General features: G+C 40.4%; 1 protein-coding gene and 1 non-coding gene across 3 annotated transcripts; both read right to left on the bottom strand.

Moving 5' to 3' along the window:
- Positions 1-290: 290 nt before the first annotated feature.
- LOC122708111 (membrane cofactor protein-like) lies at positions 291-55,758 on the bottom strand. Of its 2 annotated transcripts, XM_043924229.1 has the most exons (12): positions 55,574-55,758; positions 49,753-49,941; positions 49,314-49,416; positions 36,122-36,207; positions 33,239-33,433; positions 25,368-25,550; positions 24,928-24,972; positions 23,782-23,820; positions 21,572-21,610; positions 13,190-13,240; positions 10,087-10,122; positions 291-592 (listed from the first exon to the last, which is right to left on the bottom strand). In XM_043924229.1, exons 1-12 carry the CDS (start codon positions 55,614-55,616, stop codon positions 570-572), a joined length of 1,032 nt encoding a protein of 343 aa, XP_043780164.1. In that variant the 5' UTR covers positions 55,617-55,758; the 3' UTR covers positions 291-569. The 2 variants fall into 2 exon arrangements, with proteins under 2 accessions (XP_043780164.1, XP_043780165.1); XM_043924230.1 differs by lacking the exons at positions 291-592; positions 10,087-10,122; positions 13,190-13,240 and having other exon boundaries at positions 21,483-21,610; positions 25,368-25,426.
- On the bottom strand, positions 53,441-53,547 carry LOC122708440. The gene has a single exon (XR_006345212.1). It is a non-coding gene; the product is annotated as a U6 spliceosomal RNA (small nuclear RNA).
- Positions 55,759-72,089: the final 16,331 nt, after the last annotated feature.

Consider the following 72,089-nt stretch of genomic DNA (forward strand, 5'->3'; position numbering starts at 1 on the left):
AATAAACAATATATAAAACAGATTTTGCAGTGATTGAACAATGAATACTAAGAGTTGGCTTTAATCTTTGAATAGAAATGATTTAAAAATCACTTCTTTACAAATGAAAATTAATTCACTTCATTTTGAAGCATATTTCTCTAAGTTTGGAGGTTTTATTTAAAAACCACATTTTCTCACCTAGATACTACTGGGGACTGTCTTGACTTGCCCTATAATTACAAGTGTTACTGAAGTGAAAACAGGCAAGGTGTTCAATTCCAAATTCCTACATGTTTCAGAGACATGTGAAGGATGGTGACCACATTCGAGCCCACAGTAAAATGTTAGCATTGTGATGTAGTTGCATTCATCAGAGTGAAAGAAACCAGAGAATAACTTTTGTTGATTGCCTTTTTCCCTTCTGTTTTCACTGAGACATAATTGATATACAGGCATACCTTGGAGACATCCATGGGTTTGATTCTGGAGTAGCTTGTTAAAGTGATTTATCCCAATAAACCGAGTCACAGGAATTGTTTGTTTTTTCCAGTGTGATAGAAGTTCTGTTTATACCATCCCGTGGTCTATTAGGAGTGCAGGAGCAGTGTGTCTAAACAACAATGCACACAGCTAAATTAAAAACTACCTTATTGCTAAAGATGTTAAACATCACCTGTGCCATCGGTGAGTTGCAGCAGTGACATCCAAGATAACTGAACACAGATCACCATAAGTTTAAAGGCTTGAATTACTGTAAGAATTACCACGGTGTGATACAGAGACCTGCAGTGAGCAAATGCTATTTGAAAAACGGCGCTGATAGAATGGCCGGATGCAGGGTTGCCACAAACCTTCATTTGTACACGTGAAAAATGCAATGTCTGCAAAGGGCAGCAAATCAGAGAACAAGTGAACAAGCCTCGCTTGTGTGACCCTGTGTAGGTTTAAGAGGCTCAGCGTGATTTGATAATGATACATTGTGAAATGATTGCCACAGTTTTGTTTTTTTTTAACATCTCTTCACTCAGAGAGTTACCAAATTCTTTTCCTTGTGATCAGAACATTCAAGACCTTCTTCCTTAGCAACTTGCCAAGGTAGCCACCCCTTGATATCAAAAGAGGATTGGCTCCAGATCCCCACCCCCCTCCCCTGCAATTAAAAATCTGAATGCTCAAGACTCATATAATAGAGCATAGCATTGCTGGCCCTCTGTATCCAAGGATGCTGCTGCAGAACTATTGGATCCGGAGTGTCGACTGAATACAGTACAACATTACTAATTATAGTCACCATGCTGTATACATTGGGCTTTCCTGGTGGCTCAGCCATAAAGAATTTGCCTGCAATGAAGGAGACCTGGGTTTAATCTCTGGGTTGAGAAGATTCCCCTGGAGGAGGAAATGGCAACCCATTTCAGTATTCTTGCCTGGGAAATCCCATGGACACAGGAGCCTGGCAGGTATAGTCCAGGGGTCACAAGACTTAGCGGCTAAACCACCACCACCGCCACATACATCACATCTTTGTACTTGTTTGTCTTATGCCTGGAGTTTCATACCTTTTCACCTGCCTCACCCATTTCACCCACCAACTCTCAGTCCCCACTTCTTACAGCCAAACATCTGACTTCTGTTTCTGTGAGTGTGGACGTCTGGATTTCACATATATATGAGATCACACAGTATTTGTTTCTTTCTGTATGACTTACTCACTTAGCATAATTCCTTCAAGGTTGCTGTGTTCTCACAAATGGCAGGGTTTCCTTATTTCTTGTGGCTGAATAGTACTGCACTGTATCTATAAACCGTTATCTTCTTTGTCCATCCCTCAATGGACACTTAAGTCGTTTCCAAGTCTTTCTTATTGTAAATAATTCTGAAGTAAACAGAAAGGCATAGCTATATCTTCCATGTGGTGGTTTCATGTCCTTCAAATATATATCCAGATAGAACTGCTGGATCATATTGTGGTTCTGTTTTAATTTTTGAGGAAAATCCATGCTGTTTCTCATAGTATCTGTATGAGTTTACTGTAGATCTTAACATTTTAAAAGAATCAAAAGGTAAAGGGATGCGTGGATTTATGGAAACTATTTAGTTTGTCTGTACTACAGGAGTGGTCAAATTATTCTAGTAAGTGGTGGATGGAGTGCTAAACTCTGTTTCCCTACAAGGTAAGGTAAAAAGACAGCATCAGAGATGAACAGAGTTAAGTACATAAATTAAATTCCAGAAGTCCAGTTAGAAAATGGACAATTAAAAAACATCTGTGTTTTTCAGTAAGTCACTGAACTATGAAACAAAGGATTCTTTTAAACACACATTTTTCTAATATTGCAATTTAAAATGTTGCTCTGAGATGAAACCTTTAAGAAGGTAATGATTCTGAGTGTTCAATTTCAAAAATGCTTTGTTTACCCCTCACTTGAAGGAAATCATGTGTTCTGGTTACAGTCTCCTAAGTAACTAAAACTCACATCACATTTTTTGGTGACAACAGACAGCTTTCTAAAATTTATTATTCAATTCCAGCATTGTCCAAAGAAATATAATGCAAGTTACACAGGTAATTTTGAATTTTCTAGAAGCCACATTAAAAAGAATGCAAAGAAGCAGGAAAATTAATTTTCACATGTTTTACTTAACCCCTGTGCACTCAAGCCCACTTTACATAGGATGAGCCGGTTTTGGCGTTCGCAGCAGCCACTCAGGACCACGGACTCTGGAGCTGCAGAACGCAGTTCCACTCCTGCCTAGGAAACTGACTACAACAGGCAGGCTACAACCAAACGTGGGCCCGTCGGTTATTTACAGCGTGCCTGCCCCAGCAAACCCTCGGGGGGCCCACCTCATGGGAGAGCTAACTGTGTTCATGCTGGAGACTGTGTTATTCCCCTGGCGGGAGAGGCTTCGCTGTGAACCAGCGCCGTCACAGCACGGCCCCTGTTACATGGCCGTGTCCTCAGGAGAGCACGTCAGCAGTCAGGCTCTCAAGGAACCCTCCAACACCACTGTATTCTTCTATTTTTTTGAAGCAATACTTTTTTCTGTTATAAGGAAATACTTCTCTTTAAGCAGAATTTTAAATAGAAATCTAATGTTTGGCAAAGATGAATGCGTGCATGCTAAGCCGCTTCATTCGTGTTCAACTCTTTGCAACCCCATAGACTGTAGCCCACCAGGCTCCTCTGTCCATGGGGATTCTCCAGGCAAGAACACTGGAGTGGGTTGCCATGCCCTCCTCCAGGGGATCTTCCTGGCCCAGGGATTGAATCCATGTCTCCTGCATTGGCAGGAAGGTTCTTTAACAACTAGCACCACTTGGGAAGCCCTTGACAAAGATAAATAAGTATTAATGTAACTTAAACAGCTCGTTTGATATAACAAAGAACCTGATTAAAACAATGAAGAGGATTAAAGTGTGAGCTAATTACAGTTATGTCAAATTACCTTCAGCATTTCTTAAGTCAACTTCAAGTATTTACAGACACTTGAAGCTCATGGCCTGTCTGAAAACTCTTTCCTTTTTGGCTTTAGCCTGGAAGGAGTCCTTAAAGAACTGGGCAGAAACACAGGGCTGGCTAGGCCCACACTGCCATTCTAGGTGGGATGCTTTATCTTCACCTTTTCCCCATGATGAAAGACACCACTCTGCTTTCACTGAGAAGTTGCCCTTCTTACTAGCCTTTGTAGAATCTGCTCCCAAAGTTGTGACTGTAACCTAAGGTAGCACCACACATTACAGCTTATGTAAAACTCACCTCCTCTCTTCCCAGCTATGTGGACACACATTCTGTTCCCCCAGAAAGAACTTCTAATTCATTTCATTCAGAGACAGAAAGTACAGGGGGGTTACACATCTAAAGGTGATGCATTTCATGATTTTCCCAAACCGATGGATTTTTGTTGGTGGTGGATTTTATTATATGCTAAAAATATCCTGGTCAAGGAATGCCTTTGCAGAATTAATATTGACAAGTTGAAATTGAATTTCTTCACAAAATTAAGTAAAATGTATTGTGATTTCTATAAAAAAAAAAAACCCAAAGTGAATATAAAATGAGTAGATTCTGTTATTATTTCTCACTGGGCTAAAAAATTCCCCCATGTTTTGGATTCACAGCTCCTAGAAGACAGAGGCGTTAGTCTGATGGCTAACTCTGTTGTCAACAGTTACTCTAAGTAAGTAAGTATTAGTCACTCGGTCGTGCCCGACTCTTTGTGGCCGCATGGACTGCAGCCCACCAGGCTCCTCTGTCCATGCGATTTTCCAGGCAAGGATACTGGAGTGGGCTGCCATTTCCTTCTCCAGGGGATTGTCCCAACCCAGGGATCGAACCCAGGTCTCCTGCACCACAGTCAGATTCTTTACTGACCGAGCTACAAGGCTCCTAAGTCAAAGCAAAACATGTGAGTGCATGTTATTTTACACTAAAACAGGGAAGGTATGAGAAAACATCAGTAATCTAGCAAAGGGAACAGGAAACCAGGTATCCCTTGGATGTCCACTGCCAAATTAGCTTAGTATCAACAGCTAAATATTCACTGAACATCTCTGAAAAAATGCAACAGGAAAGAGATACTTTTTAATGGTAAAAGCAAACTTCTCTCTCATCTCTTCTCAGACAGAAATAAAATTTCCTTGTCTGTAGCTCTTACTGGTTAGGTATGTGTTGAACAGAAGGGGAAAGTGCTCAATGAAATAGTGATGTTACAACAAAAGGAAGCAAGAGTGGCATAAAAAAGGGATAAAATCAATGAGGGAGGAGAAGGGAAGTAAGCTGACAATTAAGTTTATAAATTATGGCTCTCCTGATTCTCATTAGAAACCTGAAACAGGAATTTGGTGCAAGAGACTACTTTACCTTCAAAGTCTTATAGATCATTCAGCAGATAAATGGATTGTAAATTTGTGTACAATCTGTTTACCCATGAAACCACTTAGCCTCAAGTGAGTAATGTAAACTCTTTTTTTCTCAGAATGAGACAGTATGAGGAGAAATGGTCCTGGCCTCTATCACCTTAGATTTTGAGGCAACGCACAGAGCAAGTATTAATTCCACGTAATATTGTCTCTGAAATCGATTTTTATGGCGTCACACATTTTGAGATGGATCTTTTCGTTGAAGACAGTTTCTTCCTGTGCCATAGTTGTTTCCACCTATACAGCTTATTATATAACCTTTCCTTTTCCTGAAATGGATCTAAATTTTGTACATGTGCTCTCTCAACTAATCAAAAAATCCTTGTTATTAGTTTCTGTTTAAATTTTTTTGAAAAGTTTTTTGACTGCTCAAGAAGAGTGAGCCAAGTAGAAAAAAGTTCCAATTAATTTGATCGTTCAAGTTTTTGCTGCATAGCTTACACTCCCACCGCCTGAATTGGACTTATTGAATCCAAAAAACTTTAGGAAAGCTCATTTAAGCAGACAGCTTAAAAACTACAAAGTTTCTGGATGAGTCATTATTTATATAACATTAAAATCATTTTAAGTTATAACGAATAAGGGACTCCAATCAAAATGGTGAAATAGGAGGCATAGCTCACCTCCTTCCTCGGATACATCAAAAATATATCTCCATGTGGAACAATCCTCACAGAATGCCTCTTAAAATGTTGACAGAAAAAAAAAATGTTGACAGAAAATCTCAGATACCTAAAAGTACAAAAAAGAGCTCCACCCAACTGGGTGGCATGAAAAAGCAAAATAAAGAGGAGGCAGAAAGGAAATTGCCTGCACGCATGGGAGGGAGCTGTGAGAGGGAAGATTCCTGCACGCTGTGAAGTCCGTTCACTGGCTGGGGCAGAAAGAGAGCTTCGGAGACTCAGCGGAGAGCACGCCAGTCAGTCTTCTGCAGGCAAACCAGACTTGCACTGGCCGTCCATGCCACGGCCCTGCGCTCCCCAGCCTGAGACCCGCATCCACTGATGCAGGCGGGGCCTGGGCACTGAAGCCCTGGAGGACAGACCCGGGGAGAGGACGAGGGCGGGCTGCAGGCCTTCCGAAGGGCTGGAGGGGAGTATGGCGGCCACCGGCAGGTATATATGGAAGAAACCTGGGCCTCCGCCTGGAAGTGAAGCGCCCGTCGTCAGGGTCACTGGAATGGAGGGTCAGGGTCTGAAAATAACAGCCGCTTGGTGTGCTCAGAGTGGGTGCGGTGACACTCCGAAAGCCCATTGTTCGCGAGCACAAGCGCAGGGCAGGGAAGGGCCCGCCACAGCTGACTCTGGACCACCTCTAGGAGACTTCAAGAATGCCAGCAGCAGGGAGGTGCCCACAGGCAGAGGCGGGGGATGGAATCAGAGCTGATCCGCAGGGGGTGCTCTTTGAGAACAGAGCTGAAGTCTGAGCCCTCTCCCCGTGGTTGTGCTATTTGCTGATTTAAGCACTGATGCCTGCTTTGTAAGCTGAGCACCCAGAATCTCCCAGAGGACAACAGGCGCTCTCACAGGGGGAAAGGTCTGGCCTCAGCATCCAGCGGGTGTGTGCACACGGAGACTGGGCCAGGCCAGCGTCTGGGTTGCTTCCGTAGCCCCCGTCGTGCATCCACTTGCCCAGAGGTGGCACTCACACCTGATTTCAGTGCACAGACACTTAGCGATCCGCACTGATGGTCTTGTGAAAACCATGCCCAAGGGACGACAAGACTGATTGCTGGTATCACACCCATGATTGACGTGGGGCTGAGTGCGGTGCCAACAGCAGGGTGCTTGGTGAGCCCCACATCAGGCGACAGGTGACATCACAGAGTGTGCACCCCTGTGGGCAGAACCAGTGGAGGAGTGCTGGGCGGCTCATCTCCCCGTGGGCGCTCCCCTGTCCCGCCTGTTTCACACCACAGCGAGGAAACATTTCTGGGGCCTTCCGGTCCAGCAACTAAGGAGCAGACCCCTGCCCCTTGTAACAACCACCGAACAAGGACAAGGTCCTGCTCAATATCTAGCAGAGGCTCTGGCCACCACTATACCAGTCACACACTGTTTCTAGAGAATAAAGGCCAGCACACAGTAAGGAAAGAGGTAGCAGTCATCCATAGTAAAAACAGCCCTTCCACCAAAAATACTAAACCCATGTAGGCTAGATAGGGATGCACCCATGTAAAAATAGTCCTCCAGGACCACAGTAGATCACTGTTTCTGCCAAATTCATAGAGGAAGAGAATTTAAGCAAAATGAGGAAAGAGGAACTACTCCCAATTAAAAGAGCAAAAGAATTGACCGGAAATAACTGACAATGAGAGAGACGGAGCCCAGACAGATAAGAGGAGCCCACAAAAATTAGAAAACTCATTTACTGGGACAAAAACTGACCTAAAGCCAGTAAATTAAAGATTGAATAATGCAGGAGAATGAATAAGTGATCTGAAAGATAGAAAAATGAAAATCACCCAATCAAAAGAGCAGACAAAGTCAAGTGAAAAACAAAATGAAAGCAATATAAAAGACCTACGGGATAACATAAAGTTGGCAATTCATGCACAATAGGGATTGCAGAAGAGGAAAAAGAAAAGGGGATTGAAATTATATTTGAAGAAATTATAGCTAAAAACTTCCCATACCTATCAAAAGAAGCATATCCTGGTGTACAAAGCACAGAGTGTCCCAAGCAAGATGAATCCTAACAGTTCTACAACAAGCCATGTTACAATTAAAATGGGAAAATTAAAGATAAAAAGAGGATACTACAAGCAGCAAGAGTTAATTAATTGAACAAAGAGTTAATTACAAAGACTTAAACATAAGATATGTGTGTGTGTTTACGTGTGTGGGTTAGTCACTTAGTTGTATCCAACTCTTTGGGACCCCATGGACTGTAGCCCACCAGGCTCCTCTGTCCATGGAATTCTCCAGGAAAGAATACTGGAGTGGGTAGCCATTGCCTTCTCAAGGGGATCTTCCCAAACCAGGGATCAAACCTGGGCCTCCTGCATTGTAGGCAGATTCTTTACCATCTGAGCCACCACGGAAGCCCTGAGCAGTCTTAAAAAAAAAAAAAAAAAATACAATTATCTTGAACCACTGAAACATTTCCCAGTAAGCTTGGTGATGTTTCTTCAAAGTTAAAGAGTGTGGGCACATCAATAACAGTCTACACCTTGGTTTCTCTCAGCGTCGTCCAGGCCCAGCAGCAGCCTCACTGGGGAACTCATTAGAAATGGGATCTCAGAACTCTAATGCTACTGATATTGGTGGTAGGATGCCCAGATAATTGTTTGGCTTTAAAAAACTCATTACAATGAGAGACAGTTTGGTTAATGTTTGAGAACTTTTAAGCATTTTGCTGCAGTGCTGTTTTAAACAATGAAGGAGTAAGGAGCAGAAAGCTATTTTGCTTTGCTTCTTTAGAGGTTATTTCTACACAAATCTTTTGGACCTTTAAAAATATCCTTTAAAAATATATCATCACTTTAATTTTCTCATAGACTTCTGTGTATACATAATTAAAAAGTATTGCTGATAGAGAAATCAAATATGCCTATCATGTGTTCTATTAATATAAGATTTAAGATTCATATCAAAGCATTTGTTATTTTAAAAAGATTACCATACAACATTTTTAAAATTTGAGCTCTAAATGAGTGAAGAAGTTACTTTTATTACATAGTCCAAGCTCACTCATTAATATAAAAATGTGTATATTAAAACCACAAGCAAACTATGAGTTGCAAAAAGCCTTAAAATTATTAGTTTGATTTGAAAGCTATTTCCAAAGCATTATAGGGGGAAATTACTAAAAATCATGAATTTCAAAACACCTTATCTTAGTCTATGCGCCATGATTTATTCTGTCTTTTGTTAAGTTGTAAATTATTTCATTACAATTTAAGCTTGGTTAAAAAACCCTATTCTCCCCAGAAGATATGCATTTATAAATATTTTTAAAAAATCTAAGTCCCCCTTCCTTTTTTAAATTTATATATAAAAAGATAGACAATATTAATGAGATGTCTTGTAAATCTTAACCCACTCAGCCACTTAGTTTAACCCCATCAGTTTTACTGCTACCTAGTAAATTAAAACAACATCAGAGGGAAATCAAATAGTGTTGCTTTTAACCCCCAGTTTAGCCTGGATAAATAACAACTCTAAATGAAAATAAATCAAACAGGGTATTTGAATTAGATACCTATGCAGCTTCCTAAAACTACCTAAGCTATACAGACAAGTGAAACTTTTGCCATAACAATTTTAGTGACTACAGTTTTCAAGCCTCCACAGCTAACCATTTTAAGTTTAATTTTGGCTATTTGTCCAATCTAGGCAGTAGGGTACATCTAGTGCTGCAGCACATAAACCTCTAGTCCCACAGAAATTTTTCTTACGTCGTAACAGCTGAAGTGACCATCGTGGTCACTCTTCTTGAGTTGATATTAACAGCAGGTAAAGATATTTTTAGTGAAGAAATTCTACCCAAATGGCATACACATGCACACACATTTTTTTTTAAGTCAGCATGTAAAATAGAGTACAAACAAAACTTCACAGAAGTATGTTAAGAGTGAGAAGGACCAGTAACTTAAAGAAACATGCTTTAATGTGCCCTCTCTCTCCGCTCTGCGGAATATTTGTACAGGCAGGCAGTAACTATTCCAACGGCAATAACTACAAGAAACCAGGAAACAAGGGACAGGTAATTGAAAAATCACTGCCAAGATTCAAAATCTAGCAAAAGAAATAAATGTTGGTTAGATTTCCATGGTCAGAAAATGATATTTTATTTAAGTATGTACACATTTTTATTCTGTTTTGTCTCTTCACTATCTGAATCCAATTCTCTGGAATCACTTACATAGTTCACAGTAAGTCAGAGAAGTCCTTGATTAATTTAAAAAATGACCCATAGCATATCTGGGGTGTAAACTCATATGGCTATGCATCTTGAAACAACATTTATTATTTAGGGTTTGTTAGTAATTGGACATATAGAATATAAAAGAATATATAAAAAAGACAGTATATTACATGAAAATTTAAGTTTTCCTAAACTGGTTTACTTAATTTCACACTATTAAAACTAAAGAAACTAAAAAATCACTGAAAAATTAATGCACTTCTTCAGAGTGATATCTTGATTTAAGTGGTATCAAAGTTTGGAATACTTACGCACAGAAAGAATAATCACACCAATGACTGCTGCATCTGGGAAAAACAAAAACACTTTGATGATAATTGAGCACATAGGTGTCTCCAAATAGCTGTTGCATCTTAATGTGTGGATCAGCTATAATTACAACAAAGAAAAAAATTATCAATCTAGTTTTAGCATGACTGCAAGTGCATCCATGTCATTCTGACCACAGAACATTTCAAAATAGATTCCTTTTGAAATTCTCAACAAGAACCTCACATTTTAACACTGTGTGCTGTAACTACCATCCTAGGTTATTTAGTAAGGTAGCTGGAACAATTAGAATCCAGTAGATTAGAAGAAAATTGTTTTAAAACATTTTATCCAACTATAGTTCAGTATTAAGTCTATTCCTTATGATTTTGTTAGGAATTCTCCATACTTTTCTCCAAAAGTGTGATTGTTTAATAAATCATAATGAAGTTTTATAAATCTATCAAACATATGCTTTTTGCCATCTTCACAAACAATAGCTTTATCTTATCATCAACCCCTCTTTATTTCCCTGTTCCTTGAATAAAGATACAGTCCTAACTATAAGGAGATTTTCTCTAATAATGCAAATGAAACATCAGGGCACATGGATAAGAATTATACACAGAAATGTAAACATGCATTTTTTAAAAAACTATCCAGAGAACAATAAATATACCACCAAATGAAAATTCTCAGAAATGTCTGTGGGTAGCACCTCTGCTTCTAAACTACCATTATTTGTATTATCTAAAACTCAGACCGTAAAACATCATCTTAGGTCCTGTTCTTTTTATTCCATACATATTATGAAGTATTAGCATCTGAAACAGAAGTTATGAAGAGGTAGCAAGAATACACAGAAGAACTATACAAAAAAGATGCCAATGACCTGGAAAACCACAGGAGTGTGATCACTGACCTAGAGCCAGACATCCAGGAGTCAAGTGGGCCTGAGGAAGTATCACTACAAACAGAGCTAGTGAAGGTGATGGAATTCCAGCTAAGCTATTTCAAATCCCACAAGATGAGGCTGTTAAAGTGCTGCACTCAATATGCCAGCAAATTTGGAAAAGTCAGCAGTGGCCACAGGACTGGAAAAGGTCAGTTTTCATTCCAATCCCAAAGCAAGGCAATGCCAAAGAATGCTCAAACTACCGCACAATTGTCCTCATTTCACATGCTAGCAAAGTAGTGCTCAAAATCCTTCAAGTCAAGTTTCAACAGTATGTGAACTGAGAACTTCCAGATGTACAAGCTGAATTTAGAGAAAGGCAGAGGAACCAGAGATCAAATTGCCAACATCCATTAGATCACAGAAAAAGCATAGGAAAAAACATCTGCTTCTGCTTCGTTGACTACTCTCAAGCCTTTGACTGTGTGGATCACAACAAATCGTGGAAAATTCTTCAAGAGATGGGAATACCAGACCACCTTACCTGCCTCCTGCAAAACCTGTATGCAGGTCAAGAAGCAATAGTTAGAACCAGACATGGAACAATGGACTGGTTCAAAATTGGGAAGGCAGTACGTCAAGGCTGTTTCTTGTCACTCTGCTTATTTAACTTACATGCAGAGGACATCATGCGAAATGCCGGGCTGGATGAGGCAGAAGCTGGAATCAGGATTGTGGGGAGAAATATCAACAACCTAAGATAGGCAGATGACACCATCCTTATGGCAGAAAGCGAAGGAGAGCTAAAAGAGCCTTTTGATGAAGGTGAAAGAAGAGAATGAAAAAAGCTGGCTTAAAACTCAATATTCAAAGGATGAAGATCATGGCATCTGTTCCCATCACTTCATGGCAAATAGATGGGGAAACAATGGAAACAGTTGACAGACTTTTTTTTCTTTGGCTCCAAAATCACTGTGGACAGTGACTGCATCCATGAGGTTAAAGACGCTTGCTCTTTGAAAGTAAATCAATGACAAAGGTAGACAGCATATTACAAAGCAGAGACGTTACTTTGCCTACAAAGGTCCATCTAGTCAAAGCTATGGTTTTCCCAGTAGTCATGTATGGATGTGAGAGCCGGACAATAAAAAGGCTGAGTGCCTAAGTTTGATGCCTTCAAACTGTGGTGCTGGAGAAGACTCTTGAGAGTCCCTTGGACTGCAAGGACATCCAACCAGTCAATCCAAAGGAAATCAACCCTGAATATTCATTGGAAGGACTGATGCTGAAGCTGAAGCTCCAATACTTTGGCCACCTGATGAACAGTGCCAACTCATTGGAAAAGACCCTGATGCTGGGAAAGACTGAAGGCAGGAAGAGAAGGGGATGGCAGAGGATGAGACACTTGGATGGCATCACCGACTCAATGGACGTGAGTTTGAGCAAACTCTGGGAGATGGCGAAGGACAGGGAAGCCTGGCGTGCTGCAATCCATGGGGTCACAAAGAGTTGGACATGTCTGACTGACTGAACAATAGCAAGAGTAGCCTCTGAAGATGGCCCTGAATTTACTTGGCACAGTGGCAGTCGGACCACGGTTTTCAGAGGGGAAAACATAACAAGTCTCAAGTGCATTTTATAAAAAGATTAACCTGACTAAACTAGTCTAATGTAAAGAAAAATAATAGCTATTTCTCTTCATTTTCTTATCAAGAAAAATTTATATTTCATTTAATTGTCACCACTACACTTCACCAACCTCTTAAACATATATTGTGTGAATTACGTGAGAAAAGATGAAGTGTGCAACTCCTGCCTGTTATAGAGAGAGTATTTCACTTGTCCATGAGGCTTGTGTATACAACATAGCAACAGAAAGAAAGTTTATCTACAAATCTCCATCACAAAATAACTCTATCAAATGACAACACCACATTTTAATGTACACATGACCATAGCATTTAAGAAAGTTACATCATCCCATTGGAAATCCTAAATTCGGACACTTCTTGTAAACTGTGTTATCTGCATGTCTACACATAATGCTACTTACATTGGTCATGGGATTTGCACTATTAAAATAACAATATATGTCAATAACACACCAATTTGTGACATGATGTTTCTTCTCTAATTACAGATCATTGAAATAGTTTCATGTAGAACACTAGGGTTTCACAATGCAAGGTTATTTATAACCAAAATAATACCGAAGTCCTCAAAAGAGTCAGGCTCTAAGTCAACCGTTGGAGAGACATATGCTGAAAAAAGAAGAAAAAATGGGTATAAGAAAAAAAGGTAGAAGAAGAAAATTATAAAGGTTAAAAGATCTATAAATTTAAGGGGCTTGATTTGTTTCTAAATTAAATCCCTCATTTCATTTTCCCCTACATGAATTATATTAATGCTTCTCTTTAAAGCTAGTGTTATAAAATCATAAATTAATATTAAATGTCAAAGCATTCTTCTTCCTATCCATTAACATTTCCTAGGATAATATTTTGTGGTACAGAAAGCAAATTTATCATTAGTATAATGCCAAAATTAGCTATGAATTTTATGTGATTTTACTTAAAATTAAAAGACATAAGATGGTTTAAATATCATTTAAAAGTTTATCTGCAATAGAATGAAATTCAACATAATAAAGATCATTTAAGAAAAACCCATAGTGAACAACATACTCAATAGTGCTTTTCTGCTCAGCACTCAGTCATGTCTGACTCTTTGTGACCCCACAGACTGTAGCCCACCAGGTTCCTCGGTCCATGGGATTCTCCAGGCAAGAATACTGGAGTGGGTTGCCATTTCCTTCTCCAGGGGATCTTCCCAACCCAGGGATTAAACCTGTGTCTCCTGCATTCTTTACCTCTGAGCCACCTGAGAATACCCGTAGTGAAAGTGAAAGTGAAGTTGCTCAGTCGTATCAGACTCTTCAGCGGACCCATGGACTGTAGCCTACCAGGCTTCTCTGTCCATGGGATTTTCCAGGCAAGAGTACTGGAGTGGGTTGCCATTTCCTTCTCCATACTCAGAAGTAAAAGATTGATTTTTTTCCTTAAGTCACAAGACAGGATGCCCACGTTTGCCATTTCTATCAACATAAAATGATATTTTAATTTCTTTTTCTTGCCTAATCAGAGAAATTAGGCAAGAAAAAGCAATAAAAAGCATCCAAATTGGGGAAGAAGAAAAAAGATGATCTTGTTCCACATTAAATAATCTTTTAAGTGGAAAACTCTAAAGATTATATATACATACAAATGCACAAATACACACAGACCTATTAGAAAAATTAATTCAACAAAGTTGGAAGCTATAAAATCAACAAAAATCAGTTGCATTTCTATACACTACCAATGAACAATCTAAAAGTGAAAGTGTAAGTCACTCAGTTGTGTCTGACTCTTTGTGACCCCATGGACTATACAGTCCATGGAATTCTCCAGGCCAGAATACTGGAGTGGGTAGCCTTTCCCTTCTCCAGGGGATCTTCCCAACTCAGGGATCGAACCTAGGTCTCCCACATTGCAGGCAGATTCTTTACCAGCTGAGCCACAACAATCAAAAAGAAAATTTTTAAAAAAATCCAATAAAGTAGCATCAAGAAAAATAAAATGCAAGAGGAATAAAAGTAACCAAAGAGGTGAAAGACTTGCACATTGAACTACAAAGCATTGCTTAAAGAAATTGAAGAAGACATAAAAATATGAAAGCAAATCCTGCATTCATGGACTGGAAAACCATATTCTTAAGATGTTAATACCATACAAAGCAATATACAGATTAAATGCAACCCTTTGACCATACTGAAAATCCACTTTGCATAAATAGACAAATTAAACCTGTAATTTATATGGAATATCAAGGGAGTAGAATAGAAAAGAAAATCTCTTGATAAGGAAATGCAAAGTTGAAAAGACTCACTTTTTCTAAGTTCAGAATTTACTTAAAAAATGACAATAATCAAAACAAAACTGGTATAATCATAGAAGAAAAACACACAGACTAATACAACAGAATAGAGAGTCCAGACACAACAGGATGTATTGTACAGCACAGGGAAATATAGCCATTATTTTGTAATAACTTTAAATGGAGTATGATCTTTAAAAATAAAAAAATCACTGTTATACACCTGAAAATAATATAATACTGTAAAACAGCTATATTTCAATTATGAAAAAAAAAACCAGGAGCCCAGAAATAAATTTGCATTTATATGGTCAAATGACAGTTCACAAGGGTACTAAGAAAATTTAATGGTGAAAAGGCAGTCTCTTAAAAAAGGGTTCTTGGAAAACTGGGTGTGTGTTAGTCGCTCAGTCATGTCCGACTCTTTGCAACCCCATGGACTATAGCCCACCAGTCTCCTCTGTCTTTGGGATTGTCCAGTCAAGGACACTGGAGTGTGTTGCCATTCCCTTCTCGGGGGATCTTCCTGACACAGGGATCGAACCCAGGGCTCCCACATTGCAGGCAGATTCTTTATCAGCTGTGCCACCAGGGAAGGCTGATTTCAGTGTTGACCGTCTGGTGATGTCCATGTAGAATCCTCTCTTATGCTGTTGGAAGAGGGTGTTTGCTATGAGCAGTGTGTTCTCTTGGCAAAACTCTGTCAGCCTTTGCCCTGCTTCATTTTGTACCCCAAGGCTAAACTTGCCTTTTACTCCAGGTATCTTTTGGCTTCCTACTTTTGCATTCCAATCAAGGACATCTGTTTTTGTTTTTTTGTGTGTGTGTTTGTTTGTTTTTGTTTTTTGGTGTTGGTTCTAGAAGGTCTTGTAGGTCTTCATAGAATTGTTCAGCTTCTTCAGCATTAGTGGTTGGGGCATAGATTGGGATTACCATGATGTTGAATGGTTTGCCTTGGAAACGAACCAAGATCATCCTGTCATTTTTTATTAAAGAGATTAGATCTGGTATATAGAGTCCTGAAGAGGTGTGGAAGGAGGTTCCAAACATTGTACAGGAGGTGGTGACCAGAACCATTCCAAAGCAAAAGAAATGCAAGAAGGCAAAGTCATCGTCTGAGGAGGCTTTACAAATAGCTGAGAAATGAAGAGAAGCAAAAGGCAAAGGAGAAATGGAAAGATACACCTATCTGAATGCATAGTTCCAGAGAACAGCAAGGAGAAATATGAGAGTTTTCATAAGCAAACAATGCAAAGAAATAGAGGAAAGCAATAGAATGGGAAAGACTCGTCACACTGTTTATTTAATTTCTATGCAGAGTACCTCATGAGAAATGTCTGGCTGGATGAATCACAAGCTGTAATCAAGATTGCTGGGAGAAATATCAACAACCTCAGATGTGCAGATGATACCACTCTAATGGCAGAAAGTGAAGAGGAAGTAGAGAGTCTCTTGATGAAGGTGAAAGAGGAGAGTGAAAAAGCTGGTTTAAAACTCAACATTCAAAAAACTAAGATCATGGCATCTGGTCCCATCTCTTCTCAGCAAATAGATGGGGAAACAGTGGAAACAGTGGCAGATTTTATTTTCTTGGGCTCCAAATTCAGTGCAGATAGTGATTGCAGCCATGAAATTAAAAATGCTTGCTCCTTGGAAGGAAAGGTACGACAAACCTAGGCAGTGTATTAAAAAGCAGAGATATCACTTTGCCAACAAAGGCCTGAATAATCAAAACTTTGCCAGTAGTCCTGTATGGATGTGAGAGTTGACCACAAAGAAGGCCATGAAGTGAAAGTTGAAGGTGTTAGTCTCCAGCAGGCAGATTCTTTACAGTCTGAGCCAACAGAGGAGCCCTCAGAGGTTGAGCACCTATGAATTGATGCTTTCAAATTGTGGTAAGACTCTTGAGCATCCCTTACATTGCAAGGAGAGCAGACCAGTCCATCCTAAAGGAAACGAACCCTGAATACTCATTGGAAGGACTGATGTTGAAGATGAAGCTCCAATACTTTGGCCACCTGATGTGAAGAGCTGACTCACTGGAAAAGACCCTGATGCTGGGAAAGACTGAGGAGGAGAAGCGGGCAACAGAAGATGAGACAGTTGGATGGCATCACCAACTCAATGGACCTGAATTTGAGCAAGCTCCAGAAGATGGTGAAGGACCAGGAAGCCTGGCATCCTGCTGTCCATGGGGCTGCAAAGAGTCAGACATGACTTAGCAACTGAACAACAACAAATGGGTGAGAATGACCTGAAAACTAGCATACGTGATCTTTACAACTAAAGATATAAAGAAGGAACCAATGTGAGACAGGAAAGAGGACCAGAGACATAGTATAAACAAGACCTATAACTCTGGGGAGCTGACCCACAAATTGTGGAATCATTACAATTGCAGAAGCTCTCCCACAGAAGGAGGGGTCTGAGTTTCACATGGGATTCCCCAGCCTGGGGGTCCTGCACTAGGAAGACAAGTCCCGCCCCCCCGCCCCGCCCTCCCCGCCCCAGATTGTTTGGCTTTGAAGGCCAGCATGGCATACTTTTGGGAGATCCAGGGAGTTTTAGGAAAGAGAGGCTCCACTCTGAAGGGTGCAAACAAAACGTCATACACTCGTGTGACCCAGGGCCAAAGCAGCAACTTGAAAAGATCTTGGCTTGGACCTACTTGCTGATCTTGGAGAGGCAGAGGACAATGAGGACTCACTCTGGGGACCAGCGGCTAGCAGCAGCCACTGTTAGGAAACTCATATCACAAAGGCTCTGGTGCTAGCAAGCACCATTTTGAAATCCTCACTCTATCTTATTAGCACTAAGATCGTGATATGACCCTGCCCCCAGGAAGGTGGGCACAATGTTCTCAACACTACAGACCGAGCATTTATTGGAGTGGTAACACAGCCCCACCCACAAGCAGGGAAGTGTCATCCTGTAACCTCCGGGACCCATCCTCGCCCTCCAGAGGGCCCAGGACCTGACCCAGTACGCTGCAGTCAGACCCTAGTCCCTGGTTGTCCTCACCAGTGGGCCAGCACAAGTCCTGGAACCCCATGGGCAGCAGCCCCACCAACTGCAGCCTGATTCCAGCTCCAGGAACTGTCAGCCCTTCAGCCAGCTTCTCCAAGGTCAGACCCCATCCACCAGTGGGACAACGACAGCTCCAGGACACCCTGACACTATAGTCAGCCACGTCAGGAAATGACCAGCCCACCAGGACCCGCCAGGCCATAGCCCTACAGACCAGAAGGCTGACACCTGCCCTGAGGCTCAGAGCCTGTTTCCCCAGCTCTACCAACGAGTCAGCCAGTACAAGCCCGGCTACATAAAATCATCTATATCCGCCATAGATAGTTAAAAGATGAGCAAAACAAAAATATGTAAAATACGATGGAATTAATACAATGGAATTTAAAAAAACATTAAACATGATGGAATGGAGTAAAAATGCAGGGTTGTTAGAATTAGTTCAAAATTAAGAGTTCAGCAACTAAAATATCCATATGTTGGCTATTTGTAAATCTCATGAGAATCACAAAACAAAACTCTATCATAGATACACCCATAAGAAAGAGTAAGGACTCCAACATAACACTAAATATAGTCATTAAACCACAAGTGAAGAGAGGAAAAGAAGAAAGGAACAAAAATGAACCATAAACTTAAGAGCTAAAACTACGAAACTCTTAAAGAGAACATGGAGGACAGCTTCAGGATGTTGGGTCTGGCAGTGATTTCTTGGATATGACACCAAAAGCACAGATACACAGGGTTTCATCAAAACCAAACACTGCTGTTTAAGAAGGGACACTGTCATCAGAGAGAAAGCGGTCCACAGAATGGGAGGGAACTGCACTACATATCTGATGGGGTTAACCTCCAAAATATATTATGAGCTTTTAAAAATTGAAAAAAGATCCAATTCAAAGTTGGGCAAAGGACTTGAACAGATATTTCTCCAAAGAAGATATACAAAAGACCAATAATATGCACATGAAGAGATAATCAATCACTGATAATTGTAGAAATGCAAATAAAAACCACAGTGAGACACTACTTCTCTTACACTGATATGGATTTTATCAAAAAACAGGAAATAACAAGTGCTGGCAAAAAGATGGAGAAATCAGAACTTTTATGCATCACTGGAGGGAACATAAAATAGTGCAGCTGCTGTGGAAGATTCTACGGCTGTTTCTCAAAAAAATAAACATAGGACTACTATATAACCCAGGAATTTTATTCCTAGGTACATAACCACCAAAATTAAAAATAGGGACTCAGATACTTGAATGCCAATGTTCAGAGCAGCATTATTCAGAATATCCAACAGGTGGAAACAAACCAAGGGTCTTTCAACAAATGAATGAATTAAGGAACCGTGGTTTATATCATAGAACATTATTAAGTTACTAAAGTAATAAAGTTCTGATACATGTTACAAGGTGGATGAACCTTGAAAACATTATGCTAAGTGAAATAAACCAGAAATGATTCCAAGTCTGTGAGGTACCTAGAACAGTGAAATTCATAGACACAGAGAATAGGCAATGGTTAGCCAACCAGTCCATCCTGAAGGAGGTCAGTCCTGGGTGTTCACTGGAAGGACTGATGCTGAAGCTGAAACTCCAATACTTTGGCCACCTCATGCGAAGAGCTGACTCATTGGAAAAGACCCTGATGCTGGGAGGGATTGGGGGCAGGAGGAGAAGGGGACAACAGAGGATGAGATGGCTGGATGGCATCACCGACTCGATGGCCATGAGTTTGAGTAACCTCCGTGAGTTGGTGATGGACAGGGAGGCCTGGCGTGCTGCGATTCATGGGGTCGCAAAGGGTCGGACACGACTGAGAAACTGAACGGAACTGAACTGAACAGGGTTGGAGGAGGGAGAATGGAGAGTTATTGTTTCATAGGCATAATGTTTCATTTTGAGATGATGAAAAGCATTTGGAGATAGATAGTAGTAATGACTGCACAAAAATGTGAATATACTTAATGCCGCTGAAGTGTACAATTAAAGTAGTTAAAATTGTCAGTAAAATAAAATAGAATTTGGTCTAGAAAAACTAACACAGAGCATTTGAGCATCTGAGCCTGAGCATCTGAAAAGGAAGTATTCTGCTGGATGTTAGATGTATCATTGTGCTGTAATCAAAGCGTCCATTTGGTGCTGGGGCACGAATGGGCAGAATTCAGGGGGACAGAAAGATCAGATCACGCATGAATTTTATGTGTGATAAAAACTGGCATTTTCACAAGCTGGAAAGGAGACGACTTACTCAACAAATGGTGCTGCTTCTCATTGGTGTTGGGACCAGCCCAACAACGAACTGACCTGCGAGAGCAGTGCCGCAGAAGAATAAGGGAAAATAAGACTCAGAAATAAAGTGGGGATCAGGGGGCGGATGCCATTTGCAGGCAAAAGCCCAGATCCTAATCCTTGCATGCCTTTGTTGTTAACTTCTACTTCCTTCTACAGATATGATCTAGAGATATCTGTTCTTTACAATCTCAGATCCCAGATAAACAATGCACAGTCCTCAATGTCAAACCTTCAGGCCTTTCAGGACTTTGTTTAGCTAGTGACACCCATTCTCAGCAACTCCCTCAAGGCTCTGGTTACGGGAACAGTCACTAATGGTTTTCCATCACTCACATCAGTACTTCAACATCTTGTTTTCAAGATGTCTTTCCACAATGTACTTTTTACTGCTCCCAGCCCTTCATGTGGGAGTGATGAGAAAGTCATTTTTATTTTTCAAAGAGGCCCTGTTATAGTACAGGCCTGTACATAGCACATTCCCTACAATTGGATGAAGGCAGGTGGAATGAGGAGGAGCCCAATCTCGTTTCCCATGCCATAAAGAATGTGAGATGAATCAGTGATTTAGCACAACCACACAGTCACATTGTGAAAACATTTATGCAATTTAGCATGGAGAATATCTGAAACTTTTTTTAAGAGAGACACAATACTCATAGTCATTAGGGAAAAGATCAAAGGATCCAACTTCCTATTAATGTAAAAATTCTGCACTAATAGATTACCACTGAGATAATAGTTGAGTGAAATATGGTACATATTAAAATCATCATTTAAGAAGATGGGAATAAATCTAACTACAGCTCCAATTCAAGTGGAAAAAGTGCAAATTTCAGAAAAGTATGAACAGCATAATGACATTTTTGGATAAAAAAGAAAAAGTGCTAAAATATGTATACCTACAGAAATAAGAATGCTGATGTGTAGAAATAGATTAAAAAGACACCCTAACCTCTAAAGATATTAGCTTAGATAACAGATCAGGGAAAGAGGTGGAGAACTAATCTTTTACTCTGCATGCTTTTGCAATGTTTGCAATTTTATAAATTTATATTAGTATCTACTTACATAATTAAAAGTTGCAGAAAGCAATCTATAGGAAATAGAATAAAATCTTAAAAGAAAACTGACTAGTAAAATAAATCAAAGAAAAAAACTAGAAGAAAATTCCACTTCATGTTAAAAGAGCTTAAATAATAAGTTGACCAAAAAAATATTTCAGCAACCACATAGAAAAATGAACAAATTCAGCTTTATTGATAGTTTAAAAATGTAAATTAGTATATTACATCATTTTCACTCATCACCTTATTAAATTCTAACCAATGTGAGTAAGATAAAGAGATACTGAACCTGCATGACTTGATGTTGTAGTTGTAGCTGGATGAAGACCTGGAAAAATTAATTTGATTCAATTCACCCATTTCATCAATACAAAATTATAGATTTAATTTTGATGTTTCATTCTTTAAGATTATTTCACAAAATGAATTACTTCTCAAAATGAAAAATATACATACTTTCCAAACTATGCTATTCTACTTCTGGAAAGTTAACCTAAACATATATTAACATAAGTACATAAGAATGTATACATAAAAATGTTTACCATAGCTTTGTATTACATAATGGAAATCCTAGAAATTAAAAAATAATAAGTCATAAAGATCATGTATTCAGAATAAATATACAATGCTTTAAAAATACCATCCACATAGTATCATACTACATATTTTGTATCCTTTCTTTTTCACCTCATATTTTGCCCACATTTTTTCATATACACAAAATCACATAATCACATCTCCCTGGAAGGGCATAAAATTCCCAGGCAGCACAGTGGTAAATCCATCTGCTAATACAAGAGACAAAAGAGACGCAGGTTTCCCGGGGTCGGGAAGATGCCCTCGAGAAGGAAATGGCAATCCACTTTGGTATTCTTGCCTGGAAAATTCCATGGACAGAGGAGCCTGGCAGGCTACAGTTAACAGGGTCACAAAGAGTCAGACATGACTGAGCGCACACACACATAATCACATCTACTTTATACCGTTATATTTCACTAATGATCCTTTTCATAGTCTTTTTCTAACTGATGATAAAAACTCATGTTCTGATGATAAAAACTCTAACTCATGTCCTCTCATGAGGAATTTTGATTTTTATATTTTAAAAAAGGTCCCTGTAATTTATCTTCTTTATAAACTTGTTCTCACAATTCTGTCTTCTTTTAAACACTAAACTGGATCAGTGTTTTATAAATGCTTTATGAAATGCTTATAGTCAACTCTTTCAAAAGAGCATATCAACATAGTTACCACAGTGCAGATTCCCACTAGGACCATGTGATTAAACATTGGTGGGTCAATGAGTAAATATATGTAATCTTTATATATCACCCACCAAAAAAAAAAAATCTCTTTCCCCACAAAACTTCACAGCACTCACCAAGGTACTCAATGAGTCTACTCAGTGAGGGTACCAGGTTTATAGTAATTATAAAAAGATGTTCCAATTACCATATTAACATGAATGCTGCTGCTGCTAAGTCGCTTCAGTCCTGTCTGACTCTGTGTGACCCCATAGACGGCAGCCCACCAGGCTCCGCCGTCCCTGGGATTCTCCAGGCATGAACACTGGAGTGGGTTGCCATTTCCTTCTCCAAGGCATGAAAGTGAAAAGTGAAAGTGAAGTCGCTCAGTCGTGTCCGACTCTTTGTGACCCCATGGACTGCAGCCCACCAGGCTCCTCCGTCCATGGGATTTTCCAGGCAAGAGTGCTGGAGTGGGGTGCCATTGCCTTCTCCGGTTAACATGAATAATGCCCCTCAATTCCTCAAAATGTTAGGGCAGAAGGAAAAAAACAAACAGGAAGGCAGTAAGTGACATTTGAGTCATTAAACAATGGGAAACTGGAACCTATAGAAATGATGTTACTTGAGTGAGGTAACATATTCATTCAGAATAAATATACAATGCTTTATGAGTGAGGTCTGCCCAGGCTAGTGCTGTTCCTATCATTCTTCTTGTCTCTTGCTTCTGCTGAAACCTAAGAGAAGCCAGCAATAGCAGCCCTGAAATCAGGAAGACAATTCCTCCCACCACATCAAAGTAGTCTTCCAAGTCTTAGGCAAGAGTAACTGATCAGTTCCTGTCCCTGCCAGAAAACCCCCATTTCATTTCAATAAATAAGGGCAAATCTTACAAATGTATGTTAGTATACTACTTATGTAATTAAGAGTTATAAAAAGCAATCTATACTCAATAGTATAAAATCTTACAATTTTATACAAGTGACTAGTAAAATAAGACAAAAAACCTAAAAGAAAATTCCACTTCATGTTAAAAGGGCTTTAACTTATAATGAGTTCTGATAAGTTAACAAGAAAAACACTTCTGAAACCACACAGAAAAAATGAACAGAGGTCCAAAAATCAGTGAAAGTAGATTAAAAAATTCAGCTTCATTGATAATTAAAAATGCAACATTAGCACATGATATCATTTTTCACCCATTGCCTTATTAAGTTCTAAACTATGTAGATAGGATAAAGAGGTACTGAACCTGTTGAACTTGACACTGTAGTTGTATTTGGATGAGGACCTGGAAAAATAAATTTAACTCAATTCATCAGTCTCATCAGTACACAATATAGAATTAATTTTGATTTTTCATTTTTTAAAAGATTACTTCTCAAAATGAAAAATATACATACTTTCCAAACTCTGTTATTCTACTTCTGGGAAGTTAACCTAAAGAAGTATGTATACAAGTATATAAAATTGTACGTGTAAGAATGTTCACTATAGCTTTGTATTATGTAGAAGGTAGCAAGTAATAAATCATAAAAATCCTGTCTTCCCACTCTTTTCCTTGTCTTTTACTTCTGCTGCAACCAAAGAGAAGAGCCAGCAGTCCAAACAGTCGCTCAAGTCTTAGGAAGAGTAGCTGATCAGTAGTCCCTGCCAGAAAGTCTCTATTTCATTTCAATAAGTAGGGACTTTTCCTGCCCTTCAGTTATTATAAAACTTATTTTCTGCTGCCACAAAAAAAAGCCCAGTAAAGAAAAAAATAATAATTGCCTAAGTTGGAAGGAGGTGGGGGTGAGGACTAGAAACACCAATCTTGTTCTGAAGACAGCAGAAATTTCTCAGTTAAAATTATACTACTGAAAAAGAATCAAATTCCTCACTGGCAGGAAAATGAAACACATTCTTAGACCCAGATAACACCCTGTACAGGTGTCAACAGATCACTTTTAAAATGAATAAATGATCACTGTTGATGGCACAGATAACGTACATGTTAAAAAACAGAAGCTGTGGATCTTCCTCTGCACTAATACTAATTACAGTGAAACTGGGCATTAGGTGAGCTCCCTTTAAGAGCTTTCTAGACACCAGGCACTGTGCTAAGTGCTTTAAATGCATCCCATTGTAACTTTACTATTCACACAGTGAGGGAGGCATTCAATCATTACACATGTATATAAGCAAGTTTACACACATTAGCTAAGTTTAGGCATCTGTTTATGCCTGTGGACTATAGTAAATAATTTTAGACTAAGTACAAAAATGGCTGTAAGTGCATCCTCCCTCCTTCTCTGACCAAAAATTACAGCGAGTGTAAATCACCAGACACTTAAAGGATTTTGAAAATTCACAAAGAATTTAAAGGATATTGACAAATATGAGCAGGACTTTATGAAACCTGAGGCATGGGTAGTGGAAGGCTTAGTAGTAGCAGCAACTGGCGCTGGAAAACAAAAATATAAACTCATTGAATTACTTGGAATTTATCACTCTGTTCATTTACATGAATTATGCTTTTCATACTTATTTATGTAAAAATGCAATTGCTTTCATTTACACTAAAAAATGTTTCCTATCCATTTTACGTGTAAAGATGTTGAACAAGAGAAACTTACGCATCTGTGATGTACGTAACATCACATTTTAAGAGCCTATAAAAGGACAGAAAAATCAAAACAGCAGCTTTCTTTGTGAATTAGTTGTCATGCATGTAACATGGAAATGGCTACAAGGCAGATATGTGTACTAAGATTGTTTCTTTTCTGTTATTGTGTATCATCAAAATTTACTGTCAAAAAATAAATCTAAAAAAAAAAAAGGAGAAAGACACCTTCATACCTTGAGTACACGTTGGTATCGTGGGCTCCCAAGTACTGTTTGCGTTACAGACAATTGTGCTGCTGCCATGAAGGGAGAAACCCTGGTTACATTTAAATACAACTTGCGTTTTGTAGTAAAATTTTCTTCTAAATCCTGATACTATCATTCCATGTTCAACAACTGGATAGTCACATTTGACCACTGAAAAGTGGAGAAATTAAAAAATTAATGGAAATCTGCTTCACATAGGGGCAAAAATCTAGTACAAAGTAATAATTACCAGTGGGAAGAAAGAAGCAAAGAATGAAAGGCAGGATGTTAATTGAAAAAAAAAAAAGAAAAAAAGATTATTTGTGCATTTGACTTCCAGGGAAACAGATTTAGAGGAATCCAATGTTTTTCTACTAAGAACAGACTATCATTATAGTTTATTGGTTTTTCTACATTTTTTTCCCCCAGTGCTGACAAGTTTTGAAAAGGTCTGACTATCAGATATAAATTCAGGGTAAGTTCAAAAGTGACTTTTGATATTCTTCAGCTCTAGGATTTTTTTTAGCTCATGCTGAGACTAATTACATACCATGCTCTTTTAGAAAGGTAGTAAAGACTTTTGGAGAAGGTAATAGTTGGGCTCAAATTTAAAAGTTTAAAATTAGCCAGTCATGAAAAAAATACGAAAAAAAAATAAAGTTTTCAGACGGCAAAAACACACAGGAATTGGGATGTTCAAGAAACACAAAGGCCAATGTAATTAGGACAGTGTTTTCCAAATATTTTGGACTACAATCCAGAGATCAAGAAACAATTTTTAAGTTGTAAAGCAGTATGCAAGCATGCAGACCCAAGATAAGGTTTCAAGTTAATACTTAGCCCTCACACCAGTGTGCTCTGCTATTTCCCATTCTACTCTGCTTCTCCAGAAGTATATTACAGATCATGACACTCTAGCTTGACTTCAGGATCTACTAATAGGTTTTGCAGAACTTGGAAACAAAGCAAAACCAAAAAGCGCTGGACTGGGCAGTGACTTCAAGAGAATATCTTATGAGATTAAATCTGCAATAGATGCAAGTGAAAAAGTGAAACTGATAGTCACTCAGCCTTGTCCGACTCTCCGAGACCCTACGGACTGTAACCCGGCAGGTTCCAACTGACAGGACGTTCTCGGTTGTTTCCAGTGCGGGATGATTATGAGTAAGGATGCTATGAACATTCTCATGGAGGTTTCCACTTGTACATGTTTTCATTTGACTTGGATCGCTGAGTGTTAGTCCCTCAGTCACCTTCAACTCTTCGCGACCCTCTGAAACGTAGTCCACCAGGCCCCTCTGTCCACGGGATTCTCCAGGCAAGGACACTGGAGTGAGTTGCCATGTCCTTCTCTAGCGGATCTTCCTGACCCAGGGATCAAACCCTTAAGTGGATGCTTAACTGTATAAAATATTGCTAAATTGTGTTCCAAAATAGTCATACCACTTTGCATTCTTAACAGTAATGTATTGGAGTTTCAAATACATCATATCCTTACCAAAACATGGAATGATCAGTTACTCGTTTTAATTTCAGGCATTCTAATAGGTTTCTAGTGGTTTCTCATCATGGTGTTAAATTAGATTTTTGTTATTACTAATGATATTAAGCAACATTTCATATACTACATTGGCATTCACATTTCTTCTTTGGTGAAAAATTCTATTCAAATATGTTCCCCCCTTTTTTGTAAATTGGGTTGTTTTCTTCATATTGTTTTGAGAGTTCTTTATTTATCATAGCTTTAAGTCCATTCAGAAATGTCCTTGGCATATATTTTATCCCAGTCTATGGCTCTTTTTTCATTCTCCAATGTGTTTGAGAGCAGCACTTCTGAGATTTTAAGAAGCCTGGTTTATTTACTTTTCTTTAAAGGATAATGATTTTAAGGTTTTCAAAGAAATCTTTGGTTACTCATAAATATTTTCTATCTCTTCCCATAAAGTCTTAGAGTTTGGGTCTTACATTTGAATCTATGATCAAGTATCTTTTCCAATCACAAATCAACCACAAGAAGAAAACTGGAGAAAAATGCCACATGGAAACCAAAAAACATGTTCCTAAACAGTCAATCATTCACTGAAGAGATAAAAAAGAATATAAAAATATTTTTTAAGAGTAATGAAAATGAAAATGGTGTGTTTCAAATCTGTGCAACACAGGAAAAGCAGTCTAAGAGAGAAGCTTATAGCCATACAGGTTTACTTCAGGAACAAGAAAAGTCTCAAGTTAACAATCTACACTTACACCCATAGCAATAAAAGAACAACCCTCCCCACAAAATTTGCACAAGGAAGAAAATAATAAATAACAGAGTGGAAATAACTGAAATTGAGCTAAAAAACAATGAAGATAAGAGATGGTTCTTTGAAAAGATAAAATTGACAAATACATAGCCACACTCATAAAGAAACAAAAGAAAGGATCCAAGTAAATGAAATAAAAAATAGAGGTTACAACCAATACCACAAAAATACAAAGGATCATAGAGAATACTATGAACAATTATGCATCCAAAGTTGGAAAACCTAGAATAAATGGATAAATTCTCAGAAACATTCACTCTCCCAATACTGAGTCCAGAAGAAATAGAAAATGTGAATATACCGACTACTAGTAATGAAATTGAATCAGTAATCAAATAACTCCAAACAAACAAAATAAGGATTACGTGGGTTCACAGGTGAATTGCAATAAACATTTAAAGAACAGTTAACTTCTACTTCGAAAGACAGTGTATAGAAATGAATAAAGCGAGCCATCAGTTCAGTTCAGTCGCTCAGTCGTGTCCGACTCTTTGCGACCCCATGGACTGCAGCACGCCAGGCCTCCCTGTCCATCACCAACTCCCAGGGTTTACTCAAACTCATGTCCATCGAATTGGTGATGCCATTGAGCCATCTCATCCTCTGTCATCCCCTTCTCCTCCTGCCCCCAATCCTTCCCAGCATCAAGGTCTTTACCAATGAGTCAACTCTTTGTATCAGGTGGCCAAAGTATTGGAGTTTTGGCTTCAGCATCAGTCCCTCCAATGAACACCCATGACTGATCTCCTTTAGGATGGACTAGTTGGATCTCCTTGCAGTCCAAGGGACTCTCAAGAGTCTTCTCCAACACCACAGTTCAAAAGCGTCAGTTTTTCGGCACTCAGCTTTCTTCACAGTCCAACTCTCACATCCATACATGACCACTGGAAAAACCATAGCCTTGACCAGACGGACCTTTGTTGGAAAAGTAATGTCTCTGCTTTTTAATATGCTCTCTAGGTTGGTCATAACTTTCCTTCCAAGGAGTAAGTGTCTTTTAATTTCATGGCTGCAATCACCATCTGCAGTGATGTTGGAGCCCCCCAAAATAAAGTCTGACACTGTTTCCACTGTTTCCCCATCTATTTGCCATGAAGTAATGGGACCAGATGCCATGATCTTAGTTTTCTGAATGTTGAGATTTAAGCCAACTTTTTCACTCTCCTCTTTCACTTTCATCAAGAGTCTTTTTAGTTCCTCTTCACTTTCTCCCGTAAGGGTGGTGTCATCTGCATATCTGAGATTATTGATATTTCTCCTGGCAATCTTGATTCCAGCTTGTGCTTCTTCCAGCCCAGCATTTCTCATGATGTACTCTGCATATAAGTTAAACAAGCAGGGTGACAATATACAGCCTTGACGTACTCCTTTTCCTATTTGGAATCAGTCTGTTGTTCCATGTCCAGTTCTAACTGTTGCTTCCTGACCTGCATATAGGTTTCTCAAGAGGCAGGTCAGGTGGTCTGGTATTCCCATCTCTTTCAGAATTTTCCACAGTTTATTGTGATCCACACAGTCAAAGGTTTTGGCATAGTCAATAAAGCAGAAATAGATGTTTTTCTGGAATTCTATTGCTTTTTCGATGATCCAGCGGATGTCGGCAGTTTGATCTCTGGTTCCTCTGCCTTTTCTAAAACCAGCTTGAACATCTGGAAGTTCACAGTTCACATATTGCTGAAGCCTGGCTTGGAGAATTTTGAGCATTACTTTACTAGCGTGTGAGATGAATGCAATTGTGCGGTAGTTTGAGCATTCTTTGGGATTGCTTTTCTTTGGGATTGGAATGAAAACTGACCTTTTCCAGTCCTGTGGCCACTGCTGAGTTTTCCAAATTTGCTGGCATAGACTAGGGGAAAATAGAACTGCCATATGATCCAGCAATTTACTTCTGGGTATTAATCCAAAGAAAGCAAAACATTATTCAAAAAGATTTATGCAGCACTTTTTTCATTACAGCATTTTTTTACAATAGCTAGCAAGTTCAGTTCAGTCATTCAGTCGTGTCCGACTCTTTGCAACACCATGAACCACAGCACGCCAGGCCTCCCTGTCCATCACCAACTCCCAGAGTCCACTCAAACCCATGTCCATTGAGTGCGTGATGCCATCAAACCATCTCATCCTCTGTCATCCTCTTCTCTGTCAACAAACTGTGGACAATTCTTAAGGAGATGGGACTACCAGATCACCTTACGTGCCTCCTGAGAAACCTGTATGGAGGTCAAGAAGCAACAGAACCGGAACAATGGACTGGTTCAAAATTGGGAATGGAGTATGTCAAGGCTGTATTTTGTCACCCTGATTATATAATTTATATGCAGGCTACATCATGTGAAATACTGGGCTGGATGAAATATTAATAACCTCAGATATGCAGATGACACCACCTAATGGCAGAAAGCTAAGGGGAACCAAAGAGCCACTTGATGAAGGTGAAAGAGGGGAGTGAAAAAGCTGGCTTAAAACTCAACATTCAAAACAAGAAATTATGGCATCTGGTCCCATCACTTCATGGCAAATAGGGAAAAAGTAGAAACAGTGACAGACTTTATTTCCTTTGGGCTCCGAAATTACCGTGGATGGTGGTTGCAGCTATGAAATTAAAAGATGATTGCTCCTTAGAAGAAAAGGTATGGTCAACCTAGACAGCATATTAAAAAGCAGAGACATCACTTTACCAACAATGGTCCATCTAGTCAAAGCTATGATTTTTCCCGTAATCATGTATGAATGTCAGAGTTGGACCATAAAGAAGGTTGAGTGCCACAGAATTGATGCTTTCGAACTGTAATGCTGGAGAAGACTCTTGAGAGTCCCTTGGACAGCAAGGAGATCCAACCAATCAATCCTAAAGGAAATCAACTCTGAATATTCATTGGAAGGACTGATACTAAAGCTGAAGCTCCAATATTTTGGCCACCTGATGTGAAAAGCCAACTCACTAAAAAAGACCCTGATGCTGGGAAAGACTGAAGGCAGGAGGAGAATGGGATGACAGAGGGTGAAATGGTAGGATGGCATCATCAACTCAATGGACATGAGTTTGAGCAAGCTGTGGGAGATAGTGAAGGACAGGAAATCCTAGTGTGCTGGAGTTCATGCGGTTGCAAAGAGTCGGAAACGACTTAGTGACTAAACAATAAGATATGGAAGCCACCTAAGGGTAGTAACGGGTGAAAAAGATGTGGTATGTATACAAAGGAATATTACCCAGTCACAAAAAGAATGAAATCTTTCCATTCATGACAGCATTGATGGACCTAGAGGGTATTATGCAAAGTAAAATGTCAGTCAGAGAAAGACAAATACCATATGATTTCATTTATATGTGGGATCTACAAAATAAAACAAATGGGCTAATAAAACAGAACTAGATTCATGGATACAGAGAACAAGTGATTGACTGAGAGGAGGTGGTTGGGAGGATGCGCAAAATAAAAGAAGTGGATTAAAAGGCACAGACTTCCAGTTATCAAATAGATAAGCCATGAGGCTACGACATACACAATAGACAATATAGTCAATAGTTCTGTACTTACTCTAAATGGCGACAGATGGGAACAAGACATCATGGTGATCAACTTGCTTTGATCTTGTAAAAGTCAAATTGCTATCTTGTACACCATCTGGTCTTGGCATCAGAGAAATGCTGTCTTCATGAAATGAGTTGAGGATTCCCTCCTTTTGTATTTTCTTAAGGCTTTGGGTAGAACTGCTATCATCTATTCCTTAAATGTTTGGTAGAATTCCCCAGTGAGGACACGGGGTTTATAGTACTCTTTGTGAGAAGGTTTAAGCTGTCAAATTTATAGGCATACAGTGGTTTGTTTTCTTCCTTATTATTCTTCAAATGTCTGTAGGATATTTTGTGAGGTTCTCCTTTTCACTCTTGTAACTGGTAATTTGTATCTTTTTTCCTGTCAGACTGTCTATAAGTTTATGTATTTCATCTATTTTCTCTAAGAACCAGGCTGATTTCTTCGATTATCCCTGTTTTTGTGTCTCTTCTCAATTTCATGGATTTCTAACTTTATTATTTCCTTGTGTTTTCTTGCTTTGGGTTTAATTTGCTCTTCTTTTTTAGTTTTTTATGGTAGAACTTAGATGATTTATCTGAGACTTTTCTGTTTTTCTAACATAAGTATTTTACGTTAAAAATATCTTTCTGAGCAATACTTTTGCTGTATCCCACATCTTTTGATATACTGATCTGCTGTGTTCTAATTTTATTTGATTCAAAACACTTCCTAACTGTTCTTTTGACTGCTTCTTTGACTCATGGGTTCCTTAGTAGTGCCTTGCATACTTTTCAAATATTTGGGAATTATACATATAACTTGATTTGATTTCTGCATTCATTATATTGTGATCAGGTACTATACAGGTAAAAGTTTCAATATTTTAGAAATAAATGTGTTAAAAAATAAAGTGTGATATTAGAGAATGTCCCATGTACATTTGGAAAGAATAAATATTTTGCTATCATTCAGTATCTCCTTCAAGAATCACATATCCTCCCATGTCTCCCTGCTTTCGGTTAACGTGAAGTCATCAATCACTGTTGTTGAAACAAATTTTGTCCAGAAGTTAACAATGTTATCAGTGAGTGGGTCAGTCTTTCTTTTTTTGTGTGTGATTCACTGTTTTTTATTATTGTAGCTGACATACAATATTGTATTAATTTCAGGTATATAACATAGTGATTTGATTTTTTTTTATTTGATATTTTTTATTCATTATGCTAGTTACCATCTGTCACCATGGAAAATTGTTAAAATATTATTGACTCTATTTCCTATGCATATATTATATTCCTGTGACTTATTTATAACTGGAGGTCTGCACCTTGCTAATTCCCTCACCGTTTGTCTGTCCTCCCTTGTCGCTCCCCTCTGGCAACTATCAGTTTGCTTTCTGTATTTATGAGTCTGTTTCTGTTTTGTTTGCTCCTTTGTTTTGCTTCTTAGATTCCACATATAAATGAAATCATAAGGTATTTGCTTTTCTCTAACTTAGTTCACTAAGCATAGCACCTTCTATGTCTATAGTATTGCCACAAATGGCAAGATTTCACTTTTTTATGGCTGAGTAATATTCTATTACACACATACACTATACCACACCACATCTTCTTTATCCATTCATATATTGATGGATACTTAGTGGGTTAGTCTTTTAATATTCCTATAGTCAGAACTGTCAGAGATCTTGTAATACAAGATAAAATTTTCTTATTTCTTAAGCCAGGGTGTGTTGAGTTTTCTGATGCTTTCAAACAAACAAGAAAACCAAAAAGTTCTAGCTCGTGCATATACACAGTAGCTCATGATGTATAAATTGGAATGCCAAGGACATGTGGAGTGACTGGTGGGGAGCTCTACAACTAGAATTATCTTTTAATTTGATTTGACCAATATTTAATTGAATTAGAAGTCAGTTTAGCAAGAGGAGTGACTATTTATGACTGTTTTGTTTACTTGTAGGTAAAACTATTTATGAAGTGCTTCCATGGTATTTGAGGACTCAGAAGGAAATAAATGGAAATATTATTACCTTTACACTCTGGAGGGTCACTGCTCCATCTGTCATGATCAACACAAACAAGCCTGCTCTCTCCAACAAGAGAATATTCATCTGGTCCATTTGAAGGATCACACACATAAGTAACTATTTCATTATATTGATATTCATCCTTGTAAATGGTAAATCTTCCATTTTTTATATTTCCAGGTGTGGAACACAAAATCCCTTTAAAGCGGGGAAAAGGACATGAAGCAAAGATAAAATAGTAAGACAGCATTAGCAAAGTCCTATGAACTTCCTTCAAATAATTCATAATATATGATTAATATAAGCTAGCTGTGACTCCCAATATCCAATTAGAAGAAAGTCTCTATGTCAAATGTATTATCTCAAATTCAAACCATTAATTTAGAAGTTAACTTTTAGAATAAAGCTTATTTTCTGAAATATGATATACATATATTTATCTGCAAGGCCATTCTAAGTTTTGTTTCATCATCATAAAAGAGGCTGACAATTTAATGCTAAAATGTACTTGTGATTAAAAATAAAACTCTGTGCTAAGAAAATCCTTTATGATTTATAAATACCTCCACTAACAAATTGATTGTTAACATTGATACTGAGTATTACTGTCGTTTTTCAATTTCATCCCTATGAGAGTAAGGTTAAATTTTTCAGAGGCTACAAACTATGTGATTTTGCTATAGGCTGAATCCAAATGTCTTCCTTTAAGCCAGATATTAAAGTAATTTGCAGACTTCCTTGGTGGTACAGTGGATAGGAATCCATATGTCAGTGCAGAGGACATAGGTTTGATCCCTGGTCTGGGAAGATTCCACATGGTGTGGGAAGCTAAACTTGCGGGCCACAACTACTGAAGCCAGAGCGTTCCAGGACCTGCAAACCGCAACTAATGAGCGCCTGTGCTGCAACTACTGAAGCCCTGCATCGAGAGCCTGTGCTCTGCAACAAGAGAAGTCACCACAATGAGAGGCCTGTGCACTGAAAAGACTAGCCTCCAGGATTCTTGCCTAGAGAATCCCAGGGACAGAGGAGCCTGGTGGGCTGCTGTCCATAGAGTCGCACAGAGACAGACTCGGCTGAAGCACTCAGCACGCATGCATGCATTGGAGAAGGAAGTGGCACCCCACTCCAGTGTTCTTGCCTGGAGAATCCCAGGGACCAAGGAGCCTGATGGGCTGCCGTCTATGGGGTCGCACAGGGTCGGACACGACTGAGCGACTTAGCAGCAGCAGCAGCGGCAGATCACAGGAAAACATGTGCAAAATCACCAGCTATTACAGAAATTCAAATCAGAAAGACAATGACATATCACCTCACACTGGTCAGAGTGGCTATCACCAAAAAATTCCACAAACAACAAATGCTGGAGAGGCTGTGGAGAGAAGGAAGCCCTCCTGCACTGTTGGTAGGAATGTAAATTGGCACAGCCACTATGGAGGACAGTATGGAGGTTCCTTAAGAAACTAAAAATAGAGCCACCATATGACCCTGCAATCCCACTATTGGGCATATATCTAGAGAAAAACATGGCTCGAAAAGATACATTCACCCCAATGTTCATTGCAGCACCCTCTATGCTGGCCAAGACATGGAGACAACCTAGGTGTCTATCGACAGAGGAATGGATAAAGAAGAGGTGGCATATATACACATATACACACAATATATACACACAGCCATTAAAAAGGATGAAATAAGGCCATTTGCAACAAAATACAGATGGGCCTAGAGAGTGTGATCTTGAGTGAAACAAGTCAGACAGAGAAAGAGAAACATCATATGGCATCCCTTGCATGTGGAAACTAAAAAGAAATGATACAAATGAACTTACTTAGAAAACAGAAAGAGACTCACAGACTTAGAAACAGAAAGAGACTTAGAAACTTAGAAGACTTAGAAACTTAGAGACTTAGAAACAGAAAGAGACTCACAGATTTAGAAAACAAACTCAGGGTCGCCAAGGGCAAGGGTTAGTTAAGGACTTTGAAAAGGTCATGTAAACAGTGCTATATTTAAAATGGAAAACCAACAAAAACCTATTGTATAGCACATGGAACTCTGCTCAATGCTATGTGCCAACCCGGATGGGAGGGGGCTTTGGGGAAGAATAGACACATGTATATGTACGGATGAATTCCTTCACTGTTCACTGAAACTATCACAAAATTATTAATCAACTATACTCCAATACAAAATGATTTTGGTGTAAAAATAAATTAATTAATTAAATAAAATAAAAAGAGTAGCCTCTTGCTCACAGTAACTAGAGAACGCCTGTGCATAGTAACAAAGACCCAGCATAACAAAAAATAAATTAATTAACTTTAAAAAATTAAAAAGTGTGCATGGAATCTAGAAAAAGATTAAGTAATATGGAAAAATGTAAAACAGTACCACAATTCTCACTATTTGTTTTAAAATTTTTTGATTTTTCATAAAAATTTGTTGCATATATTTACATGTATTGAGCTTGCTCTTCTTAAAAATGAATTAATAATTATTAAAATTATTATTAAAAAATTTTCAGCTTTAATTCCAATATAATAAATATCAATAGACATAACCCATATAAAGAAAAGCTCTTGGGTGTCTACTCTAGTTTAAAAGAATAAACAGGTCCCTGCATCAAAAGGGCTTCCCTTGAAGTTCAACTGGTAAAGATTCTGCCGGCGATGTGGTACACCTCGGTTCAATCCCTGGGTTGGGAAGATCCTCTGGAGAAGGAAAAGGATACCCACTCCAGTATTCTGGCCTAGAGAATTCCATGGACTGTATAGTCCATGGAGTCGCAAAAAGTCAGACACAATTGAGTGCCTTCACTCACAGTCACCACATCAAAAAGTTTGAGAACTGCTGCTCTAGATTCTAAAGAGGGGATATACTTACTTTCACACATTGGGGAATCATCATTCCAGCTCACATTGTTTTCAGAAATTTCACAATGTAGAATTCTTTCTCCAATCAGATAAAAACTAAATGAGAAAAGAAAAGTTACTATGTTCTTTAGCAATTAGAAGATGTGGATAACAATGAAAAAAAAAGTTCATAGGGTTGTCTTTCTACATTATAGTAAATTGAGGAAGAAGTTTCTTAAAATATCATGGATATGCTAAATCTGGAACTCAACTGAATAGAGAGTTCTGCATGTGGACCCACTTCGGCCTACAGTAAAATGTGCAAATTACTGTCACGCTTGTCAGTGTAGCCCGTCTGCTGCCTCTGGCACGTGTATCACACACTCACTTCTACTCTTTGCTCACACCATTTTGCTCAGTAAGGACTAAGCAGAGAGATCAGGGCCCTAGAACTTGCCTGCCTGGGTTCAAGTTCCAGCTCCATGACTGCCTTGAGCTTGAGAAATCCCTTAATGCTTCCTTAATGCTTCCCCTACACAACTCGTGGGGTTGTTCTGAGGATTGGATGAGTTAGCCTCTGGCACACAGTGAGTACTAGGCAAGTTTTAACTCTTATTAATATTTTTAGATCAGAATACACACCCACCTTCTTTTACTGCTCTTAAACTTTCTGAGATTTTAACAAACTGAAGGTGCGTGGCAACCCTGCATCAAGCAAGTTTATTTGTGCCATTTTCCCAACAATGTTTGCTCAGTTTGTTTCTCTTGTCACATTGTGGTAAATATCACATATTCCAAACTTTATAACTATTATTATATTTGTTGTGGTCATCTGTGATCAATGCTATTGAATGTTACTACTATGACTTACAGCGGGCTCAGATTTGGCAATATGCTATTTTAAAGTTAATGTATGTATGCTTTTTAGATATAGTTCTACTACACACTTAGTAGGCTATGGTATATGTTGTTGCTGTTGTTTTTGTAAACATATGTAAAAAGCTCATTTGACTTGCTCTATTGTGGTGGTCTGGAACTGAACCTGCAACATCTCCAAGGTATGTCTTCACCTTCCTAGGATTATGGGTTCCCCTTGGTGGCTCAAGGGTAAAGAATCTGCCTGCAGTGCAGGAGACCCAGGTTCGATCCCTGGGTTGGGAAGATCCCTTGGAGTAGGAAGTGGTAACCCACTCCAGTTTTCTTGCCTAGAGAAGCCCATGGACAAAGGAGCCCAGTGGGCTATAGTTTATAGGGTTGCAAAGACTCAGACATGACTCAGTCACCTGACTTCTTAGGAATAGCTCAGGAATACTCCTACTTGATGAAATCTCTGATGATTTAAATTCACAATACACACTCTCCTCCTTCTGGAAGTTCACTGTAATGATTGTGAGTGATTCTATCTATTTGATACTTCTTATTTACTACTATGCTTTGACCCCTCTCTGTATATGCTGTATTTCTCAAGAAGGATACAACTTCTTTAGGAAAAATCTACGTATTAAGAGTTTTGGCATCCCTCAAAGTATCTAGCTGAGCCTCTCTATATAAATATTCACTGAATGTTCCATTACTTTTAATTGACTACATTAAAAAATACCCTATCTGCTTCCAGCTGACTTTTTCCACAAGGCTCACTCATTGATTTTAGATTGCAATGTGTATTTCTTTTTTTTTCCATTTTGCAATGTGTATTTCTGGGATGACAGCAATTTAAGAGGCATCAGGAATCTGTCTCCCCACCTTGATAACAATTGCACAGGTAGAATCTGCCTGATGTCACTATTTTGGAACACTGCCTTCTGTTGATGGTTTACAGTTTCCAGGTGAAGATGTAGACAGGTAAATTGACTTGTTTTGGTCAATTTAAACTCTTGTTTAACACAGTGGTAGCTACCCATCCTCACCCATAGAAGTGTAGCAGGGATCTCTGCATGATCTCTGCATCAGAACAGCTTACAAGTTGCTTATGGGAGACAAGGTGGTCAAAAAGGACACTGCCCTCCGAATATGAGGATCTGTGTTCTTATCACTGATTGCTGCTTCTGATCACAGATAATCAAAGAGATGGACTTCCATTTTTGTCACACCTCGCACCATTCTTGCAAGCCCCTTCTATCCTGGATGAAGTAACCTAAAGGGGCTTAAATATTTAGTGGCCTTTGTTCCGCCTTTCATTGTTTGCTTTTTCCCCTTTCAGGAGGCAGACATTCACCATCAGGACATTCAAAAGCAACTGCATATGTAGGGGAAATAAGTAAGTGACAGTGTGTGCCCAGGGAAGACCTGAGACAATCTTCAGTTTATATATCAGGCTGATCTTCATCACAGAGATACAAAAACATGAACATGAAAGAGCAATCCCCAGGTAAGAGGGGAAATCTAACTTTCGGAATTACCAAAGTATTAGATTCAAGTGTTTTTTGTTCAGTAAGAAAATCACAACACATATAAAGAAACAGGAGTGCGAGCCATTCAAAGGAAGAAATAAAAGAAATTGTCTTTGAAAGAGAACTGTTGGCAGACGAACTAGACAAAGACTTTAAAATAACTGTCTTACGAAGGCATTTGCAGTGGTAAATCAGTTAATGTCAGTTCTGCTGCCTGATTTTTCTTCAATGAGGGGCTAAGCGGGAGACATAGAGCTGCAGATCTTTATGAACACCCTGCAAGTAAGAACATCACTCTTAGGGTCAAGTTCAATGTCCCCACTGAGAATATCAAAGCTAAAATCCAAGAAAAGGAAGACATCCTGTTTGCCTAACAGTTTTGAATTTTGGGGGCAAATGGCTGGAGGTTGACCGCACACTCCCAGACCACAAATTCAAGAAAGGATTCAACTTGCACTTGGTGCTTTGCCTGTAGGGTGGCATCACCGAGTCTTCCTTCCACAAGTTTGCTCCAAAATACACTGCCAGTAAACGACCTCTCACAAGTATTGGCTCACTTCAGTCTCAGTGCTGCCGACTGCCACAAGAAGAAATGTGTCCACGCCAACAACCTGCGCCTCCAGAAGAACATTAAATGATTCCCATACTTTGGTGCCTCTTTGCCGGCAGGGAGGTCTCTTGCCTAAACCCCAAGGTCCCGGGCCCCCAATAAAATTTGACAGAAAAAAACGACTGCCTTAATGATGCTTAAAAAACTAAAGGAAGAAATTTAGAAAATCAAGAAAAGATGTGTGAAACATGGAAATCTCAAACAGGAGACAGGAAAACTAGAAAGAAGCCTAAAGGAAATCCTGGAGTTAAAAAGTTGTTCTGTCATTAAGTCATGTCCTACTCTTTGTGACCCCCATGGATGGCAGCACGTCAGGCTCCCCTCTTCTTTACTATCTCCTGGAGTTTGCTCAAACTCATGTCCATTGAGTCAGTGATGCCATCCAACCACCTCATCCCCGGCCGCTCCCTTCTCCTTTTGCCTTCAACTTTCCCCAGCACCGCTACGTTCATTGCTGCATAAGGTAGACAAGATACAGTAGCTAACTATATGCCCTTCAGGAGACTAAAGGGATTAAGAACATATGGATAAACAAACACAATGGACTATATATAGCTCAGCCATAAACACAGGGAAATCTTGCCATTAGCAACAACATAGGATAGGCCTAGAGAATATTATGCAAAGTGAGAAAAGCAAGAAAGAGAAATATAAATATTGCATGATTTCATCTATAAGTGCAATTAAACACAAAGCAAATGAAAAACAACAAAACAGAAACACACTCCAGTCACAGAGAACAAAAAAGTGGTTTCCGGAGGGAGCGGGTGGAGGGAGAAATGAATCAGGTGAGTGAAATGAAGAGGTACAAATTTCCAGTTATGAAAGAAAGAGGTTATGAGGATGAAAGTAGGAAACCAGTAATAACTGTGCAAAACCTTGTATGGTGACAGATGATAACTTGATCATGGTAATCACTTTTAAATATATAGAAATATCAATCCCTATGTGATGTACCTGAAGTAATTTAGTTTGTAGGTAAATTATTCTTCAATTAAAGTAAGAAACATAATGTTACAACTTAAGGAATTAGTGAAAGAAGATTTCAACCCAAAACTACCAGAAGGAAGTAAATAATAAAAGATTAAAGTAGTAAAATAGAGAAGAGAAATTAGTAAAGAATGTCAATGAAACCAAAAGTTGGTTTTCCAAAAGAGCAAAGACACTGACAAACCCTTAGTTAGATGGACTAAGAAAAAAAGAAAAATCTAAATTACCCAAATCAGAAATTAAATGGGGATATTATCACTTAGGTCTACAGAATTAAAAATATTATGAGACCTCTATGAATAATTTAATGCCAACAAATGATAGCCTAGATACAATGAACAAATCCTTGTAAAACAGTATCTACCAAAACTTCATTAAAAAATTACAAAATTTGAATTGAATATGACTTGAATATGACTTGAATATGATGAATTGAATATGAAGTGAGTAGATTGAATCAGTAACCAAAAGTCTTCCATTAAAGAAAAAGTCCTGAATCTGATGTTTTTCAACTCTTTAATTCTGCTAGATGTTTAAAAGAGAAGTTATGCCAATCCTTCTACAAGAGGGGGATTTCAAGATGGCTGAGAAGTAAAACATAGAAACCATCTTCCTCCCCACAAATACACCAAAATAAATCTGCCTGTGGAACAACTCCTATAGAATATCTACGGAATGCTGGCAGAGACCCCAGACTTCCAAAAAGGCAAGCTAATTTCCACGGGGTAGGGCAAAAGAAATTTTTAAAAAAAGGAGACAAAGGTATGGGGACATGTCCTGTGCCTCTGGGAGGGAGCTCTGAAGGAGGGAACGTTCCTACACACTGGGAGATCCCCTAGTGGGCGGAGGAAGGGGTGAGCTTCAGAACCTCAGAGGGGAGCACAGCAACAGGTATTTGGAAAAAGAAGTGGAAAGACTTCACCACAGACATCAGTGCTGACAGCACTCCCCAGTCTGAGACATTTGTTAGCTCGCCTGCCATGTTGAGCGGTGGCTGGGTGTTGGGGCTCAGGCTTTGGCGATCAGACCATAGGGAGAGGACTGGGGTTGAGTGTCATGATGAAAGCCTGAGGGGCCTGGTGCAACACAGCCGAGGGACTCCAGGGAAAAGCCTGTGCCAGCCAGAGAGGTAAGAGGTCGTTGCTGTGGGGGCCTTCCAGCTCTGCGTGCTTGCAGACGGCAGGACACTGCCTTCGTGAATGCCAGAGGTGAGATGCGCTGCGGTCTATGGTCCCAGAGGTGGGCAAGCAGGCTGGCTGCCACCAAAGCAAGCGCCAGAGATAGGTGGCAAAGTGCCACGGCAGAACCCCGCCCCAGAGGTTGGCATGACGTCCACCGCGGCTCCCACCAAGCTGTCAGCAGGCAAAAGCCACTGCCCATACCTGTGCTGCTTGGCGCTGCCAAGGGGCCCTCGACCTGGGGCCAGTTCCCCTGGGGGAGCAGGCGACCTGCCTGAGGCTGTAGTAACTCCCTACAGGTCTCTGTGGCCACAGGTTTTCCTTGCACTTCCCAACTGCTTCCGCCGCATCATTCCCTCTGCCCAGACTGACTATGCAAGTGAGCCCTAATAAGCCGCAGCTTTTGCCTGCATTGTCTGGGCGGGGAACACACACCAGAGGATGGTCTATAAAAAGAGATGGGGCCAAAACCAAAACTGGGCACCAGGGACTCAGAGGAAGAGAATTCCTTTGTGTAGCCCCACGAGCAGCAGACTAAATCCCCACAATTAACTTAAGGCTGTGGACTTTGAGGGCAACTGTAGACTTTGTAAGCAAGTAAAAGCTGGAGTAAAACCAGACCTACATCTGAGCTGACCCCACAGTGCCCACAGCAGATTCCAGAGACCTTCCTAGAATTTTTGGAGGCCTTCCTGAGCAGGCAGACTTGCTGGAGATCTCTGTGTGACTTGGACATGGAGAACTGAAAGCCACAGGAAAATATTCTTCTTACTACCAATCTTTCTCTCTATATTTTTCCTTTCTTCTTTTTTGTATTGTTTTATTGTTGTTCTTTACTATTGCTTTTATTTTTCCTCTACTTAATGCTTTTTGCTTTTAAATAAATTTTTTCAAATGTGTTTCCTAATTCCACAGTACTTTCTCATTATATTACAGTTTTCCTCATGTTTTTGATTTTGTATTTTTGCTAGTCTAGTTTCTGTTTGTTTTCACTTATGGATTTGTTTATGGTTTAATTGCTCTCTTCATTTTTTTGTTCCCATTTTCATTCTTTAAAAAATATATATTTTTTTGAGTTTGTGAGTTTGATAGTATGTTATTATATGTTAAATGCTGCTTTTGATATTTTTCTTGGGCCTTTGTCCATTATTTGTTTGTTTGAATTTTTCTTTTTCTTCTGTCTTTTTCTTTTTCTTTCTCTTCTGTGCTGTATGGCTTGTGGAATCTTGGTGCTCCAGCCCTGGGGTTAGGCCTGAAACTCTGAGATAGGAGACCTGATCCATGATGTTAGACCACCAGAGAACTTTCAACCTCATGGAATATTAATTGGCAAGAACTCTCCAAAAGGCCTCTATCTCAACAGTATGACCTGGCCTGACACAAAGGCCAGCAAGTTCCAGTGCTGGACACTTCATGCCAAACAATTAGCAAAACAGAAATAGGACCCTACCCATTAGCAGACAGTCTGCTCAAAGCCATACCAATGTTCACGGACATCTCAAAATACACTACTGGGTGTATAGCACTGCCCTTTAGAGACAGGATCCACCTCCAACCACCATTACAGGCCTGAGCACTCCCTACCAGGAAAACAACCCCACCCACGGGGGACAGACACCACAAGTAAGAGGAACCACATCCTGGCAGCCTGTGAAAAGCAGACCCAAGCACAGTAAATTAAACAAACTAAAAAGACAAAGAAGCATGTAGCATGTGAAAGAGCTGGGTGAGAACTCACAAGACCAAACAAATGAAGAGAAAATGTGCAGTCTACCTGAAAAAGTTCAGAGTAATGACAGTAAAGATGACCCAAAGCCTCAGAAATAAAATGGAGGCACAGAGAGAGAGAATGGAGGCATGGATGGAGAAGACACAAGAAATGCTTGATAAGGACTTGGAAGATGCAACGAGCAAGGCAACAACCGGAACAAAAAGCGCACTGGAGGGAGCCGATAGCAAAATAACGGAGGCAAAAGAATGGTAAGTGAGCAGGAAGATAGAACGGTAGAAATAACTGAAGCAGAGAATAAGGAAGAATGAAAATAAGTGAGGACAGTCTCAGAGACCTCTGGGAAAACATTATGCAAACCAACATTCAAATTACAGAGGTCCCAGCAGAGAATGAGAAAAAGAAAATTATGAGAAGATATTTGAGGAGATTACAATTAAAACCTGTAACATGGGAAAGGAAATAGCCACCCAAGTCCAGGAAGCCCAGAGAGTCCCATTTGGGATAAACCCAAAGAGAAACATGCCAAGACACATGTTAATCAAGCTAACAAAAATTAAACATAAAGAACAGATATTGAAAGCAGCAAATAACAAATTGAAAAGCAACAAATAACATACAAGGGAATCTCCATGAAATTAACACCTGGATCTTTCAGGAGAAACTCTTCAGGCCAGAAGAGAGCAGTAGGATATACTTAAAGTGATAAAAGGGAAAAACCTACAACTAAAATTACTCTACTCAGCAAGGATCTCATTCATATTCAATGGAGAAATCACAAGTTTACAGATGAGCAAAAGCTAAGAGAATTCAGAACCACAAAACTACCTTTACAACAAATGTTAAAGGAATTTTTCTAGATATGAAACAAAATATAAAGACCTAAAAAAAGGCCAAGCAATAAAGTAAATGGTAATAGGATCATACATATCAATAATTACCTAAATGTATGCATCCAAACAAAAGACAGAGATTGGCTGAATGGGTACAAAAACAATACCCTTATATATGCTATCTATAAGAGACTCACTCTAGACCTAGGGACAAATATAGACTGAAAGTGAGGGGCTGGAAAAAGATATTCCAGGCAAATAGAAATCAAAAGAAAGTTGGAGCAGTAATACCCACATCAGATAAACTAGATAGACCAAACTAAAGACTGCTACAGAGACAAGGAAGAACACTACATAATGACCAAGGGATCAGTCCAAGAAGATACAACAATTACAAATACATATGCACTGATCATAGGAGCACCTCAATACATAAGGCAAATGGTAACAACTATGAAAGGGGAAATCAATGGTAACACAACAATGCATTCACACCAATGGACTGGTCATCTAGACAAAAAATTAAAACTAATAAGGAAATGTGAGCCTTAAACCACACACTGAACCAAATGGAGCTAATTGATATCTACAGACATTCCATCCAAAAGCAGCAGAATTCACTTTTTTCTCAAATGCAAATGAAATATTCTCCAGGATATGTCACATCTTAGGTCAGAAATCAAGGCTTGGTAAATTTAAGAAAGTTAAAATTGCATCAGGTATTTTTTGTGACCACAGTAGTATAAGATTATTTATCAACTGTAGGAAAAAAATTAAAAAAACACAAATACATGGAGATTAAACAATATGCTTCTAAATATGCTTCAGTGACCAAGAGGTCACTGAAGAATTCAAAGAATATATAGAAACAAATGACAATGAAAACACAAAAATTGAAAACCTATGGGACTCAGCAAAAATAGTACTAAGAGGGAGGCTTGCAGCAATACAAGCCTACCTCAAGAAACAACAGAAACATCAAATAAACAGCTTAACCTTACACACAAAGTAACTAGAAAAAGAAGAAAAAAAACCCAATAATTAGTAAAAGGAAAGAAATCATAAAGAGCAGAGCAGATATAACTGAAAAAGAAATGAAGGAAACAATAAAAAAGATTAATAAAACTAAAAATTGGTTCTTTAAGAAGATAAAATTGACAAACCTTAGCTAGATTCATCAAGTTAAAAAAAAAGATTCAAATCAATAAAATTAGAAATGTAAAAGGAGAAGTTACAACAGAAGATGCAGAAATACAAACGACCATAAGAGAATACTATGAGCAACTCTATGCTGATAAAATGGACAACCTGGAAGGAATGCAAAAATTTTTTGAAAGGTACACTCTCCTAAGACTGAACCAGAAAAAAAGAGAAAATATGAACAGACCAATTACAAGTACTAAAATTGAAAGTTAATTAAAAAATTCCCAACAAATGAAAGTCCAGGATGAGATGTTTTCACAGGTGAATTCTATTAAACATTTAAAGACGAGTTAACATTCTCAAACTATTCTAAAAATTACAGAGGGAAGAACACTTCTAAACTCATTCTATGAGGCCACCATCATGCTAATAAAAAAGCCAGACAAAGATACCACATAAAAGAAAATTATAGGCACTATTATTGAAGAACATAGATGCAAAAATCTTCAACAAAATACTAGCAATTCAAATTGAACAATACATTAAAATGTACCTCCACCATTATGAAGTGGGCTTTATCCCAGGAAAGCGAGGATTTTTCAATATCCACAAATCAATTGGCGTGATACACCATGTGAACAAATTAAGAATAAAAGCCCTATGATCACCTCAATATATGCAGAAAGAGGTTTGACAGAATTCAACACCCATCTACAAAAACTTCCCAGAAAGTGGTCACAGAGGGAACCAACCTCAACACAATAAAGGCCATATATGAGAAACTCACAGCAAACATTTTTCTCAGTTGTGAAACATTGAAAGCATTTCCTCTAAGATCAGGAAGAAGACAATGGTGCACACTCTCACCATTATCATTCAATATAGTTTTGGAAATCCTAGCCATGGCAATCAGAGAAGAAAAAGAAATATTGAATCCAGAATTGGAAAAGAAGACGAAAACTTGCACTGTTTGCAGATGACATGATACCATACAGAAAAAACCCTAAAGTTATCACCATAAAATTACTAGAGCTAATCAATAAATTTATTAAAGTTACAGGATGAAAAAATTAATGGAGAGAAATCCCTTGCATTCCTATACACTAACAATGAAAAATCAGAAAGAGAAATTAAGGAAACAATCCCATTCACCACTGCAACAAAAGCAATAAAATAAGGAATTAACCTACCTAAAGAGTCAAAACATCTGTATGCAGAAAACTACAAGAAAGAAATCCATGATGACCATAATAGATGGAGAGATATACCATGTTCTTGAATTGGAAGAATCAATATTTTCAAAATGACTATACTACTCAAAGCAATCTACAGAGTCAATGCAATTCCTATGAAACTAACAATGGCATTTTTCACAGAAGCAGAACAAAAATTTCACTATTTGTATGGAAGTGCAAAAAATCCCAAATGGCCAGAAAAATCTTGAGAAAGAAAAATAGAACTGGAGGAATCAACCTTCCTGACTTCAGAATATGCTGCTGCTGCTGCTAAGTCACATCAGTCGTGTCCGACTCTGTGCGACCCCATAGACAGCAGCCCACCAGGCTCCCCTGTCCCTGGGATTCTCCAGGCAAGAACACTGGAGTGGGTTGCCATTTTCTTCTCCAATGCATGAAAGTGAAAAGTGAAAGTCAAGTCGCTCAGTCATGTCTGACTCTTTGCAACCCCATGGACTGCAGCCTACCAGGCTCCTCTGTCCGTGGGATTTTCCAGGCAAGAGTACTGGAGTGGGGTGCTGCTGCCTTCTCCATCAGACTATGCTACAAAGCTACAAAGCTACAGTCATCAGGACAGTATATGGTACTGGCACAAAAACAAAAATAAAAACAAACAGAACAAGATAGAAAGCCCAGGAATAAACCCACACGGCCATGGGTACCTTATCTTTGACAAAGGTGGCAAGAATACATGATGGAGAAAAGACAGTCTCTTCAATAAGTGGTGCTGGGGGAAATGGACAGCTATATGTAAAAGAATGAAATTAGAACACTTCCTAACACCATACAAAAAAATAACTCACAATGGATTAAAGACTTAAATATAAGGCCAGAAACTGTAAGCTGTCTGAGGAAAATACAGGCAATATACTCTTTAACATAAATCACAGCAAGATCCTCTTTGACCCACCTCCTAGAGCAATGGAAATAAAAACAAAAATAAACAAATGGGACCTAACTAAACGTCAAAGCTTTTTTTTGCACAGATAAGGAAACAATAAACAGGATGAAAAGACAATGCTCAGAATGAGAGAAAATAATTGCAGATGAAACACCTGACGAAGGATTAATCTCCAGAATATATAAACAGGTCACACAGCTCAGTCTTAGAAAAACAAAAGGCCCAATCAAAAATGGGCACAAGCCGTAAACAGACATTTCTCCAAAGAAGACAGATTGCCAATAAATACATGAAGAAATGCTCAACATCCCTTATTATTAGAGAGATGCAACCAAAGTTACAATCAGGTACCACCCCACAACGATCAAAATGGCCATCATCAAAAAACTACGAACAATAAATGCTGGGCAGGATGTGGAGAAAAGGGAACCCTCTTGCACTGTTGGTGAGTATGTAAATGATACAGCAACTATGAAGAGCAGTATGAAGATTCTTTAACAAATTAGGAATAAATCTTCCATATGACCCAGCAATCTCACTGCTGGGCACATGCCTTGAGAGAACCACAATTCAAAGGACACATGCACCCAGTGTTCATTGCAGCACGATTTACATTAGCCAGGACATGGAAGCAACCTAGATGCCTGTCGAGAGATAAATGGATAAGGAAGATGTAGAACATACACACAATGGAATATTACTCAGCCCATAAAAAAGGAAAAAAATGTAAGTCAATTCTAGTGAGGTGGATGAACTTAGAGCCTGTTATACAGGGTGAAGTAAGTCAGAAAAAAAAATCTCATATTATACACATATATCTGGAATCTAGAAAAGTAGTACTGGTGAATCTATTTGCAGTGAAGGAATGGAGACCCTGACTTAGAGAATGGCCTTTTGGTCACTGTGGGGGAAGAAGAGAGTAAGATGAATTGAGAAAGTAGCCTTGACATATATATCCTGTCATATGTAAAACAGATAGCTAGTGGGAAGCTGCTATCTCTCACAAGGAGCCCACAGGGGTGGGATGACAGGAACAAGGGAGGCTCAAGAGGGAGGGAATAAACATATAATTATGGCTGATTTGCCTTGCCGTATGGTAGAAACCAATACAGCATGGCAAAGCAATTCAGTTCAGTCGCTCCGTCACGTCCGACTCTTTGCGACCCCATGCACTGCAGCACACCAGACTGCCCTGTCCATCACCATCTCCCGGAGCTTGCTCAAACTCATGTCCATCAAGTCGGTGATGCCAGCCAACCATCTCATCCTCTGTCGTCCCCTTCTCCTCCTGCCTTCAATCTTTCCCAGCATAAGGGTCTTTTCTAATGAGCCAGTTCTTCGCATCAGGTGGCCAAAGTATTGGAGCTTCAGCATATGAATATTCCAATGAATATCCAGGACTGATTTCCTTTAGGATGGACTAGTTGGATCTCCTTGGGACTCCAAGTGTCCTTGGGACTTCTGATAGTCTCCAAGGGACTATCAGGAGTCTTCTCCAACACCACAGTTCAAAAGCATCAATTCTTTGGCGCTCAGCTTTCTTTCTAGTCCAACTCTCACATCTATACATGACTACTGGAAAAACTATAGCTTTGACTAGACGGACTTTTGTCAGCAACGCAGTGTCTCTGCTTTCTAATATGCTGTTTAGATTGGCCATAGCTTTCTTTCCAAGAAGCAAGCATCCTTTAATTTCATGGCTGTAGTCACTATCTGCAGTGATTTTGGAGCCCAAGAAAATAAAGTCTATCACTGTTTCCATTGTTTCCCCATCTATTGTTATGAAGTGATGGCACCGGATGCCATGATCTTAGGTTTTTGAATGCTGAATTTTAAGCCAGAGTTTGGTTGACAATTCTACCTCCTATTTCTAAAAGCCTCACTTCAGCTTAGAGAATTGGCAATTTTAAATAGGGTACACTTTATTGTCAAAAAATAAAGTTACCATGATTACTACACTTTTAATGCATACAATAGATTTATTATTACATATCATAAATTATACAATTTTGCTTTACTTCAACTTAAATGTCTTTCTAATTGCACATATTTCAAATATTCATAAAAAATGCAAAAGTTGTTTGGCCACAAGTATAAGTTGTCACATAGAAAGCAAGATGAAATCAAGTTTATAGGAATGCTTAAGAAGGGAGCAAAACCAAAATACAGTTAGTAACATTTAACCTTATTTTCTGTAAGTAACATCTTACTTACCCCTGATTACAAACAAAGTGAGCCTGTGAACCAAACAGAATACTTCCATTGACAAAGTAAACTTGACCATTCATTGGATCTCCCAGATTAGGACATGATTTTCCTAAGAGAAAATATTAAAATTTGTTGGTTTACAGCAATTTAGAAAATAGATTTAAATCAAATTCAAAATTCTGCAATTCTTGTTTGAATTCATGGGGATCTTATTATTCATTTAATTATTATTTCTTTCCATATTATATGGCCAAACATGATTAATATCTACCTAGGTAACCAATTGCCAAGAAAAAGATTCTTTGGGGATTTTTTAAGCCTGAAAAAATGCATTGCCATCTAAAACCTATATTCACATGAGAGAACCATTATTGCAGTAGACGAATATGTGCACTAAAATGTGTGAAATTCTCCAGAGAAATAAAAAAAAAAAAAGTTTACTTACTTGTACAGGCCTCCTCGAGAGCTGACCATGTATTGTCATCCTCACAAACAGCAGATCTGGAACGAAGAGGAATTATGGGCTTGAAACCTAGGCGACAGTCATATTGTATACGTTCCCCAGGACGATACCTGGGTTTAGGAGCACCCTGGAGCCTCATAGTTTCAAACCTTGGTGGATCACCACAGGCATCTAGGAATAAAGAGAATAAGAACATGAAAATAAAGTAGCTTATTTCTTTCATCAGGCAGGGACTCTGGCCTGGCATCAGGTAGGTAGTACAGAATAAACAGAAAGATTCTTGGCAAGATTTTAAATGACTGTTCTTGCTTTTACCCAAGTGGTAATTGTTGCAAAGGATGTGCCTTGCTTATTTGAAATGATAATCGATGAGCTTTTGGTTTGTTGAGGATTAAGGTGAAATTCATTCAACACTAAATTGAAGAGATAGCATCAATGTTTTTGGTTTTAAAATATGTTTATAGGTATGTGTCCTTCCCCACTTCTTTCTAAATTCATTATTTTGACATTCACCTCTCCTCTAAGAGGTCTTCTATGAGATTATGGTTCCATAGTTTGAAACACAAGCATATGATCACCTATCACTTTGGGTTCAGTTTCTTCTCAGAAGGCAAGGTCCTAGAGGGCAGGGAGCATATACCTTCTTTTTGTACTACACTCTGTACACACTGGGTGCTCAAGACATGCTATGGCAAGCCTTGTAGATATCATAGATCAAAATAAATATTGACTAAAATATTTAAAATTATGACTTCCTTTTATGTGTTTTGTATTAGTGAATTGAGCATTTTGCAAATAAATGGAAACCCTTGAAATATCAAATTTTATTACTTTGAATAGCCTTAGTAAAAATCGGTTTCTTGGATGTTCCAGTAGTAATCATTTAATCTTCTTTCACTGATTAATGAATTGTGCCTTCCCTTAGAAACTCCCTGCAGTAGCTCTTTGGGCTGTTTATCCAATGCATCCGGACAGTGAAGCTGTTATATTGCTATGCTTTTAGAATTTTTTTTACCTCTGTCCTTTTTTTGTGGGGGGTTCTTCCCTAGGACAGTGTTGTTCCTACTTCAGCAAGTCCTCTTCCTTTTAATTATCTGTGCTCTTGAAAATCTTATAAATGTTAGAAAATAGTGTAAAATATTACGGTGGAGACACATTGGTTAAAGTCTTAAAGTGCTAAAAGGATGCAGAGGCCTTTCCTATAAGGTTATAGGACCTAAGGGGATGGGAGATAGACTATTTTGATCCCTGAGGGAACTTTTCTTTCTTATTCTTTGGGTCTAGGTCTTTAGATCGAAAGACTAGTCAAGAGAGAACTCTAAACAAGTGAAATGTTATCCTCCTTTTTCATCATTTTCTGAATTCTAAACTCCTCTCTTGACATTCTGTCCAACATTTCACTACACAAAGTGCTGAGATCCACTTTTGGCAAAATGTTTTCAACATTTCCACTATTCTGGTCTTAATATATGAAATCTCCTCAATCAACTGCCCAAAACAAAAGCAACAAACAAACAAACAAAAAAGGATGCAGTTATTAAAAACAGAGTTTAAAGATCAGTACTAAAGAGCCTCTTAAAAATCAATCAATAAATAAAGAGCCTCTTGACGGTGAAAGAGGAGACTGAAAAAGCTGGCTTGAAACTCAGCATTCTAAAAGCCAAGATCATGGCATCAGGTCCCATCACTTCATGGCAAATAGATGTGGAAAAAGTAGAAGCAGTGACAGATTTTATTTTCTTGGGCTCCAAAATCACTGTGGACTGAGACTGCAGCCATGAAATCAAAAGATGTTTGCTCCTTGGAAGGAAAGCTATGGCAAACCTAGACAACGTGTTAAAAAGTAAAGACATCACTTTGCTGATAAAGGTATGTATAGTCAAAGCTATGGTTTTTCCAGTAGTCATGTACAGATATGAGAATTGGACCATAAAGAAGGCTGAGTGCCAAAAAATCAATGCTTTGGAATTGTGGTAATGGAGAAGACTCTTACAAGTCCCTTGGACAGCAAGGAGATCAAACCAATCAATCCTAATATTCGTTTGAAGGACTGGTGCTGAAGCTGAAACTCCAAAACTTTGGCCACCTGATGTGAAGAGCCATCTCATTGGAAAAGACCCTGATGCTGGGAAGGACTGAAGGCAAAAGGAGAACAGGGGGGCAGAGAACGAGATGGTTAGGTAGTATTACCAACTCAATGGACATAAATTTGAGCAAGCTCTGGGAGACAGTGAAGGACATGGAAGCCTGGTTTGCTGTAGTTCATGGGATTGCAGAGTCGGACACAACTTAGCGACTGAACAAGAACAACAAAAAAATCAGGATAGCATTGAATTTTATGAATAACATTAAATATACTGAATACTTTGAGCCATACATCATCATTTTACAGTAGGAAAAATGGATTAGAAATGCAATATAATTCCTATTAATAGATACAAATATATAACACCATCCAGAGTTTCCTGGAACCAAGAGAGAAATCAAGTTAATAGCATGTCCAAAATTAAATTATACAAGTGTCATTTGTTTATGTATCTGATTTCACTACCTATCTTGAAACCATATCATGAAGAAAGAATTTCTAATATGAAAAGAAAAATGTCAATGGGATGATTTAATCCATTTAGCTAACGAGTATTTCTTCCCACTAACGGGCATCATGAAAGGCACACTTTCAACTATATACAGTTTGGAATGTATGCTTTGGCAACCAGTTGAACACAAGGTTTAAACATACAAGGTTTAATGATTGAGTCCAATACCATGCTTTTTAATTACCAAATTTCTTCTCTTACTCAGAATACTGAATTCTTTACTCCTGTGTGATTTTCTTTCTTTCTTTCTTTTTTTTTTATTAGTTGGAGGCTAATTACTTCACAACATTTCAGTGGGTTTTGTCATACATTGATATGAATCAGCCATAGAGTTACACACATTCCCCATCCCGATCCCCCCTCCCACCTCCCTCTCCACCCGATTCCTCTGGGTCTTCCCAGTGCACCAGGCCCGAGCACTTGTCTCATGCATCCCACCTGGGCTGGTGATCTGTTTCACCATAGATAGTATACATGCTGTTCTTTCGAAACATCCCACCCTCACCTTCTCCCACAGAGTTCAAAAGTCTGTTCTGTATTTCTGTGTCTCTTTTTCTGTTTTGCATATAGGGTTATCGTTACCATCTTTCTAAATTCCATATATATGTGTTAGTATGCTGTAATGTTCTTTATCTTTCTGGCTTACTTCACTCTGTATAAGGGGCTCCAGTTTCATCCGTCTCATTAGGACTGATTCAAATGAATTCTTTTTAACGGCTGAGTAATATTCCATGGTGTATATGTACCACAGCTTCTTTATCCATTCATCTGCTGATGGGCATCTAGGTTCCTTCCATGTCCTGGCTATTATAAACAGTGCTGCGATGAACATTGGGGTGCACATGTCTCTTTCCGATCTGGTTTCCTCAGTGTGTATGCCCAGAAGTGGGATTGCTGGGTCATATGGCAGTTCTATTTCCAGTTTTTTAAGAAATCTCCACACTGTTTTCCATAGCGGCTGTACTAGTTTGCATTCCCACCAACAGTGTAAGAGGGTTCCCTTTTCTCCACACCCTCTCCAGCATTTATTGCTTGTAGACTTTTGGATAGCAGCCATCCTGACTGGCATGTAAAAAAATATGGAATGCTTCACGAATTTGCATGTCATCCTTGCGCAGGGGCCATGCTAATCTTCTCTGTATCGTTCCAATTTTAGTTTATGTGCTGCCGAAGCGAGCACTCCTGTGTGATTTTCAAACTAAAAATTTCTAGTTTCAGAAAACTAGTATTGTGACTAAGTTTTTTCCTAGATAATTTACAATATAATAATTATTGGGTTGCAGTGCTATATGTTAACAGCAGATGCCATTATATAATATGATAGGCTGCATTCATAAAATTCCCTAGTTTTCCAGATGAGTTTCAGGAAGAGGAAACAGTCTGTACTACACATCAAGAGAACTGTTCACCTGTACACTTAGAAAAGTTGTGCAGAGACTCTCCACCTGCTTGCTAAATTTAAACATCACTCTGGTACTCAAGCACAAAACCAGATCCCTGCCCAGGCAGTACCTTCAGGAAAATTCTGGTCTCTGATCAAAGTGAAATCTCATTGAAACCTGACCATCCTGCCCCTTCTCTCACTGTCTACACAAACTACCTTTTAAAATGAATATAAAAAACAAAAGTTTATTGAGATTAATGTCCATGGTTGATTAATAAACTTTTTAGAAGGCTGGTACAGTGCTTGTAAGCAAGAACATCTACATTCTATAACACTGCACACCTTTTTATCAAACTTGGAAAATGTGCTACAAAATCATGGTTCCAGTCGGTGGGGAAGATGAAACTGGATGGTAGATGCATCATCAGGTGTAAAGAAAAGATACTGAATCCAAGTCTTCAGAAACAATTCATGACTATTTCTTACTTTCTGTCTGTTTGCCTTCTTTTGCAGGTAGGCTCCCAGCAGGTAGGCTGGGGTATAAAAGACTTAATGTTTTTATAAAATGTCACGTACAGTATTTTGATTAGTTAGAATTCACCCCTATACATGGTTAACTTACTTCTTTGGAACTGTAACATGCATGAAAAGGGTAACTAGGTGCAATAAGGCAGGAAGAGAATGATTCCACCCGTTAGAAATTAAAAGATTTTTTCCCCAGCAGGTGGCGCTGCAGCACAAGTCTTTGGTTTCTCTCTCTGCGCTGCCTCTGGCAATATCCGCAAATGGGCACTTTTCACCCTCCGCTACCTCTTTCACAGGTCTTGCCCTGTGGCCACCTTATTACTTTTTATACCTCTTGGGTGTTGGTGCCTTGCTGCTGCCAGCGTCAGTGGCATCACCACGTGGGGCACAAGGATGGTGACTTCTGCTGCCTCCAGGACCCTGAGTTACAGCCTCCACCACCAGAGAGGAACTGGGAGGGTGGGGGTAGTGGGTGGGGGGGATGGGTGGGGCCCCACCCAGCCCATGTTCTTACCTGACCTCCAAATGAACTTCCCAGCCCCACACAAAGCAAGCAGTAGCTTCCTGGGCCCACACTTGGCACCACCGGGTGGCCACTTCTACAAAGTACACACCAGGGAACACTCTGTGTGGGCTTCCCTAGCCCAGCCAAGCCCCAGGGGCACAAACACCCCTACTCCCAAGTTATCAAACTGCCCAGAGAATATAGGGCAAACCTCCCCGCAGGCACAGCAGCAGCCTAACTACGTGCCCAGGCACCTGGGAACTCACGGCAAACCGTCACCACCAGCACCAGATCAGCAGTCTGTGGTTCATTTGGTCACCTGAAGGCAGCAGGAGAGGGGGACGGCAGAGGACGAGATGGTTGAATGGCATCACCGATTCAATAGACATGAGTCTGAGCAAACTCCAGGAGATGGTGAAGGACAGGGAAGCCTGGTTTGCTGCAGTCCATGGGTTTGCAAAAAGTCAGATACGACTAGCGACTGAACACCACCAGCCTGGACCTTGGCAAGCCTCAGTTTCGCCCATCACCCCGCATCGCTGAATGCCCACCGCAAGCAAACTTCTCTTCCAGCGCTATGTAGTTCCTACTCCCCTAGATCTCCACGCAGCCCGACCCACGGACGCTCTGGTCAGGCTTTCTACCCCAACTCTTTATGACCCCGGAGTGGACCCAGTCCCACGACTCTCACGAGAGACAAAAAGCAAATCTCCTCCCACCCTCGGTTCCAGTCGGCCGGCCTCGCGAGCCGCTCCGGTTCCCCAGCAGCGCGCACGCTCTGCAGGCTCCTACCCGAGACTGTGGGCAGCAGGAACACGAGGACCACCAAAAGCATCCCTACGAGGCACCAGAAAAAGGGGGCTCTCGGGGCGACCAGGAGGGGGCTTGCGCGATACGAAAGCCTCTGTCACTTTCGGGGAGACCGGCGGACTCCCAGCTGAGCCCAGCCCGGCGGAGCTCTGAGCTCGGTTGCCAGACGCAACAATCCCCAGACTCACAAGGTGTCCGGAACTGTAACGCGGAGGGCGTGGCTGGGCCGTGCCGGGGGCGGGGTGAGGGTCTAGCGGGGCCAATGGGCGGGCTGCAAGGCGGGGCCTCGGCGCCGGGAGAGGTCCCGGCTCTTGGAGGGGCGGTCCCTACTCTGGAGGGGCGGTCCCTACACTGGAGGGGCGGTCCCTACACTGGAGGGGCGGTCCCTACTCTGGAGGGGCGGTCCCGCGCCTGGAGGGGCGGTCCCTACGCTGGAGGGGCGGTCCCTGCGCCTTGGGGGGCGGTCGCTGAGCCCGGAGGGGCGGTCGCTGAGCCCGGAGGGGCGGTCCCTGCGCCTGGAGGGGCGGTCCCTACGCTGGAGGGGCGGTCCCTGCGCCTTGGGGGGAGGTCCCTGCGCCTTGGGGGGCGGTCGCTGAGCCCGGAGGGGCGGTCGCTGAGCCCGGAGGGGCGGTCCCTGCGCCTGGAGGGGCGGTCCCTACGCTGGAGGGGCGGTCCCTGCGCCTTGGGGGGCGGTCGCTGAGCCCGGAGGGGCGGTCGCTGAGCTCGGAGGGGCGGTCGCTGCGCCTGGAGGGGCGGTCCCTGCGCCTTGGGGGGCGGTCCCTGCGCCTTGGGGGGCGGTCGCTGAGCCCGGAGGGGCGGTCGCTGAGCCCGGAGGGGCGGTCCCTGCGCCTGGAGGGGCAGTCCCTACGCTGGAGGGGCGGTCCCTGCGCCTGGCGGGGCGGTCTCTGCGCCCGGAGGGGCGGTCCCGGCGCCTGGCGGGGCGGTTCCTGCGCCGGGGAGGGGGGCGGGGCGCGGCGCTGCAGAAGGTTCCCGGTGGGCGTGGAGACATCGGTGCGCTTCCGCCGCCACAAGGAGTGGCTCTCGTTCCTCTGTCTGCAGACCTGAAGGAGAGCCCCGGCGACTCGGTGGGAGTAGCTGGTTCACCGCCTCTTGGTGAAAAGACTGTTAACCACCCTACGCAGGAAGGGTGGAAAGGAATCAAGGGCTGGCGTGGTCATCATTGTCCCTTTACCGGAAAAATCAAGCGTAACGACCTGAAAATAGAAATCTAGAGCTTAGGCAGTGGGTCACTGTGGGACAGACACCCATCATGACTCCTTTTGGACCTGGGGCCCTCCAGATTGTCAGGACACCTGGGCCCTTGATCGGTCATTGCCATTAGGCATCATTCACGATATTTGAGATTTCCGTGGCTGAGCCTCTGCTACTGAAGCCTCTCATGGCCGGATAGGTTTCAAAATCACCAAAGGTTTGGCCATCGCTCTCTCAACTGCCAAAATCCATTTGTTCTACCCTGTGTTCCCAGGAGAGCATCTCTGGGAAAGTAAATGGTTAAACAACCCCGGGCCGTTAGCTTAATGGGCCTCAACTCTATGTAACCCTTGCTATTGAGGGACTAAATGTTTTATGGAAGATGAAATATACATACATGAAAAAGGTAAAAAGAAAGGTGCATTAAGGGCCAAATTCTTGGAAGCAATGAATGTCATTACAGTTGGGAGGAGTAGGAATTGGTTAGGTGAAATGGATAAAGGGGGAAACTTTTCTGTTGAAACACTCTTGCAAACGATGCTGGAAAATTGAGAGTGAGCACGATTTATGTGTAGAGTTGTAAGTAAACCTGTATGACTAGTAGAAGAAAAACCAAAGTAACATGACTGGCATTAAGGAGCAAACAAAAGGAGCTGCCATTTTCTTATTACGTGGCAAAGAATAAAAAGGTCAACCAGTGTGAGTAAACGTGTTGAGGGGACCAACACCCCCAAACTTTTAGTTTTTAACATAGCATTTTTGTATGTTAAAAAGTTTTACTATGGGCATGACTTTTAAATCACCAGTCCCATTGAGAATTTATTCCAAAGAAATCCTCAGAGCCGTGAGCAAAGATTATAGTTTTGGGGAAAATTTAAACCCTATGTGTCTAGCAGAAGTCTTAAGGATTTTATGATAAGTAGTTTACAGCATGGAAGGCTGTGCAGCAGTGTAAAAAAAATATGAATGTGAGAAACTATGATATATTTTAAGTGGAAAGTGAAGGCTCCAAATCACTATATAACTTTTGTCATTCCTTCTATTAAAACAAAAGTACCACTTGATACACATAAAGGGGTTAGCAGGAAATATTCCAAAATTAGTAGTTGATAAGATTATGGATATTTCATTTTCTTTGTGTTTTTCAGCTTTCTGTATTGACCCTATGTTACCATTTCTAATCAGGTAAAGAAATAAAAAATTACATGTGACCTGCATTTCAAATGTTCATAGAATGGTGGGGACAGAGCCTGCATCACACAGAATAAAGCAATGAGAGGATGGTGAGGAAATGGAAATTCTCCCTGTAAAAGTCATATGCATCAGCTGGAATTACAATACTTTATATACATTTAAGCAATTTTCTATCTGAAATATGCTAAAGATATTCTGGGATAAACAAACCATGGAATTTCTTCTTCCTCCCAGAACAACACAGTTTTTTAATTCTTGGAAGAGCATATAAAACTCAAAGTGCAGGTGTGATAAAAGAAACATCTTAGTATCTTGTTTTTGTGGCCTGTGGGTTCTCTAACTGTGGCACGCAGGATCTGGGGTGTGCAGCGCCGATAGTTGTGAAGCGCGGGCTTAGTTGCCCCACGGGCACGTGGGATCTTGGATCCCGAGACCAGGGATCAAACCTGCATCCTCTGCACTGGAAGGTGGATTCTTAACCACGGACCACCAGGGAAGACCATACCTTAGTATCTTGGGTTAAAAAATCCAGACTTTCTATCATAACACAATTAAATGAGATATAAATAAGGAGACAATGAAAGAAAACATAACGAAAGGGCATTGTCATTTCTTTTAATTCTTACGGTTGTGAAAGTGTTATAAAGGAAATGCTTTGTGGCTCAGTGTTGGCAATACTTTGTGAGAAGAGGGAATCCTTTTAGTGTTCACTGAAGCCATCTGTACACAATAGTCCATCTAAAGTATATCTCATAAAGCTGAAATAACTTCCCTTTTATTTTTAGACTTGAAAGTAAGTTTCTTTTTAATTTAGAGTGGTTTTCTATTTACAAGTGATAGATTAGATTCAAAGGTTGTGTTTACTGAAACTTTATGACCAGTGAAATTCTGCATCTAGGATCCATCAAATGATTCTAAGTATAATTGAAGACTTCACATTGATTTCTGAAATTATTTTTGACCCAACAGAGGTTCAATATGAAAGGTTTTGGGCCTTGTTCCCAATTTTTCTGAACAAGCTCCATGAGGCAAAGATGTAGTTTTCTTGTTGTATCTCCAGTGATGAGACAGTTCTAGACCTATACTAAGTGCATAAAAGTACCCACTAAATACTGAATGAAATAAATGAGTGTTGCCATCAAATGCATTTAACATGTGTCTGTTGATCCTCTTGCCTGGATTTACCAAATTCTGGGAAATTCTGAGAAATGTTTATTTTAATAATGTTAGGCACTGAAAACAAAGCAGGATTTGCCTCTGAAAGGAATGACCTACAACTGTCCATACAGAAAACTTTCCTGAATCAGGCAGACAAGCTGACCTATGAAGTGAATCTGTTCACTGTTTAACACTTAGCCTTGAGATCGTTTTGGTGACAGAGTTCAAAGGGAGGTTATGGACTGTGAACTTCCTAAGGTCCTGAGAGGAACAGAACTCAGGAGTCTAGGCTTTGAGTGACATAGGGGCTTAAACACTAGTGGTCTCTCCAACAAGCTGCCAACAGAAAAATGAGAAGAGAATGGAGAACATGGTTGTTTGTACACCAGATTTTGAACCATGCAGTAGCTCTCCTGCAAGCTTTAGGGATGGTGGTAAGGTAGAGGGAGGTGTCTGGCGATGTTCACTAAATTAAATGATGTTAGATAATCCTTTGCCTCCTCAATGGGTATATTTACATTCTGCTTTTCAGAAGTGGGCACAGCAGCATGAAGGGGCCTGTGAATGCTCTCAGAAGGGGCTTGCCCCTCTCTACAGGTTAGGTATTTGTGAAAACCTGAAAGAGAATGGCTTAACAAGGATAGTTAAGCCGCTTTTTTGATGTTGGTCCTGGGAGCCCCGCCACCTCCCCACCTCCGCTTGCACCTGGCAGGCGCCTGGCAGACCTCAGGAGAATTACTGCGGAGCCACACCCAACACAGGGATCCGGAATCCAGCCAGGCACAGAGAGGAGGGCGTTTCTCAGAAGGACCACCATCTCACTTTGTTTCCTCTTGGCTTTTGGAAGCTTCACACAGTAAATGCATTACAAACCGTATTCCACAAGTAGGTTTACAAAGATAAAACCTTTTATTCCTTCCTCATTACAATGGTGGAGACAATACATTTAAACATCATAGACTTAAACTAACTTACAACTCGCACTTGACTGTACAAAAAGGCAAATGAAACAGAAAAAATTAGAATGCTATCACTAGGAATAACTTCAAGACCCATTGTTCCAACTCCTGCTTTCCAGATGAAAATGTAACGCCAGAGGTAAGCAGAACCTCTCAGTAATACAAGTAAAGTTAGGCAAAACAGTATTTTACCCATAGTTAGTATACAAAATATTTCCTATAGATAACTGAAGTTAAAAAAAATGATGTGTCTCTAGAAATTATATTTTTTCCCTTGAGAAAGTGTGAACTGACACAGCATATTATTGACACAGCATGTATTACTCTATCTGGAGAAATATATGCTGATCTTAAAAGAACAATACCTATTTAAAAATAACTATTTAACAAAGGTATGTGTATTATGAAACATATGAAGAAAGATTATCAGAAAAAGAATTAAAATATTTATTAACAGTGGTTATCACTAGGTAGTATAATCACACACAACTGACTAGTTTTACATGTCTTCCTCATGCATTTTCCAAATTCTCATCAATTACCCTTCTATATTACAAATATTAATTAAAATATTTGACAGTAAGTAAGAAAAATGATCTTCCCTTGCGGCTCAGCTGGGAAAGAATCTGCCCACAATGTGGGATACCTGGGTTCGATCCCTGGGTTGGGAAGATCCCCTGGAGAAGGGGAAGGCTACCCACTCTAGTATTTTGGCCTAGAGAATTCCATGGGCTGTATAGTCCAAGGGGTCACAAAGAGTTGGACACAGCTGAGCGACTTTAACTTTCACTTCACTTTCACAAGAAAAATGACAAACATGTAAACAGAAATCCTGGGTGATATCTTTCTTAAGTCATTGTTCAGTTCAGTTCAGTTCAGTCGCTCAGTCGTGTCCGATTCTTTGCCACCCCATAGACAACAACGCGCCAGGCCTCTCTGTCCATCACCAACTCCCAGAGTTTACTCAGACTCATGTCCATTGAGTTGGTGATGCCATCCAACCATCTCATCCTCTGTCATCCCCTTCTCCTCCTGCCTTCAATCTTTCCCAGCATCAGGGTCTTTTCCAATGAGTCAGCTCCTTGCATGAGGTGGCCAAAGTATTGGAGTTTCAGCTTCAGCATCAGTCCTTCCAATGAACACCCAGGACTGACCTCCTTTAGGATGAACTGGTTGGATCTCCTTGCAGTCCAAGGGACTCTCAAGAGTCTTCTCCAACACCACAGCTCAAAAGCATCAATTCTTCGGTGCTCAGCTTTGTTTATAGTCCAACTCTCACATCAATACATGACTCCTGGAAAAACCCCAGCTTTGACTAGATGGACCTTTGTTGGCAAAGTAATGTCTCTGTTTTTTAATATGTTGTCTAGGTTGGTCTTTGTAACTACTTATAAATCCTAAGTGTAGTTTTCCCTGACTAGATAATCTATGTTTTCAGCATGAGAGAAGAGGGTGAAGGGGTGACCAGGATCCAGACTAAGAGGAGGGAGCTTCGTTGCTTGCTGGGAGAACGTCAGCATCTTCGAGGGTACATGTTCCCATCTCTGTGAAGTCACTTCAAATGTTTTATGAGTCTCAGATTTCACCCTGGTGACATGAATTGGCTCCTTTCCAATCAATAATTTAATTTGAGGTGTTTTCCAGCTTTGTATTACTTTGTCAAGGAAGGACACTGAAATAACAGATTTTTATTCAGACGAAAGCATGGTCAACAACTGAACTACCTAGAATTAATAGGCTAATAATTATGATGCAAACATTACACATAAATTGCAATTTCAAAAGAAGTATTTGCTGCCCTCTACTGTGGTTTCTGGGCTTCATCGGTGGCTCTAGTGGTAAAGAACCTGCCTGCCAACACAGGAGATAGAAGAGACACGTGTTCCATCCCTGGGTCAGAAGATCCCCTGGAGAAGGAAATGGCAACCCACTGCAATATTTTTGCCTGGAGAATCCCATGGACAGAGGAGGCTGGCGGGCTACAGTCTGTAGGGTCACAGGGAGTCAGACATGATTGAAATGACAACACACATGTACTGTGCTTTCTAGGTTGATTGCAAGAAAGTGTGGCATAAACTGAGACACTGAGTGGGAAAGAGAAAGAGTAACCTGACTTTTCTGCATTGCTCCTTTTGTCAGCAAAAACGTGTTCCTTAGAGTTTAGCAGCTAAATAAAAAGAGCCTCATTCCAGAACACACACAGGTCACGTATATCACACAGTGTGATTCCTTGCGCCAGTAGCATTAGAGTTCTGAGACCCCATTTCTAATGAGTTCCCCAGTGAGGCTGCTGCTGGGCCTGGGCAACCCTGAGAGAAACCAGGGTGTAGACTGTTACTGACGTGCCCACGCTCTTTAGCTCTGAGAAATCACCAAGCTTACTGGGAAGTGGTTCACCTGTTCAAGATAACTGGATATTTGAAAGACTTCTCAGCTATGTGTGTGCTTTTCAAAAGAATGTGGGGGTCATAACCTAGCTTTAGTTTGCTTTCCTTTTAAAAAGGTGAATATTTTTATTGTGTTATTTGCACTGTTGAATGCCCACTTTCCTTCCAAAACTGCATTTGTTGTTCATTTAAATTATGATGAAAAATGGCCACAAAGTTCAAGCATTCTGCTGTAGCTTTCTGTTTCTTAGCTCTCAATTAAATTCCAAACATATACAAAAGCAGAGAGAGAAGGAATTGAACCCAGTGTCCCCATCACTCCAATTCAACAAGTGTCAATATATGGACAATCGTATTTTATCCAGACACTCCATTTTCCCCTATTGGATTTATTTTTAAAATAATCACTGACATTATGTCATTACTTTATTTGTAAATTTTTTATTTCTCAATTTTTTAAAGAAAAAAATGTAAATTTAGGTAACATATAACATTATATAAATTTCATGTGTACCACATTTTATTCCTAGCTCTGTACACCTAAAGCGGGCTCACCATCAAAAATTTAGTTTCCATCTCTCATCACACAGTTGATCCGCTTGCCCATTTCACTGTCCCCTCTACTCTTCCCCTCTGCTAACAGCTCCTCAGTCTCTGTATCTACCTGTTTCTTTTTGCTTGGTTTATTTTATTTATTTTGCTATTTTTTATATTCCACACGTGACTAAATCATATATATTTATCTTTCTCCATCTGACTTATTTCACTTAGCATAATGCCCTCAAAGTTCACCCATGTCGTTGCAACTGTCAAGATTTCATATTTTTTCTGGCTAAGTAGTATTCTCTCTCTCTGTATATATGTAAAATATATAGAATACATACACACATATGTGTGTGTGTGTATGATCTGTCCATTGATGTAAGTGGGGTATTAAGTCCCTATTATTATTTTATTGCTGTCCATTTCTTCGTTTATCTGTTAATATTTGCTTTATGTGGCCAATTTGATATATATATATAATTGCTGTATTTTCAACTTGGATTGATCCCTTAATCTTATGGCTTTCTTTGTTTCTTCTTACAGTCTTGTGTTAAAATCTCTTTTGACTTATATAAGTATTGCTACCCTGGCTCTATTTTGATTTTCATTTGCATGGAATACCATTTTCTATCCTCTTGCTTTCTCTGTGTGTATGTCTTTGGATCAGAACTGAATCTCCTGTAGGCAGAATATATATGGGTCTTATTTTATATCTATTCAGTCAGTCTATGTCTTTCGATTATTTAGTCCATTTACATATAAAGTAAACATTGATAGGTATGTAATTGTTGCTATTTTATTATTTTTGTTTTTTTTTAAGTTCTGTTTTATATTTTTTCTTCTTTTGTCCTCCTCCTCTGTGATTGGATGACTATCTTTACTGTTAGTGCTCCTAAAGGAAATCAACCCTGAATATTCACTGGAAGGACTGATGCTGAAGATGGAGCTTCAATACTTTGGCCACCTGATGCAAAGAACTGACTCATTGGAAAAGACCTTGATGCTGGGAAAGATTGAGGGCAGGAGGATAAGGAGGCAACAGAGGATGAGATGGTTGGATGGTATCACTGACTTAATGGACATGAGTTTGAGCAAACTCCAGGAGAATAACTGGCATAGGTTTAATTATATTTATCAAAGAGCTTTTATTATCTAAATGGTAATTACGTCAATTACAAATTCTTTGTGTTTGATCACCAAAATCATAAAATAACTGCATTAACCAAGTTAGTAATTACTTACATTTTGCTGGAACAAAAAGTAAGCTATGATTGTTACAGCTGTCTGTGACTTGCTCATGTCACTGCAAACTCCGGGAGATGGTGAAGGACATAGAAGACTGATGTGCTTCAGTTCACGGGATCGCAGTTGGAAACGACTGAACGACTTAAAAACAACAGCTCCAACACACCTCCACTGGTGGGTGAGGCTGGTACTGGGGCTAGAACTGGCCCACTGGTGAGTGACGCCTCTTCTGAGTCTCTGGTTGCAGGGTGTTTGATGTCTTAGGGCTTGTTCTGGTGCACAGACATGTGGGCCCTGGACACTCTGATGGACAGGGCCATGTCCTGGGCAGTTCAGTGCTCAAGGGATCTTAATGCAGCCAGCCTGCTGATGGTTGGGGCTGTGTGCCTGCCTTGCTTGCTGCTTGGCCTGAGGCATCCCATCACTGGCGCTGACAGGCTGGTGGGGGGGGGGGGGTTGGGTCTAGAAGCTAATAAGCTAGAGGGAAGAGTTTCATTGCCAGTGTCCTCATGATAAAACAAGCTGCCCCAAATGACTGCCGCCAGGGTCTATGTTCCCAAGGTGAGCTACAGCTGCATCCTGCCTCTCTGAGACTCTCTAAACTCAGCAGGTAGGTTGACCCAGGATCATTTCAAATGATTGCTTCTGCCTTGAGTACCAGAGTGTGTAAGATTTTGTGTGTTCCCTTGAAGAGTGGAGTCTCTATTTCTCACAGTCCTTTGGGTCTCCCAAATGGAAGTTCTCTGAACTTCAAAGTCAAATATTCTGGGGGCACATCTTCCTGGTGCAGGACACCTGGGCTATGGAAACTGATGGGGGCTCAGAACCCCTGTTCCTTGGAGAAACCCCCACATTTGCAATTATCCTCTTGTATGTGGCTTGCCCCCCTGGGGGGTGTATGGGATTTTACTATACCCATATACTAAACCCACCATACCCGTGTTTCTGCCCCTCCTATCTTATTTTGACTCTGTTACAACTTTAGTTGTAGAAGATATTTTCTACTAGCTTTCCAGTCTCTCATTCACAGCTGTTCTGAATAGGGTTGTAAACGTTGTTCTCCTGTGGCAGGAGATGAGCTTTTCCTGCTCTATCATCATGGCTACATGCTGCTGCTGCTGCTAAGTCGCTTCAGTCGTGTCCGACTCTGTGTGACTCCATAGACGGCAGCTCACCAGGCTCCCCCGTCCCTGGGATTCTTCAGGTAAGAACACTGGAGTGGGTTGCCATTTCCTGCTCCAATGCATGAAAGTGAAAAGTGAAAGTGAAGTCACTCAGTTATGACCGACTCTTAGTGACCCCATGGACTGCAGCCCACCAGGCTCCTCTGCCCATGGGATTTTCCAGGCAAGAGTACTGGAGAGGGGTGCCATTGCCTTCTCCGATCATCTTGGCTACATATCCCCTTGTATATTTATATATTTCAGTTCAGTTCAGTCGCTCAGTCATGTCTGACTCTTTGCAACCCCATGAACTGCAGCATGCAGGCCTCCCTGTCCATCACCAATTTCCAGAGTTTGCCCAAACTCATGTCCATTGAGTCAGTGATGCCATCCAGCCATCTCATCCTCTGTCATCCCCTTCTCCTCCTGCCTTCAGTCTTTCCCAACATCAGGATCTTTTCAAATGAGTCAGCTCTTCGAATCAGGTGGCCAAAATATTGGAGTTTCAGCTTCAGCATCAGTCCTTCCAATGAACACCCAGGACTGATCTCCTTTAGGATGGACTGGTTGGATCTCCTTGCAGTCCAATGGACTCTCAAGAGTCTTCTACAACACTACAGTTCAAAAGCATCAATTCTTTGGAGCTCAGCTTTGTTTATAGTCCAACTCTCACATCCATACATGACCACTGGGAAAACCATAGCCTTGACTAGATGGACCTTTGTTGACAAAGTAATGTCTCTGCTCTTTAAAATGCTATTTAGGTTGGTCATAACTTTCCTTCCAAGGCAAGTGAAAGAAGTAAGCATCTTTTAATTTCATGGCTGCAATCACCATCTGCAGTGATTTATATATTTACATTAATTATATATTTAAATATATATATATATTTTATAATACTTATTTATATTCAGCTTTATGTCTCTAGAAGGTTGAGTTTGTTGTCTATCTGAGTTTTATACACATTGAATGTTCTTGTAAAGTTCCATCATAATCCCGTAAGATGTCCAAATAGATTTCTAGCAAGGTATTTTAACAAATAACAAAATGAAATTAACGTTTTTCAATCATCAAGAAAAAAAATTTTTTAATCTTGCCTTGCTCTAGTAAATAGTGTAGGATAAATCAGTAATGTATTGATATATAAAACACTTTTACCTATTTTCAATTACCGAACCTTTGATATATTTTATTGTAGTGTATGGTTTGGAGATTTAGGCACCTTATTTCATTTCAATTTGTCTCACCTCCTCGTTGTTGTTGTTGAGTTGCTAAGTCGTATCTGACTCTTTGCAACCTCATGGACTGCAGCACTCCAGGCTTCCCTGTCCCTCACTATACCCCGGAGTTTGCTCAAACTCATGTCCATTGGGTCAGTGATGCCATCCAGCATCTCATCCTCTGCCGCTCTCTTCTCCTTTTGCCTTCAGTCTTTCCCAGAATCATGGCCTTTTCTAATGAGTTGGCTCTTATTGGCCACCTCTTATATAGGTGGCCAAAGTATTGGAGCTTAGGCTTCAGCATCAGTCCTTGCAATGAATCAATCCTTCCAGGGCTGATTTCTTATATGACTGACTGATTTGATCTCCTTGCAGTCCAAGGGACTCAACTCCTTATACCATACTAATTTATGATAAACTCTGTTTTCTTTTCCCTATAACACATTTTATCATGACACGCCATTTTATATATTCATTTTTAAGCTTGTTTACTGATTTATTTTCTTGTTTATTTTCTGCCTCCCCAAATAGAAATGAGCTCCATGAAAGTAGGGCTAAGACTCTCCTAATTAGTATTCTCCCAACATGGACAGTTCTGGCACATGGAAAGCCTTCCTTGATCAATGTGCTTAGTCGCTTAGTCCTGTCTGACTTTACGACCCCATGGACTGCAGCCCGCCAGGCTCCTCTGTCAATGGGACTCTCCAGGCAAGAATACTGGTGTGGGCTGCCATGCCCTCCTCCAGGGGATCTTCCCAACCCAGGGGTCGAACCCAAGTGTCCTGCATTGCAGACGGATTCTTTACCAACTAAGCCACCAGGGAAGCCATCCTTTTTAAATAAATGAGAGGCTGGATAAATAGTTCAAATATGTGAGGGGATAAAAGGACACAAAAATTGGAGAGATTACTCCTTCACAGTGAAACTAAAAAAAGTGAGTAATTAAAGTTTGATGTATATTTATGTTTTCTTTCTCCTCACATATTCCCTACAAAATTCAACACTGGCAGTAAACAAATGACTTACCATATTAGTAACATGAGCATATGATGTATCAGACATACCAGATCTTTTAAAAATTCTTACAACAAAGAAGTGTTTTGCCAGCAATTCAGTTAAATAAAGATCCAGCAACAGGTGATTTCATGAAGTGGAAAAAAAAACAAAACGAGATGCCCAGGCTGCAGAGTTATTCCTTATACTCAAAGGAACACTGCTATTCACACACAGGAATGCTGTTGTTCCAAGGGTTTTTCATTCTAACCAAAACACAGTGACTAGCAGAGCTGCCTTTTAATTGGAACCTAAGGAAAAAAAGGTAGCAAGTGGGGGAGAAATTCCCATCTCTCCATCTCTCCACTGATACATGCTCAGCTTTCTCACTTCAGCCTAAACACCATTTGGTTCTTAGGCTCGGAACAAGTTGGAAGTCTCAGTTCATTAGGGACCTGAATTCAGTAGCTGCCAGAAATTCAGAAGCCAAATTATGCTAAAGTATCATGGTGTCCTGTGACAGACAAAGCAATCAGGATGTGTACACTTAATAGTCAAACAGACATCATACCCCAGTGTCACTTCAGGAGTTTCTGACCTCAGACTGGATTCTCCCCTGTGCCCGAGACCCTCCCCTGGGCCTCAGTGACAAACCTCTTACATCCCTCTCTTCTTTATTAGTGGGTCCTGAGCAAGAACGCTCCTGATCAGGGGAGAACATCTATGAACCAACATTGTTCTTACCACTATGGCTGTAATGGCCGAAAGAGGCTCACAGAGGTCTCTGCCACCCTGAAATGCCCAGATTATTATTGTATCCTATTCTTATGAAATCTGCTCATTATTATTGGGTGGCAGGCTTTGTAGACATCGAAGATTCATTGGAAATTGTTTCAATAACTACTGTAGTGGCCAATGGCATTAGCTCCCACAGACTGCATTCTACTGAGCTACGAGATCCAGAGAAGCAACTAATACTACTACCTGAAACAGTGACATTGGCCGTTATAATCCCCAAATCCAACTCAGTGCTGATGCAAACATGTGGCTGAATTAATTCTCATCCACACACGATTACAAATTCCACTTTTGATTGGTTTTTATTTTCCTGAAACAGCCTTTGCCTGATTTATCACATTTCAAACAATTTTTGTCCTACATGCCCAATATATGTCCTATATATATATATACATAGCAGATTTCCCAGACAGTTACATGCTCCTCCCTTCAAACTACTATCTCCCCATTTACTTCAAGTTCTGACCATGAATTCAAACTCAGTGTCTAGATGTATGGTTGTATTTGACACTGAATTACATGTGGCATTTTCTTTACATCCTTAATAGTGGTGCCCCCTTTCTTTCAAAACTGCTGGGTAGTCAGTCAGTCTGGGTACTTCTATTCCATAGGTCAGCAATCCCTTTGTGGATTAACACCAGAACCCAAGAGAGTCACTATTCATCACAGAGTCTGGTCTCCATTCTAGGATTCCCTCATCACCAAAGGAGGATACTTTTATGCCAAGTTGGAAATGAAGTGGAAAGAGCACATGTCCATTAAGGAGTGGGTCCAGGAAGTCAGCACCTGCTTTCACTAGGGAAAAATAACACAGGAGTGAGACATCCACATGAGGAGAAGACAGGCTGACCTTCAAACCAGATGAGAATACGGGCACCTGTACCTCTGGGGGCTGCCCGGTTCCACTCTCACTGGGAGGAACAGTGCAGAGAAGCATCCTCCCTGAGACCACAGCCAGGCTCACAGCTGTGAAACACTTCCTGCCCAGGACACAATTCAGCCTTGTGTCTTGGGATGCAGTGACCATACAGGATTTCTGGAGGTGGCTGACATAGCGAGGAAGGAGCAGCAAAGTACCTGTCAATTATGCAGAAGAGTTTCTGCTGTATCCTGCGCTTAAAGTGAAAGTCGCTCAGGCGTGTCCAACTCTTTGCGGCCCCATGGACTATAATACAGTCCATGGAATTCTCCAGGCCAGAATACTGGAGTCGGGAGCCTTTCCCTTCTCCAGGGGATCTTCCCAACCCAGGGATCGAACCCAGGTCTGATCTTCCCAACCCAGGGATCGAACCCAGGTCTTCTGCATTGCAAGTGGATTCTTTACCAGCTGAGCCACAAGGGAAGCCCAAGAATACTGGAGTGGGTAGCCTATCCCTTCCCCAGTGGATTTCCCAACCCAGGAATTGAACCGGGGTCTCCTGCATTGCAGGTGGATTGTTTACCAACTGAGCTATCAGGCCTTCCCTGATACCAGGGAGCTTAAAGATCTGACTACAAAATGTGGATCTCAGAGATCTTACTGATAAGCAAACTAAGGCCATGGGGCAGAGCTGTGAGCACGAACGATTCTCCAACACCTTGTCTGTGTTGCTTTCTACTGAAACATTCCAAAGACTACAAGAAGAATGTTTGCTTTGCTTTCCAGGACTGGCTATGCAGGACAGAGCCGAGTGCTGGTGGGTTGTTCCACTCTTATGCTCTCTAGAAAGCTATCCTTTCTGGTCTCAACAGGGGACACCTTTGCCCAAGTGTCATTGAACAGACCCCTCACCTAGCTAATTGTATGCCACCCCTGCATCCCTCTTCATCTTTACTCCTAGCTTCTCCTCCAGAACTGTAAGCCTCTGCTTGGTCTGTATGTCAGCCTGTATTCTTCCCATTTCACAGCTAAATCAGTCATTTCAGCATAAGAAGGCAAGAGCAGCCATCAAGAACAAAATCTCCATGAAAGAAGAGAGCTATCTGCTTTGAGAGTATATTGTATAGAGCATGTATGTGTGCTAAGTCACTTCAGTCGTGTCCGACTCTTTGTGACCCTATGGACCATAGCCCACCAGGTTCCACTGTCCATGGGATTCTCCAGGCAAGAATACTGGTCTTGGAGTGGGCTGCCATCCCCTCCTCCAGGGGCTCTTCCTGACCCAGGATCAAACCCGCCTCTCTTACATCTCCAGCATTGGCGGGCGGGTTCCTTACCATCAGCGCCACCTGTGTAGAGCAAATTTTGACTCAAATTGTAGCTGCCTCCATTCACAGCCCAACTGGTGTGTGCTCATGGCATCAGAACACATTTGAGTCTCTATCTTAACCATATACAAGGTATTACAAATGAAGTAAAAATAGGTTCTATTTTAGAATGGAAGCACAGAAAGTCTTGCACTTATTTCCTCCCATGGACACACTTGAGTCTATAGCTACATATGAGCAATCTCCTCTTAAATCATGTGAAGACTTGGCTGAGTGACACATTGTCCAAATTCACTTGGGGACATCGAAGTGGGTAGGACACCCCAGGAAACCATCTTACCACAAACCCTACCTCAGTATGGTGTTCCACAACCAGGAGGACCTTTGAACCTCGAGTTTCTCCCTGAAGAGCAAGGATTTCAGACCCCACGTCGGGTATCCCCACTTTCCGGACATATACTTGAGAGAGGAGCCTCCAATTACCTGGTTTGAAAACCAATGGGATCACTTCCCAAGACCCACAAGACGGTAGCGATATGAGAGGCCACTTTTAAAGGGCTCCCACTCAGAGTTGCCCACCCCACAGCCCAGCTCATAGACAGCCAATAGTGTCCAGATTTAAAGTGAAAAGGGTCATCTACTTACATTACAGCCTAGACCTAAGGGGGAGGCATCTAATTAAACAGACGTTTGGAGCCTCAAACACTCCATGAACACAGACTGCCGTATGCCGTCCTCATGGTGTCCTGCTGCTGTCCCCTGGAGGGGAACTTCTGCAGGTATCTAACTCGCTGGAAAAGACCCTGATGCTGGAGGGACTGGGGGCAGGAGGAGAAGGGGGCAACAGAGGATGAGATGGCTGGATGGCATCACTGACTCGATGGGCATGAGTTTGAGTAGACTCCGGGAGTTGGTGATGGACAGGGAGGCCTGGCGTGCTGTGATTCATGGGGCTGCAAAAAGTCGACACGACTGAGCAACTGAACTGAACTGAACTGAGTGCTCCTACGTTTTTTGGCTTCTTTCCTGGGAACATCTCTTCATCCATGGCTCATTTCTCTGGGGGAAGCTTGTGTTCCTATTCTTTAACGTGTGTTTCTTTAATATTTGGTGTCACCCAGAAAGGATGTCATATCTCTATCTGGTGCCCTGATTTTTCAGACTGCTGTCAGGGGACACTTCTCCAACACCTGGCTCTGGAGGCCAGTGAGACTCACCCTAGTGGGTGTCACAGGCCTGTAATCCATGGAGAGAGAGTTCTTAAGCACCATCCCCTGGGCACAGCAAGAGGCAACAGGCTCAGGAGCTTGGTTTTTCTGTCAAGGTTTCTAAACTGGTCATCCTGAGTTCTGCTCAAGGGGTGGGAATCTGACTAGGCAGGATCTTGTTGTTGTTCAGTCGCTCAGTCATGTCTGAGTCTTTGTGACCCCCAAGGACTG

Source organism: Cervus elaphus, chromosome 14, assembly GCF_910594005.1.
Source record: "Cervus elaphus chromosome 14, mCerEla1.1, whole genome shotgun sequence".
NCBI lineage: Eukaryota > Metazoa > Chordata > Mammalia > Artiodactyla > Cervidae > Cervus > Cervus elaphus.

What these genes read in the sequence shown, in the direction of transcription:
- LOC122708111 (XM_043924229.1), bottom strand. Translation starts at nt 55,616, where the DNA reads ATGCTTTTGGTGGTCCTCGTGTTCCTGCTGCCCACAGTCTCGG. An exon ending in TACAGTGTCAAGTTCAACAG is followed by an intron (nt 21,611 to 23,781) that starts GTTCAGTACCTC and finishes TAATTTTTCCAG; the next exon opens with GTCTTCATCCAGCTACAACT. An exon ending in TGACTCTTTTGAGGACTTCG is followed by an intron (nt 10,123 to 13,189) that starts GTATTATTTTGG and finishes TGTTTTTCCCAG; the next exon opens with ATGCAGCAGTCATTGGTGTG.